This window comes from Microcaecilia unicolor, chromosome 12, assembly GCF_901765095.1.
Source record: "Microcaecilia unicolor chromosome 12, aMicUni1.1, whole genome shotgun sequence".
NCBI lineage: Eukaryota > Metazoa > Chordata > Amphibia > Gymnophiona > Siphonopidae > Microcaecilia > Microcaecilia unicolor.
In genome coordinates this window covers 38,730,149-38,802,237 of record NC_044042.1, presented here as the reverse complement: position 1 = coordinate 38,802,237, position 72,089 = coordinate 38,730,149, and the positions used below count along the sequence as shown (strand labels likewise).

The window sequence follows — 72,089 nt, the reverse complement described above, 5'->3', positions numbered from 1 at the left end:
GCTTATAGGAAGGGAGGGGAAAGATTCTTGGGGTATGTTCTTTGTAAAAGTTTTTATTGTGCTATGTTGGATGGTTCATTGTTTTTGTTCTTGTTTGGTATGAAGCTTATCAACCAACATGTTGTGCCTTGAACAAAGATGATTAAAACATCAAAAATAAGTTTTGGATGTTACTGAATTCTATTATTCTGTCTCAAGGCATTTCCAGTTTTGGCACAGTATAAATCAACACAAGGACAAAATTATAAGAAAACCGATGGACTGCATTAGGGGCTTATATGCGATTTAGTTATGTTTAAACAATGAGAGATCTGCATGAAAGCCCTCCAAAACATGCTAGTAAAGCCACAACAGTTAACACAGAGGTTTTTTGTTTATTTTTTAAAATCTTTTATTTATGAATTTTTCATTTACATGTATGCATTTACACAGACATGAGCAAATCAGCAAAACCCTAAGGTTACATCATTTAGGAAAAAGGAATAAAGAGAAAATGTTAATATTATCTTTGTCCACACTATAATGATCCAAGTACTAGGAAAATGAGTCAGTCAATCAACAATTCAGAGGTTGTGCAGTTACCCTACATTAAGTTTGGCAATTATTGTGAGAACTGCAAGATCTCACTGCACTTTTGTAAACAGGAGCTTGTTGAACAAGCAATAAAACCGATGTTAAACCCTAAGGCAGCTCTGTAAATAGACTCCTCAGTTTATAAGGGAGCCCTTTTACAGAGCAGCGGTAAGCCCAATGCGCGTTTACTGCATGCTAATCTGGAACTACTGCCGACCCAATCTGGGTGCCGGTGGTAGTTCCAGCCCCGGCACGCACCGTTTGCCATGCTAGGGAAAAGTTAGCTATTTTCTAGCGCAGCGCTAATCTGGCGGTAATTTGGCAGCACTGCGTGCTACCCACTTACTGCCTGGTTAGCGCAGGAGCCCTTAACACCACCTCAATGGGTGGTGGTAAGTGCTCCCCCTCCCCCTCGCATGGCTACAAGGTAGGTGAAATCTTACTGCATGGCCATACCATTTTTTGGTGGCAAAAACAGCCTCCACCACAAGCGCAGGGCCTTTTTTAAAAAAATTTTTATTTATCATTTTACTTAACTACATTCACATTTATCACATAAATGTAAGGAAATACAGAAATTAATATAAAGGAAAAAGAAAACATTTTCTCTCATCAATATTATAATAATTGTCCACAATTGGGAGATCCAAGATCAGGAAAACAATCTCAAAGAAAAGAAGAAAAACACAAAATGGTTAATCTTACAATTCATATTTTGAGGGAGGAAGGTTAATCGGTAATTGCAGCCGGTACAGTGTTAAGTAAAGGAAGTTGCTGCAGAGGGTTCTTCATCTGTTCTTTTAACTCCACAAACTCTTGTAATTTCTTGGGTTCAACAAATAAGTAATAAGGAAATAAAACACTTACAAGGGAATCGCTCTAGGAAGGTCCCACCTAGGGCAATGATTCTTGGCTTAAAAGCCAAGAATTCACACCTCCCAGTCTGCAACTCCCTTGATAAGTCAGGAAATATATTTATCTTTGAACCCAAAAAACTATCGACCATGTGTCGGAAATACAATTTCAAAATATTGTTCTTATCTAAATCAAAGACGAAAGTCACTAATAATATAACTCTCTCTATAGGATATTTTAGGAAAATTCTATCATTCAAGTTATTTTTCCTTAATTGGTTCTCCAGAAATTCCAGCGCAAGGCCTTTTTAACCACAGTTTGGTAAAAGGACCCCAAGGTGCCTCTAGTCTCTGCCATTTGCACACATTTCTGTATCCATCAATGGTTTTAGTAACTGAAAATATATGGAAGCAGCTTATAAAATCATCACCATGGAAAGTATCTATATAAAAACTAAACTATTATTCATTCTGTAAATAATTTTTTCCTTAGTATTAAAGTACAATTGTCATTCATCACCTACAGTTACTGCACCCAGTTTGACTTATGTGATATTCTTTCAAAAATGCCCAGGGCGGTTATTTCTTATGTTCTAATACACTGTAATAAATTTTACTTATTTATTCATTCCATTTTATAGATAAAATAAAGACATATGTTATTTTATTTTTATTACTATTACATTTGTACCCTGCGCTTTCCCACTCATGGCAGGCTCAATGCAGCTTACATGGGGCAATGGAGGGTTAAGTGACTTGCCCAGAGTCACAAGGAGCTGCCTGTGCCTGAAGTGGGAATCGAACTCAGTTCCTCAGTTCCCCAGGACCAAAGTCCACCACCCTAACCACTAGGCCACTCCTCCACTGTTGGTGCTATTTGAGATTCTACATGGAATGTTGCTATTCCTAGGAACATTCCATGTAGAAGTTGGAGTTGGCCCTTGCAGATCACCAATGTGGCCGCGCAGGCTTCTGCTTCTGTGAGTCTGACGTCAGACTCACAGAAACAGAAGCCTGCGCAGCCTTCTACATGGAATGTTGCTAGTGGAATAGCAACATTCCATGTAGAATCTCCAATAGTAGCAACACTCCATGTAGAATCTGCAATAGTATCTATTTTATTTTTGTTACATTTGTACCCCGCACTTTCCCCACTCATGGCAGGCTCAATGTGGCTTACATGGGGCAATGGAGGGTTAAGTGACTTGCCCAGAGTCACAAGGAGCTGCCTGTGCCTGAAGTGGGAATCGAACTCAGTTCCTCAGTTCCCCAGGACCAAAGTCCACCACCCTAACCACTAGGCCACTCCTCCACTGTTGGTGCTATTTGAGATTCTACATGGAATGTTGCTATTCCTAGGAACATTCCATGTAGAAGTTGGAGTTGGCCCTTGCAGATCACCAATGTGGCCGCGCAGGCTTCTACATGGAATGTTGCTAGTGGAATAGCAACATTCCATGTAGAATCTCCAATAGTAGCAACATTCCATGTAGAATCTGCAATAGTATCTATTTTATTTTTGTTACATTTGTACCCCGCGCTTTCCCACTCATAGCAGGCTCAATGCGGCTTACATGGGGCAATGGAGGGTTAAGTGACTTGCCCAGAGTCACAAGGAGCTGCCTGTGCCTGAAGGGGTTGCTTTCAAACCCTTTCAATGTCCCGGCTATTCTTTAAATAAAGAGATCAGGTAAAGAGATGAGACGCTCAAACACAGTTGTCATTCCAACATATTTGTTCAGCCACAGACATATTCAGAATTTCTTCTGATGTAGCCTCAGTATACTCTTATCCTTATTGGTATATTTGTCTTTAGCATCGGCCTTCTATCCTCCTAATTAACCTAGAATTCATTTGTTTTTTCAGCAGCTCTGTTTTCTCTTCAATAACATGAACTCGTGCACATGTCTTTCCTTAGACACAGTACTGTATTTCATTCTTGTGTGAGCCTTCTTTTATTACATTAGCTTGGAAGCTTTTCTCATTCACCCATTCATTGTCTTTTAATCTGATCTTACCTTTCATGCCTGTCTTTAATTAGTCTTCATTACCATTATTTCTTTGATTTGCATCTCTGCTTTCCATTAATTTTATAGTTCAGTCAAGAAACACTTTAAATGCCATGAAGATTAACCCATGTTAGGGTAGTTTTACAAAGCATGTAAAGTAGGTTTTTACCATAGAAAATGGCTCTTATAAACTTATGTGGCTGAATATGCACGCCGATAAGATGATACGTTCTTGTACATACTGCACGTAGGTCTTCCTGTGGGTGTAGTTTGGACAGAGCGAGGGCAAAGTTGTGATACATGCATGTCATTTAGAAAATATGCGAGTATCAGGATTTTCTGCCAGTCACAACAGACCCAAAAGTGGAAAGCACAAATTGGTGTCAGTTTCCTGTATTTAAATATGAGCACTCAAGCAAAAAAAAATTAAACACACTTATATTTAGGCTGCAGAAAACAGATGCCAATATGTGCTTCACATTCGGGTTTTTGCCAGCCACATGCACACAGGAGCCGAGCTTACCACAGAACTCCTCTGTGCATGTACCAAGCACAATCCTTCCGCCAAACTCCCTAATGCTCAAGCCTATAAGTGCGCCTATATTTGCATCTCATTAGCGTTGAGCATTAGGGAGTTGTTTTTCTGTGCTGTTCTGGCGGTATTTTTACAGCGCTGTTTAGAACAGCACTGGAGTTTTGAGCATCTGGGTCTCAGGCATACCCATTTATGTCAGGTCTACTACGAGTAGCATAAGTGGGTGTGCCTAAATGCAGCACTTATGCACATAACAGATTAAGTTATGTGCATAAATGTTAGACCCACATAGGCCTTGACCATGTTGTTTTCCTGTGACAATCACGGTGGTTTTGTGCTGTTTCTCTACCTCAGTGGTCATTTTGCAATTAATAAATGATTGCTATCATTTGATTAAATTAGTTTAGGAGAGATCCGCCATCCGCACCCAAACCTGGGTGCCCAATTCTGAGTGACCTATATAGAATCTGGGGCTTAGTGCTTTGTGCATTTAAATTATAGAATGGCACTGACCATCTTCTAGCACATACACGCAAGTACAGATTCATGCACAAATAAGTGCTAGTATTTGATATATGTAGGTGCCCTCTTATATAATGAAGAGCATAGGTACATGTACACATTTATACTTTCTTTGAAGTATGTATAAATTTGTGTGTGACAGGGGCCTAGCCAGACCTAGATGGGAGCGGGGGCCAGAGACCAGGGTGGGGGGGCACATTCCCCACCCCCCGCCAGTTAAAGTGTTTGTCCAGCGCTGGTCCCACATTGCCTAGTGTCCTGTTTTCAGTCGCTGTGCACGCAGGGCCCCAGAGCCAATTTGGGGGGGCCCAGGCCCCCGTAGCTACGCCACTGGTGTGTGACAATCTGCATGCTACTAGGGCTGGTTCTGGGAAACTATTTTATAAAAGCATATTATAACTTTCTGTATGAGGTATTTAAAATATATATATAAGAATAAAATAGGTGTTTTTTTTGGACATTCCACTCAGGTGCTGCATTGTAACACCAACTCCTCTAAAGCAAATTCTTGGTCATATCTCACTCGTGCAACATCAGTAGTATCTGGTGAACTGAAATTTATTTTTCCTACAATTCTTTGTGGTAGCTGAGGATCAACACAATCAAGCCATCCCCTTCATTAGGATTTTAATGCAGTGCTGATCCTTAACAGAGCCTTGGGTGGATAGGGGGCAGTTCTATAAAGGAACATAGGTGCCCACTTTCTTTATAGAATACTGGCATTACAAGTCGGATTTGCGTCTATATTTTAGGTATGAATACTTACGCCAGTCATAGAGGTGGTGTAAATACGTCTGCCTAAATGCAGAAGATACGCATATAACTTACAGTAATCTATAAGTTACAAACATAAATGTGCAACCTGCAGATGCCCTGTCCAGACTACACCCATGTAAATGTCCACCTTCCATATGCGCTATAGGGGATACGTGTGTAGTGACAGAATAGGCGTATGGGTGCATATACACAGGTAATCACTGGTATTTTATAACATACTAGTAAATAAGGCCCGTTTGTTTGAAAGGAAACAGGCGCTAGCAAGGTTTTCCTCTGAGTGTTTATGTTTGAGAGAATGACTGTGTGAGAGAGGCTTCTGTTCCTGCTGTTGTGCATTCCCAGTGTTTTGCTGATTCGCTGCTCCCTGTATCGTGGCTCCGCCCCTCTCCCTTCTACTGGCCAATCTGGTGTGGGTTGTGTGACGTCACTATTATCTACTACATACATGAGGGACACCACCTCCAGCGTAAACAATTGTTCCAGGCAGACTCTGAATGTTGGAGGTGAGAATTATTATATAGGATTTGCATAGATGGTGCCTAAGTATATGCAACTTCTTTACAGAACTGCTTCCAGTGGCAATACAGAATGGCTGAGCAGTGAAACTTGGCTTTCTATAAAAGTTCAAACCTTTTGTTCCAAATTGCATGAATATTTTTAACAAGAAATTCCACGTGGAACTAATACATCCTACTTTCCAAGGTAGGCAGAGGTGTGTATATGTGTGGACTCCATATAAGTGTATACGCAGGGGTTCAAAAAATACTCATAACAGGACCAAGGAAGGCTACAAGAAGTTATGAAATCAAAACACACAAATGAGTCACTGGTTGTCCATAAATGAGAAAGCAAGTGTTCCTTCTAAACGGACTCAGGCAACAACCACTCAGCATCTTTTCTCCTTGAATGGATCTTTCTTGCTCTCTTTTCTATTCTCTATCCAGCATACCCACATCGCCTCTTTCCATAGTGACCGCATCCTCCCTCTCTCCACTCCACCCTTACCCACCATGCACCTCTCTCTCTCTCGCTACACCGCTATCCACTCAGCACCTTCTGTCTCTACACCTTGCCATCTGTCCTACACTTCCTTCTTCTACAGTCCACAGAACTTGCCCTTCACCTTCACCCCTCAGCACTCTTTTTGACTACCATCAAACCATCCACAATAACCTCTGTCTCTCCACTTCCTACACCTACACAGCATTTATTTCCCCCTCTGCCAGGTCCGATTTTTGACAGCTTGAAAGCTAAGTAGCGTAATGCTTTTTCACATATTTTCAAAGAATGAGCTCTTAAATAAAGAAATTTCTATAAAAATTGGATCAATGATGAATGGGCGGCGTTTACATTTGAAAAATTATATTTATTTGTAACATTTGTATCCCACATTTTCCCACCCATTAGCAGGCTCAATGTGGCTTACATAATACCGTAAAGGCGATCGCTAGGTCCAGTAGATGTTAAACAACATTTGAAAAATTATATGCATTCAGCTAGCCAGGCTTCTTTACTTCCACCAAAATTTACAAAAAATGTATATAATTTATGTTCATTGGTGACGCACAAAATAAATTGTTACAAAATATATATTTGCTGGGAATTGTCTTGTGTATTGTTTATTGACCCCTGCCTGTTGAGTTTTGTCCTTTCAATTGAATTTATGCTTTTTTTAACAGCACATGCCCATAAGCAGTGGTTTCCTGGATTCCCCCCTCCCCCAATAAAAAAATGAAAGAGCTGGCCCTGCCCATCTCTAAGCTGCACTTAAAAATTCTTGAACTAATTTGTAAGATTTCACCTGTATCTAACCTCAGAATTTTTTTTTTTTTTTTTTGGGGGGGGGGGGGGGGGGGGGGTAATATAACTTAAATCCCAGAACCGAACAATGCTGGTCTTTTGTTTATTCAGCTTTAAAAAATTAGAACTGGCCCATGAATCAATTAATATTTTTAACTAACATAGTGTGTTCTCAAAAGTATCCGAAACAGGACACAGCAAAAAGATATCATCCACACAGAATAAAACACATAGCCCAAAAGATGTTATCCAGGCACCTAATGGTTTCATATATTGATATTAAATGACAAAGGGGACCCCTAAGGCACCCCACAGCCCCGGGGTCTAATGATCAGAAAAACCTCCATCCTTAGAAACCAAATATGATCTTTTATCAAAAAACTCTAAAAACCATTTTAGTACTCGTCTGCCAATGCCCAACTCGGAAAGCCTATGAAGCATTAGAGAATGGTCAATAGCATTAAAGGCTGCAGAAATATCAAATTGAAGTAAAACAGCCTGACCTTCTTTACACAATATATTTCGTATCTCTGAAGTCAAAGAAAGTAACACAGTCTTAGTACTATGTAGGGGTCGAAACCCATGTTGTGTATACTGCAAACACTCGGAAAAAATAAACCCATAAAGTTGCGAATACACCAAAAACTCTAGAAGCTTAGCAATCCATGGAATCCCACACAGGTCAATAATTATCAGCCACAGATAGATTTACATTAGGGGGTCCTTTTACTAAGGTAAGCTGAAAAATGGCCTGCCCTGATATAGACGCGTGTATTGGACGCGCGCAGGTCCATTTTTCAGCGCACTTGTAAAAAAGACCTTTTTATTTTGCCGAAAATGGACGTGCTGCAAAATAAAAATTGGCGCGCGTCCATTTTGGGCCTGAGACCTTACCGCCACCCACTGACCTAGCGGTAAAGTCTCACATGTTAACCAGGCGGTAATCATCAGCGCACATACACCGCCAATTACTGCCTGGTTTGCACCATGTGCTGGAAATTTTCCGGTGCACGTAGTGGAGATGCATAAAAAAAAGAAATTACCGCCTGGGCCATGAGGTAGCCAGGTAGTAGTTCCAAACTGGCGTGCGCTGGGCTCACGTAGGCGCCTATGCAGCTTAGTAAAATGGCACCTAGGAGACTTGGGAACAGGAGTAAGCACAATAGTAGAGACAGACTCTGGATATATCCCATCTGTCATAAATGATTCTATTAATGCAGTTAACCAAGAGATTACATTTAAAGGAACAGTAAAGTACCTAATAGGTAAGAAGGACATTTTTCAACTGACAGGATTTCTTAGAAAGATTATTTAAACATTTAGACACAACAGTTGTATCAACAGCAGTAAAGGAATTCCAGGATATGTCCACAGGAACATCCAGCATGTTATAAACACCTGGGCTAAAATTTAAATATGCCTTATTTTCTGAACTTCAGATTAGCTAAAGCATATGCAGAAGGTTGTGACTCTTGTTTGTTAGAATTAATCATATTAACATCGGTTATTTGTTTAAAAGTTCTAAATAACTCTTTGGCAGGGGCGTAGCCAGATGGTTAATTTTGGGTGGGCCTGAGCCCAAGGTGGGCGGGCATGGAATTCTCCCCCCCCCCCCCCCACCCCCACAGTCCCCCTCTGGTTTGCTCCTCTTTCCACTCCTCCCTGCCCACAAACCCCAAATATTAAATCCTTGAGCTGACAGAGATCCCCAAACCCTGTCAGCTGAAGATTTCCTCCTCCTCCTTGAGCAGCCAGCACTCTTCTAAATGGCAGCCAGCAGCACTTGCCTCAAACTGATGCTGGTGCCAGCAGACCGTGCATGCTCAGTGCTTTTGCATGTGCAAAAACTGAGCATTTGCAGAAGGGCTGGTCTCAGCGTCAGCTCAAGGCAAGTGCTGCTGGTTGACATTTAGAAGAGCTCTGGCTGCCCAAGGAGAGAAAATCTTCAGCTGGCAAGGTTTGGGGATCCCCACCAGCCACAGCAAGTGTGTAACAATTGTGGTTGGCCTGAGTCCAAAGTGAGTGGGCCCCAGTCCACCCAGGTCCACCTGTGGCTACGCCACTGCTCTTTGGAAGAATTGCTTGTTTGCAACACCAAGGAGTCATAATAATTAGCTTTATCCAAAGAAACAGCTACCTTACATTTCTTAATGTGTTCCCACCAAAGACTATGATGCAACTTTCTACATGACCATTTCTGTGAGGCTAATGTTTCAGTATAGCAAGGAATATTTCAACATTACACCTTAACAGATTTTACTTTAGCCAATTTAGATAATGTATCATGTACCCCAGAATTCCATAGCTCAATAACAGAAACATAATTAGACAAATATAATTCAAGTTCTTGCCAAAACTGAATATGATCAAATTTTGTATGACTGGTTTTAATGACTTTATCTTTCTCAAATTGCTTATTTGGTAAAGAAACGTTAATATAAAAATCAAGTAAAAAAATGGTCTGACCATGGAATAATTGGTGACCAGGTTATAGGATTTAAACATAGTCCTATATTAGAATTATTCATTTATGATTAACCGTGATTATGTTATGGTAAACACCTAATTCCACACTTATCTTTAGGGTGGATGCTTGCAGCTTAACTGCGCTGTACTCGTTGCTCTCAACTGGTGCAGGGCCGACGGTGGCCAGCGTTTCGCAAGGCTGCTTCAGGGCTTCTACCGCACTATCTGTTGAAAGATACCCATATCATAACCTAATACTATAAATCTAAACACTGAAAATCATAAAGAACTACCACACTCACCGAGTTGAGAGGACAGCTTCGTTATACACTTCCTTACTGCTTAACTTTTCAATCAAAGATGGCTTCTCTATAAACAGTTCACTGACGTCAGACGCTGTTAAAAGCATCGACGATCCAGGGGGGTGTTTACAAAAAATGTTTCCATTCTATACGATGGTTTAGTCCTGTCGGATGCAGAGACCTTAACCTAAATATCCACTTTTGCTCGTTTTGTAGAAGGAGCTTTTGATATTCACCTCCTCTCTGGGACTGATAAATGGTTTGAAGTACTACACATCTTAAATCTTCAAAAGAATGTTGTTGAATATTACAGTGTGTTACCAATGGGAGACCAATTCGATTGGTTATAATAGAACTTTTATGTTCACTCAGTCTCACTGCTAGCAACCTTTTAGTTTGCCCAATATAAATTTTGTTGCATGGGCATCGTAAACTATAGATCACTCCACTAGTTTTACAATTCGTACTGTGTCTCAATACGTATTTCTTGTTGTCTACAGGGTTAATAAATTCCTGGGTTTCTTCCATAATGGAGCAATAACTGCAGCTTCCACATTTCTGGTGCCCTTTATGTCCATTATTGAGCAAAGTAGTTAAAGGCAATACAGATGGACAAAGTTGTTCCTTGAGATTAGAACTCCTACTGTACGCTAACCTCAATTTAATATTTCCAAAATTCGGTAGTGTTTTAATCAAAGACCAATGTTTCTTTAAAGTCTTTGTTAATTCAAATGAATTCACGTTGTATTGAGTAACATATGTAATATATGTATCAGAGTCAGACTGATCGTTTACATTTGGAGTCAATAATAATTCTCTAGTATTCCATCTTGCTCTATTGTATGCTTTCCGAAGTATATAATCAGGGTAGCCCCTCAATGCTAATTTACGCATTAATCTCTTGGATTGTTTTTTAAATTCAATGTCAGTGGAACAAATCCGCCGTTGTCTTAAAAATTGCGAGAACGGTAAATTATCTTTTAAAGATCTAGGATGACAACTGGTATAATTAAGGAATGTATTCCTATCCGTGGGTTTATGAAATACAGATGTACTGATGTCTCCATTGTTGTTAGTAATAAGTACATCTAAAAATGAAATCTGTATCGCATTTATCTGTGCTGTAAATTTAATGCGTGGATGACTACTATTCAAAACTGATACAAATTGCATTAAAAGTTCTTCATGACCAGTCCATAGTAAAAAAATATCATCTATAAATCTAACCCAGAGGGCTACATACCGATAAAGCTCAGTGGTATATATAAATTTCTCCTCAAAAGCTCTCATATATAAATTCGCTATAGAGGGTGCCATACTTGCACCCATGGCTACTCCTGACACTTGCTGATATATTTGCTCCTCAAAAAGAAAAAATTTTTTTTTCATTGCTAGCTCAGCAAGAGTTAAAACAAAAGAGGTAGGAAACCTACTTTGTTCTCTTTCATTTAGAAACATCTCAATTACTTCCAAGGCCTCATCCTGTGGTATGACTGTATATAAAGAAGACACATCTAATGTAGCCATCAACATACCGTTAATTCTACCATTGTGTGAATCCAATAGTTGTAAAAAATGTGTCGTGTCTTTTAAATAGGATGCCCCACTTTTTACAAAAGGTTGCAAAAAACAATCGACGAACATCGATAAAGGCTCTAAAATTGAGCCTCTACTCGATATGATCGGTCTGCCTGGTGGATCTACAAGTCTTTTATGAATTTTAGGTAGCGCATAGATAACCGGTATCTTGGGATTCATTGTATTCAAAAAGTGAAATTCTTTCTGTGTCAAGACTCCGGCTGCATATGCTCTCTTAGTAACATTAAAAATGTGTTCCTGGAGCTGTAATGTAGGATCTACTTGCAAAGGTAAATAATCAGTAGATACTGAGAGTTGAGTCAAAATCTCAGCTCTATATTGTGATCGATTCATGACCACTATAGCTCCGCCCTTGTCTGCTCTTCTAATAACAATTTCTTTGTTACTTTTTAGGGACTCTATAGCGTCCCTTTCTTTTCTTGTCAAATTGTTTTTGAAGTTACTTCTTGGACTCCGTTCAATAACTTCAAAATCTTGTAACACTAATGTACGGAACGCAGACAAAACCGGATGCAGTGGTTCAGGAGGAACCCATTTGGATTCTCTTTTAACAATAGAAATATCCGGTCTTTGATCTTCTTCCTCGCCAAAAAATACTCTCAATTGCAGTTTCCTTATGAACTTTTCTAGTTCCATTCTTATTTGAAAGGAATCTACATATTTTGCGGGAACAAAAGAAAGACCCTTGGATAATAACTTAATCTCATCTTCCGATAGTGTATGATTTGATAAATTTACCACTACAGTTTCTTCTATTGAGGACGGGACCGAGTAGTTGGCCTCTGTTGAATGGGCTCTTGTGTGGGATAATCTACCGTCCGCCCACCTCTTCTCGATCTGCCTCCTCGTCCTCTGCCTCGTCTCCCTCTGCCTCTCGATAAAAAAGGCCTCTCTACACTGGATGAGCTATCTTCAGAAATATCTCTCTCATCTTCATCGAAGGGTATCGAGGTACTTTCATCTGCTCTATCTAACCAGGAATAAATATTTTTTTCATGATCTTTCGTATCTCTTTGAAATTTCTTAACTTTGAGCTTCTGTAGATCCGATCTAAACAAATCAATCTTATATTGAAGATCGTCATGCTGCCTTTGAAAAGTTTCAAGAGTATCTACTGATTATTTACCTTTGCAAGTAGATCCTACATTACAGCTCCAGGAACACATTTTTAATGTTACTAAGAGAGCATATGCAGCCGGAGTCTTGACACAGAAAGAATTTCACTTTTTGAATACAATGAATCCCAAGATACCGGTTATCTATGCGCTACCTAAAATTCATAAAAGACTTGTAGATCCACCAGGCAGACCGATCATATCGAGTAGAGGCTCAATTTTAGAGCCTTTATCGATGTTCGTCGATTGTTTTTTGCAACCTTTTGTAAAAAGTGGGGCATCCTATTTAAAAGACACGACACATTTTTTACAACTATTGGATTCACACAATGGTAGAATTAACGGTATGTTGATGGCTACATTAGATGTGTCTTCTTTATATACAGTCATACCACAGGATGAGGCCTTGGAAGTAATTGAGATGTTTCTAAATGAAAGAGAACAAAGTAGGTTTCCTACCTCTTTTGTTTTAACTCTTGCTGAGCTAGCAATGAAAAAAAATTTTTTTCTTTTTGAGGAGCAAATATATCAGCAAGTGTCAGGAGTAGCCATGGGTGCAAGTATGGCACCCTCTATAGCGAATTTATATATGAGAGCTTTTGAGGAGAAATTTATATATACCACTGAGCTTTATCGGTATGTAGCCCTCTGGGTTAGATTTATAGATGATATTTTTTTACTATGGACTGGTCATGAAGAACTTTTAATGCAATTTGTATCAGTTTTGAATAGTAGTCATCCACGCATTAAATTTACAGCACAGATAAATGCGATACAGATTTCATTTTTAGATGTACTTATTACTAACAACAATGGAGACATCAGTACATCTGTATTTCATAAACCCACGGATAGGAATACATTCCTTAATTATACCAGTTGTCATCCTAGATCTTTAAAAGATAATTTACCGTTCTCGCAATTTTTAAGACAACGGCGGATTTGTTCCACTGACATTGAATTTAAAAAACAATCCAAGAGATTAATGCGTAAATTAGCATTGAGGGGCTACCCTGATTATATACTTCGGAAAGCATACAATAGAGCAAGATGGAATACTAGAGAATTATTATTGACTCCAAATGTAAACGATCAGTCTGACTCTGATACATATATTACATATGTTACTCAATACAACGTGAATTCATTTGAATTAACAAAGACTTTAAAGAAACATTGGTCTTTGATTAAAACACTACCGAATTTTGGAAATATTAAATTGAGGTTAGCGTACAGTAGGAGTTCTAATCTCAAGGAACAACTTTGTCCATCTGTATTGCCTTTAACTACTTTGCTCAATAATGGACATAAAGGGCACCAGAAATGTGGAAGCTGCAGTTATTGCTCCATTATGGAAGAAACCCAGGAATTTATTAACCCTGTAGACAACAAGAAATACGTATTGAGACACAGTACGAATTGTAAAACTAGTGGAGTGATCTATAGTTTACGATGCCCATGCAACAAAATTTATATTGGGCAAACTAAAAGGTTGCTAGCAGTGAGACTGAGTGAACATAAAAGTTCTATTATAACCAATCGAATTGGTCTCCCATTGGTAACACACTGTAATATTCAACAACATTCTTTTGAAGATTTAAGATGTGTAGTACTTCAAACCATTTATCAGTCCCAGAGAGGAGGTGAATATCAAAAGCTCCTTCTACAAAACGAGCAAAAGTGGATATTTAGGTTAAGGTCTCTGCATCCGACAGGACTAAACCATCGTATAGAATGGAAACATTTTTTGTAAACACCCCCCTGGATCGTCGATGCTTTTAACAGCGTCTGACGTCAGTGAACTGTTTATAGAGAAGCCATCTTTGATTGAAAAGTTAAGCAGTAAGGAAGTGTATAACGAAGCTGTCCTCTCAACTCGGTGAGTGTGGTAGTTCTTTATGATTTTCAGTGTTTAGATTTATAGTATTAGGTTATGATATGGGTATCTTTCAACAGATAGTGCGGTAGAAGCCCTGAAGCAGCCTTGCGAAACGCTGGCCACCGTCGGCCCTGCACCAGTTGAGAGCAACGAGTACAGCGCAGTTAAGCTGCAAGCATCCACCCTAAAGATAAGTGTGGAATTAGGTGTTTACCATAACATAATCACGGTTAATCATAAATGAATATTTGCACAAGCAGTGGTTTTTTATGCCAGTGATGATGAAAGAGGTCATTTGACCCGTTATATCTTTTTGAATCAATTCAAGATTTAAAGGGACTTTGAGGCTTTTTCCACTGCTATTAAGTGCGGCAAGGGTCTAATCTTTTTTTTGACTGCAGATCTGTAATTTTTGTTTTTGTATTATTAGTTGATCTGCGTTCGAGCACATATATATTATAGTTGATTCTATATTAGAATTAGACAACCATCCTATAAAATCCAACCAATAACCCTTAACATGTGCAGTGCTTAGTTGACTCAAATTAAAATTAATAGACTCCAAAAACTGGGAAAAAAAATACAACCCACAGTCATTTGTATATTCCAGGTACGAATTAATATCACCCAAAACAATAAGTCTATCAAAATGTGCTGCATAAAAAACAGAAGTTCACAAAATGTATTCTGGATTTTAGACCAGCAACCTGGTGGCCTATACAGATTAATATTATACCAGTAAAATAACCATTACCCCAGTCTGATAGGCTGCAAACCATTAATTCCAACCTACAACTTGTTTGTCCTGCTTTCAAAAGATACTCCACCAATCTAATTAGACACTTCAAAGTCTTTCAGCACTTTTTTTTAACCATTCATACACTTTGAACCTTCAACCTGAAAGGCAGCTATCTTCCAGGTAGCATTATTCTGATTCACATTCACACCTACATTTCTTAACGCTGGCTGTGCAAGAACACTGGTTTCTAGTTTCTCCTTGTATTTTTAAATCAAGCAATATAAAAGTGAAGGTTTAAAATAAAACCCCACTCCCGGCGAAAAAAAAAGAGCCCAAAAACATAAGAGAACTGAACCTGCCCGTCACCTAATCAGAAACCAAAAACACCCTGTGCCAACGCCACCACCACGACCACACACCAGGATGAGTGGAATCTGTGACTGCGCCTGCGCGTACCAAGCCCAACTAAGCGCAGCCTCCTCTGCTTCCGTTCCGGCCCCTGTCACTGAGTGAAGGAGACCCCGCACCGCGCCGAACAGGAAGTGGAGGGTGAGGGCGGAGTTTCTTTTTCTTTTTTTTCTCTCCTCTCTTTGAGTCTGGTGTGAAGATGGCTGGTGCCGATGGAGATGATTCTCTGTACCCCATTGCTGTGCTTATCGACGAGCTGCGCAACGAGGACGTGCAGGTAAGCGGGCTCCGGGGGGGGGGGGGTCTCTTTACCTCATTTCACCCCGAGTGCACAGGCCGGCGGAGGCGGCAGTGATTATTCTAGCTCACTTTTCCGGACTATCACTGCCCTTTTCACGACCAAAGGAGGGGGCGTCGTGAGCTCTGGGTCTTCACAGCTGTTCATGTCTGGCTGCCTACACGATAGTCTCTCAGCAGGTGCTTTGCTACTTGTTCTTCTTTCCCAGCTTTGGGGGATTTCTGTTTCCTGTGTCCCAGTCCCGGCACTCTGGATCCTTACGGCTATGTACTCCCTGCAACTCCCCCCCCCCCCCCACCACCATAGGAGCCAACTTTTCCAAATTATTGGGGGTGCTAAGCCCGATGGAAATAACCCCTCCCTGAACACATAAAAGGAATTTTCTCAATATTGGGGGTGCTCAAGCACCCATAACACCCACAGAGCCGGCTCCTATGCCCCCCCCCCCCCAATGATGCTGGGGGAGTCACTTAAAAGGTGGTAACGCTGTCCTAAGCGTTTGCTTCAGAGTTTGTTCCTTGGTTTATATGAGATTGACAAACACTTGGCCATCTCCAAACCAGAAGCTCTGTTGCCAGAGAAATGGGTCTATCAAGTCGGCTGGTGGTTGGTTTTTAAAGAAACGTCTGTGGGTAGTTTGATCACAGTCGTATTAAGGAAAAGAGGTAGTGGGCTTAGACTAGTAGTTCTATATAGTGATGAAAAGATTTAATCTATAGAAACTGGAGAGGTAGCTTAGTGGTTAGAGCAGTGGGCTGAGAAACGAGAAAGCAAAGATTTAAATTCCACTCCAGCTCCTTGTAATCTTGGGGAAGCCACTTATCCTAACCATTACCTCAGGCACAAACTGTGAGCGGCTATTGGAAAGGTGTGAATTTAAATATATTGCCACATAGTAATTTTAGATTTATTCTGGTCATTTAGTAGAATGAAGGGGAGGTAGTGGGGCAGGAAGGAAGTATCATTACTTATGACGTACAGAGTGAATCACTTTGTTGCAATATTTTTGTTTCTCATTTTCAAGGATAGGTTTTAATAAGTAACATTTGAGGGTGTTAATGTAGGGCTGTTCATGTTATAAACTGCAGCATTAATTTATTCTGCAACACTTTGGTCAATGATATAAAATATTGCCAGCATGGTGTACCTTAGCAAAAATTACAATTAGCAAGAGCTTCAGACCTGTAAAGGATCAAATGTCAAATGACTATTATAATGATGGGAGTGTTGTTATCCACCTCGGATTGGGAAAGAGGATTAGCATTCATGTCTAAAACTAACTTGTGCCCATCAAACTCTTTTTAACTCAATGTAAATTTCTGTAGTTTAGTGATATGTTGTTCGTATGGAAGGCTGTTTTTGGTCATTAATGGTGAGATTGGTAAATTAGTGTTTTCCAATACACTTGAGTGTTATTTTGTTCTCAACTGTTTTTCTTTAGCTGCGCCTGAACAGTATCAAAAAGTTGTCAACAATCGCATTAGCCCTGGGAGTAGAAAGAACTCGCACTGAACTTCTGCCATTCCTTACTGGTACAGTAAAGATCAGTTTATTTTTGTATTGAAACATGTAGGAGTTTCATGTTTACCAACTGATAAGTCTGCTGTTTAATCTGAATTCCTGTGTCTGGGCAATGGTTTGAAGGTGAGCCTTCCAGAGATTAGATCATTAAAGGCTTCACATGTTCAAAATAATTAATATTGGACAATGGATGTTAGCTTAGGCCTTTAAGCTGCTACTGCAAGAACTATACTAAGAAGCCAGTTAACAACATGGATTTTTTTTTTTTTGCCCCATCTTTTTAGAACCGGTAACTGTTTAGAACTGAGCAGATATTTGTGGATTTTTTTTACGTCTTAAAAACATTAATTAGATAAAAATTGCCAATTCTTTTAATGTAACTGCTCAATCAAGGTGAATACCCATAGGAAAAAAAAACAAATCTTTTTTTATTTTATTTTTTTTAATGTGGTCGTGCTTGGTCATCCAGAAGAAACAGTCACAACAAGGGTGACAAAGGAAAGGGCAGCAGACGATGTCCAAAATAAAACTTTTATTGAAACACCCAGAGACTCGACACGAGTTGTGTTTCAGCCCACAAAGGCCTTCCTCAGGAGTCTTTAGACTCCTGAGAGTCCAAACATTCCACGGAGAGTGTATTGGAAGAAAGCAGCAAGATATTTAATATTGCCAGTATCATTTTAGACGTAGCTTTATGTTAACATACATCCGACTAAAGACTCCTGAGGAAGGCCTTTGTGGGCTGAAACATGACTCGTGTCGAGTCTCGGGATGTTTCAATAAAGGTGTTATTTTGGACATAGTCTTCTGCCCTTTCCTTTGTCACCCTTGTTGTGATTGTTTCTTCTATGTGTCTACAAGGGTTATTGTTCTTCTGTTTTCCTGCCGTGCTTGGTCATCACCACTGCTTCAGACCTACGACATTTTTGGTGATTTCCGAACTCTCATGCTGAAGCTAAAGAAAACTTAGGGGTCCTTTTACAAAGCTGCAGTAAAAAGTGGCCTTCAGTAATGTGGGTGCATGAAATTGCCATGTGCTGAGGCCACTTGTTACTGCAGCCAGAATTTCCATTCTTTTAAATGGAAATCGTAAATGGCCGTGTAATAATAATAAATATTGGTGTGCAGCAGTTCACTACCTGAGCCCTTACCTGTCACCTATTTAGAAGGTGGTAAGGTGCACTAACCTGGCAGTAATACTGCTAGGCATGCCTACACTGTGCTCCTGCGCTAGAAAATAGAAAAATACTTTGTGGCGCAGGAAATGCCGCGTGGCAAACACAAAACTACCACAGGGTGCCTGGGTGTACCTAGCGGTAATGTTTTGCTGTGTACTACCCATGTGGTAGGCCTACCATAGCTTAGTGAAAAGACCCCTTAAAATTTTGATAATGTATGTTTTTTTCGCCTCCCTCAGATACTATATATGATGAAGATGAGGTGCTATTGGCTCTTGCTGAGCAGCTGGGAAGCTTCACTGTCCTTGTTGGAGGTCCTGAATATGTCCATTGTCTGCTGGTAAGTGATCATGTGCCAAGCACTTGCTCTTCACTGGTTCACTCCCTAGGTAACTGTAACTATAAGTGTGCCCACACTGCCCTCGCATTAACAGGAATTTTTAAAATCCTGCACACAGATCTCTAGAATCCACAGTAGATATGATGTTCAAGAGACTGACTAATTACATGAACAAGCAATTAACTCAGTATATTTTGATGGTCTGGGTCAAAGTATATTGTTTTCATTGCTGTTGGTTTTCCCTTGATCATATAGTTTGTGGCTGTGGCTTTATTTTTTAAAAAGAATTCTAGAAGGGCTTCCTTTGTCTCTATCTCCAATATGATCATTGGGGAGTAACTTAGTGGTTTAGAGAAATTTATTTTATTTATTTATATTTTGCTCACACCTTTTTCAGTAGTAGCTCAAGGTGAGTTACATTCAGGTACACTGGATGAGTTGTAAACCAGGGAAGTCCAGGTTCAGATCTATCTTCTTCCAATGACACTTTGATCAGATCACTTCATCCTCTTTTGCCTCAGATGCAGCTTTTATTTTTTATTACATTTGTACCCCGCGCTTTCCCACTCATGGCAGGCTCAATGCGGCAGGCAATGGAGGGTTAAGTGACTTGCCCAGAGTCACAAGGAGCTGCCTGTGCTGGGAATCGAACTCAGTTCCTCAGTTCCCCTGGACCAAAGTCCACCATCCTAACCACTAGGCCACTCCTCCACTTGGATTGTGACCCCATTTTGGCTGAGAAATTACTCTCATATTGTACCTGAATGTAACTCACCTTGAGCTCAGATTTGGTTTGATGGAAGATGTATGTTTGATTCTCAAGTCCAGCTCCAGCCACTGCTTTAGTCGGACAATTTGAAGAAGTGTTTTGCTTTAAATAGCTTTCTAGTGTTTGTTAATCTTAAGGCAAGTCTTGGTTTTTTTCCCTCTAGCTTCAGTATATTAGTGTAAAATTCATATTTTTTGGCTTTCTACATTTTTTTTAATCCACCTTTGTTTTCTCTTTTGGTGGTGTACTCTATTCCCTCTTCCCCCAGATGGTGTCTGATTTTGGGTTGGGAGATCCTTCCCAGTCCATTGGTTGGAGAGAGGCCACTACAGCAGTGGTGTCAGTTTTCTTCCCCAGGCCTGTCCTTCTCCTGTGGACAGGAGATCTGAATCTTGCTTCTCAACCAGAGGACATCACTGTATGGTTTTCTTGTACATTTTGCTCCTTTGAGTAAATTTCAGGATATTTCATAAGACTTGCTAGATTAGTGAAAAATAACTCCATAATTATTTAACTCCTCACACTGGCTTTCCTGTTTCAACTTGTAGTGTCTTGTTCTGCCTTAGGCAAGAGGTAGCATTTTGATGTCTTTACCAAAATGGGAATCTGCCACAATAAAAATAGGATCTAGATATGGCAACCACATTATTTTTACCTGTAGTGTCTCTCTTTTTTTTTAATTTTTTTTATTTAATAATTTCACCAAACCAAAAGTTCCACTTCAAAGGCTTAAAAAAAGTATTGACAAGTATATTTGATCTTCAGCACAAACGTTTATACAGTGTTATAATCAGAAAAGCAAACTGCTTACAGAGCTAATATTGTCACTAAAATGGCAGTTTTTCCACCTGCTTAATTTTCTACATTCAGGTTCTCATACATTTTGTAATTGTTTTAAAGAAGGCACAGAGTCAACACAGTTTCCAAAACCTCTGTATTAAAGCTTTTTTTTTTTTATATAAGAACATTGCAAATGTGTATCCAGACTTTGTTCTGAATGTTCTTTAATGGCAGGTCACTATTAATACCACCAGACCAGCTACTGTGACTTCTCTTCCACCCTTTTGCCATGTGTGTTGGCAGGACAAGTTCTTTATGTAGATGATGGCAGAGAAAGACCTGTACAGTCCATCTAGTCTGCCCGAGTAGTTACTCATTTCTTAAATGTATGCGGTGATAACATGTGTATACCCGATCTTGATTTGTTCATTCCTTTTTCAGGTCGCAGACCGCAGAGGTCTGCCTGGCACTGTCCTTGTTCTAAAACTTCTGAAGATGTCATCAAAGCCCTTGAAAAGCTCCAGTCCTGCCTATCCAGGCCATGCCATGATCTGGGCACCTAGTTTCCGCTAAGCTTCTTTGGATCTATTCTTTCTAAACAGGATTCCTGTGTATTTATCCCACACATTTTTGAATTCCATTACAGTTTTCATCTCCACCATCTGCCGCAGGAGAGCATTCCAAGTATTCACCACCCTCGGTGAAAAAATACTTCCTGACATTATTCCTGAGTCGGCTCCCCTTCAACCTCAATTCATGTCCTCTAGTTTTACTACCTTCCTGTTTCTGGAAGAGGTTTGTTTGCGGATTAATACCTTTCAAATATTTGAATGTCTGTATCGTATCACCCCGGTTCTCCTTTCCTCCAGGGTATACATTTTGAAGTCATCAAGTCTCTCTTTGTACTTCTTGCTATGCAAACCGCATGCTTTTCTTCTAACCCTCCAGCAATGTCTCTCTCAAATATATTAAACAGAATGAGCCCCAGCACCGACCCCTGAGGCACTCCACTGCTCACTTCCCTTTTGAGTAGAATCCATGTACCACCACCCTCTGTTGCCTGTCTGTCAACAGTTTCCTATCCATTTCACCACTTTGGGTCCTAAGTTCAGCCCTCTCAGCTTATTCACGAGTGGAGGAGTAGCCTAGTGGTTAGTGCAGTGGACTTTGATCCTGGGGAACCGAGTTCGATTCCCACTGCAGCTCCTTGTGACTCTGGGCAAGTCACTTAACCCTCCATTGCCCCTGGTACAAAATAAGTACCTGAATATATGTAAACCACTTTGAATGTAGTTGCACAAACCTCAGAAAGGCGGTATATCAACTCCCATTTCCCTTTCCCTTCCCCCCTTTCTGTGAGGGACCGTATCAAAGGCTTTGCTGAAATCCAAGTAGATTACATCAAGTGCTTGTCCTTTATCTGGTTCTTTGGTCACCCAGTCGAAGAAGTCAGTCGGATTCGTTTGGCAGGATTTTCCTTTAGTAATGCCATGTTGCCTCAGATCCTGCAATCTGTTGGCTTCTCCATTATTTTCCTATCACTGACGTGAGACATAGAGGCATATTTTCAAAGTACTTTGGGAGGCTAAGTTCCATAGGTTTCTATGGAACTTTGGGAGGCTAAGTGCTTTGAAAATAAGCCTCATACTGTCTTGTAGTTTACTTCCACTTCTTCTCTGTCCCTGCTTTTGTGAAGAGGGGTCACATCAGCTTGTCTGCAGTCTAGAGGAGCTTCTCCCATCTCTAAAGATCTATTAAATAAATCCTTAAGCTGTCACGCCAGGACTTCTCCGAGCTCCCTCAGTATCCTGGGATGTATTCCATGTGGCCAAAGCTTTGTCCACTGTCAGATTTTCAAACTGCTTATAAACACCTTCTTCCACTCCATTCCCAGATATCCCTATGGCAACCAACCATGGTCCTTCTCCAGGGTTCTCTTTCGTTAAGAGAGAAGAGAAGTATTTGTTCAGCACATTTGCTCTATTCTCATCACAAAGCCATTCTCAACATCTTTCAGTCTTACAATGCCATTCCTATCTTTTCTCCTTTCCCCATTATATCTGAAAAAGGTCTTGTCACCTCTCTTTACATCTTTAGCCATTTTTTTCTTCTGCCTGTACTTTCGCTAGCCTTATTTCTCCATTGGCTTCTTTGAGTTTAAGCTGATAATCTCTTCCGTGATCCTTCTGTTGTGTTCTTCTGTATTTCTTGAATGAAGCTTCTTTTGCCCTTATTTTTTCAGCTGCCTGTTTGGCGAACCATATAGGCTTTTTGTTTCTCTTGTTTTTGTTTACTTTCCTTGTAACGATCAGTTGCCATATGTATAGCAGCTTCTAGCTTAGACCACTGCGTTTCCACTTCACCCATGCTGTCAGCTTCTTCTTCAGGTATTCTCCCATTTTACCAAAATCAGCACATCTGAAATCCAGATGTTTTGTGCAGTTGCACTCTGCTTTTGCTCTTAAGTCAAACCATATCGTGCGATGATTGCTGTTGCCTACATGGGCATCCACCTGGACATTGGGAACACTGCCTTCATTTATGAGCACTTGATCCAGCGTCGACCCTTCCCTCATGGGTTCCGTCACCATTTTTCTGAACCAGGCACTTTGACAGGCATCCACGATCTCCCTAGTTCTTTCCGATTCTGCTGATGGGACGTTCCAATCCACATCGGTCAAGTTGAAATCTCCCAGCAACAGTGCCTACCCTTTTATACCAAGCTTATGGATATGATCTATTAGATCCTTGTCAGCTTTTCCATTTTTACTGCAGGTCTGTAGATAACACCCATGCGGATACAGGTTCCGTCTTCTCTTTCCAGAGCGATCCATATAGTGTCTTCCTTTCCCCAGATCCCCTGCATTTCATCCACTCAATATTATTTTTCACATACAGCGCCACTCCGCCACCTCTTCAGCCCTTCCTGTCGTTTCTAAAAAGATTATAACCCGGTATGGTTGCATCCCATTCATGAGTCATTGAACCATGCCTCTGTAATAGCAATAATATCCAAGTCATCTTCAAATATCAGGTTTGCAGATCTTGAATCTTTTTATTTAGGCTACAAGCATTTGTGCTCATTGCTTTCCATGTGCTAGGTGAGCTTAGATTGCTCAATATATTAACATTACCTTCCTCACTGCTTTCATGTTTTTGCTGGGGGTGACTCTCTGAATTCCCTTTCTTCCTATTGTCACCCCCCACCCTCTCTAGTTTGTGTCTAGAAACATACTGTCTGAATTTCTCCCCAAGGATTCTTTTTCCTGTCACAGAAAGATTTAGCCCATCATTACAGTACAGCCTATGATTTTGCCATGTACTGCTCCATTCTCCTATGTAGGGTTACCATATGTCCGTTTTTACCCAGACATGGCCGGCAACTGGCCGGGTTTTGCCAGCCTGTCCGGATTTCCGGACAAACGGGCAGGCTGGTGGGCCTAGTGGTGTCCTAACCGCCACTCCCCTTACCTTACTATACTGCCCTGGTGGTCTAGTGACCTCTTCGGTGCAGGAAAGAGCCCTGTTTCCTGCCCCCCCGGTGCCAGCATGCTGTTCCTTGCTGAATCCGGTCCCAGCGCCAATTCAAAATGGCCGCTGAGAGTTGAAGCCTCGTGAGGCTGCTTCAACTCTTGGTGGCCATTTTGAATCGGCACCGGGACCGGAGTCAGCAAGGAACAGCATGCAGGTGGTCCAGGCAGGAAAGGGCCTCTCTCCTGCCCCGAAGAGGTCACTATACCACCAGGGCAGTATGGTAAGGGGAGGCGAGAATAGGACACCGTTAAGAGTGTGTGATGGGGGGGCAGGGTGGTATGTGACGGTGGGGGTGGAGCATATGTCCTCTTTTTGGGGGGAGCAAATATGATAACCTTACTCCTATATAACTGAAACCACCTTCTTTACACCAAGTTTCAAGCGATTTATTCAACTCTTCTGTTTTACATAGTTTTTTTTTTTTTCCTCCCTTGCCACATGTAGGAATAACCAGAAAAAGCTGCAGTCCTAACCAAAGGCTTGGGCCCCTCCCTAAGCTTCTTGAGCACTCTCTGTGCGCCAGACTTGCTGTTTGCTAGTTCATTTTTCCCCAGGTGTATTACAACATCAGTATTAGAATCCTTACTTTCTTTTCAGATCATATTCAGTATTTGGTTGGTACTTCTGGTATTTGGGGATCCTGGAAGGCATTTCACTAGGTTGGGACCCTTGAATTGTGTTCCTAAGTTAATGCCTCTTATTATGGAGTCTCCTAGCGGTAAGAATTTTCTGCTTTGGGCCAATCCATCATTATTTTGGGGTGTCTCTTAAGATTGAGTTACATTGGGTAACATGTGGGTAAGAGGAACCCGAATTATAGCTACGTCTTGCAAGGTTCCGCGTTAGGAGTTACGGATCAAGAAAGGGATCTGGGTGTCGTCGTCGATGATACGCTGAAACCTTCTGCTCAGTGTGCTGCTGCGGCTAGGAAAGCAAATAGAATGTTGGGTGTTATTAGGAAGGGTATGGAGTCCAGGTGTGCGGATGTTATAATGCCGTTGTATCGCTCCATGGTGCGACCGCACCTGGAGTATTGTGTTCAGTACTGGTCTCCGTATCTCAAAAAAGATATAGTAGAATTGGAAAAGGTACAGCGAAGGGCGACGAAAATGATAGTGGGGATGGGACGACTTTCCTATGAAGAGAGGCTGAGAAGGCTAGGGCTTTTCAGCTTGGAGAAGAGACGGCTGAGGGGAGATATGATAGAAGTGTATAAAATAATGAGTGGAATGGATCGGGTGGATGTGAAGCGACTGTTCACGCTATCCAAAAATACTAGGACTAGAGGGCATGAGTTGAAGCTACAGTATGGTAAATTTAAAACGAATCGGAGAAAGTTTTTCTTCACCCAACGTGTAATTAGACTCTGGAATTCATTGCCGGAGAACGTGGTATGGGCGGTTAGCTTGACGGAGTTTAAAAAGGGGTTAGATAGATCCCTAAAGGACAAGTCCATAGACCGCTATTAAATGGACTTGGAAAAATTCCGCATTTTTAGGTATAACTTGTCTGGAATGTTTTTACGTTTGGGGAGCGTGCCAGGTGCCCTTGACCTGGATTGGCCACTGTCGGTGACAGGATGCTGGGCTAGATGGACCTTTGGTCTTTCCCAGTATGGCACTACTTATGTACTTATGTACTTATGCTTGCCTCTGGCTTCTCCTCAGTACTTCTTTTCTGAGCATCATAATTCTCCAATATAGCAAAGGAATTTTACAGTGGTAAAGGTTGGGAGGGTGAATACCTCTGTGTCACCTGTCATCTACCTGAGCCTACTGTGACCCATCTATGCCTTTTCTGTGGCAGTATTATTAGTAGTAAGTTGACTTGGAATTGGTTAGTCCTAGATGCTTCCTTGATTACAGCCAACTCCTTACTCCTTTTTGAGTTTGTTGATTTCATCTTTCATAGCTAAAATTTGGACACAAGATGGGGCAAACTCTAAGGTACCAGATGGTTTGTCTTAGGAATAAGGCACTGCATATATTGCATTGAAGAAAAGACACATTGATATACTTAAATGTGAGGTGTACTATGTTAAGATAATTGTCTCTTGGTTTTACTATATAGAGAGAGTTAGCCTAACAGTGGGTGGGGAGGGAGGGACTATAAAGTCAGAGGATAGAAATATAAAACTTCTAGACACCAGTACAGCTCTAAGTAAGAGAAAAGGAAGATTATTTGAAAAACAAAAAAAAATTATATATCTACATATATCAGAGGTAAAAATCAGTTAAGAAAGGGGGGGACACACAAGGAAGATTGCTTAGATCAAACAATCCAGAACACAAATTTGAAAATTAAGAATTTAAAATTGCTTAGCTTTAGTCCTGCACTGCTTTTCAATAGTTCCAAATCAGGAAGCCCTAAGGACAGACTGACTAAGCACCAGGCACAATGGAGCAGGAAGCAGCATCTCTTCCCCCAAGGACAGGCTGACTAGGCATTAGAATGGAGCCCAATTAAAGTTTCAATCACCTCTGCAGTAAGAAGATTTAACAACTAAAAAGCCACAGTTTTGGAAGTATAGTGTTCTTATTAAGCAGTCAATCCAGCATAATTAAAACACAAGGCAAAAGTACAGTTATAGAGGACAGAAATATAAAACTTCTATAAACCAGCTCAAGTCAAAAGGAAAGGACACAAATTTGAAAATAATGCACTGTATTTGGAGAGTTGTTATTTCTGTATGGTCAAAATAAAACTTGCCCAATGGATCTTTATAACACGATGCTGCTCTTTCTATATTTGGCTTCTGGTCTAATTGACGTCAGTAGCATCTGTCCTCAAGCACTGCCTACATAGTAGATGAGTCAGCATGCGGTACTGCATGAGCCTTTCCGCTCTTGGTTTTTTCTTCTTTCTGTGAAACGAGAACATTTGTGTTCACCCCATCTGCCACATTGGAGTGCCGTTAGAGGCCCAAAATACTGTCTTGTAGTTGGCAGTACTTTGCATTGCCTCTGTTACTGGTTAATTTAGAAGCTAATGATTTAATATGTAGGTTGGTAACAGATGTCGCTACCTAAGTTTTGGCTACATGTGCTACATCCTTGAGTGCTAAAAGTTTACAAACAATGAGCTAATGGCATAATCTGATTTTTGAGAAGCTCTGAAGTCCATTCGACTTGTGTGGAATTCAGGTGGATACACACTTCAGTTAAGTGCACATATGCTTCAAGACGGAGATTTATTTTTGTTAGATGCATCACAAATACATTTAGAGGATGGTTTTTACAAGGAATTAGTTGGTATCTGAGGAGTTTGAGCTTGATTCCACTGGGTAAAAATGGTCCCCTTCTGGCTGGTCTTTTTACCTGTAGCTAAAGAGGGACATCCAGGGTCAGGAATAAGTAGGAGAAGGGGAAATGAGGATGCATTTTTGTTAAATTCACATGTGGATTTTCACTGCCTTCAGATGTAGATTGTCTACTCTAAAGGGAAACGTCATTATGGTTTTGAAAATGTAATTACAGTATCCACATACTCTCCAGCAATGTGGACAACAAACTTTCTCCTTTCTTGATGAACATTGATTGGTATCATTTAATGCCTCATAATTGTTGCTAAGTGGGAAACCTAAGTGAGGTTAACGGTAGGCAGTATAAACAGAAAGCTAGTCCTCCAATCTGCTTTGTCCATAATACATTGTTTATCAGAACTAGATTGACGTGGCTACTGTGTAATGGAATTCAGATTGGTGTTAAATGTTCCTTTTTTAAAGTCCCAGCTGTGTGCTTACCTGAATCTCCTTTCTTTTTTATTTCTTTCTATTCTCACAGCCACCTCTGGAGAGCTTGGCAACTGTCGAGGAGACAGTAGTTCGAGATAAGGCTGTAGAATCCTTGAGGAAGATCTCCCATGAGCACTCGCCTGTTGACTTGGAGGCACATTTTGTGCCATTGGTGAAGCGTCTGGCTAGCGGTGACTGGTTCACTTCTCGTACCTCAGCATGTGGCCTCTTCAGTGTTTGCTACCCTAGGGTTTCCAGTACTGTCAAAGCTGAGATTAGACAGTAAGTAGCTGAATAATTTCCTGGTGTGGTTTGCAATGAGCTATAGTGGTAATTGAAGGACATCACACTTGTAAAACTGATTTTGTGGTGCTTCTAATGAAGGATTAACTTTAGTTGTTGCTCTAAATAGTTTTCTTAGGCTTTGGTGTCCTGGCCATTTTGAAGTGTGCACATTGTACACAGCTTAACTTTTGTGTTTCCCAGTCCTCTGAAGAATAATGGCATGGATTGGAGGAGTAGCCTGATGGTTAGAACCATGGAGCCTGGTTCAATTTCCACTACAGCTCCTTATGATCTTGGGCAAGTCATTTAACCCTCCATTGCCTTGGGTACAAACTCAAGATTGTGAGCCTTCTGGGGACAGAAAATTAGTTACTGTACCCAAATGTGTACAGCTTCAATTGCTTTTGGGGTTGCAGGCAGTATATAAACAATTTTAACTCGCATTGCTATGGAGTTTTTTTGTATAAAGGAACATTGAATACAGTGGTTTATCTAAAGTTAATAATTTTAAATTGTCTTCAATATACATAGGAATTTAAGAAACGCATGAGGGTGGCTGTTTTTATCAGGTCTTTCGCTGTTCTTGTTTCCAGTTTAGTTGGAACTGATCTCTGAAGGGGTGCGACTCCATAACTCTTGTTCATGACTATCCTGATGGCTACTCCTCCACATGTAGCCTGTCAAAATCCCTCCCCAGCTAGTGCTACTTGTGGCAGTCAAGCAGGCACCATATTTCTCCTTCAGTGTTGGACCACCTTTGCTTTTCTTGGCCACAGAACAGGAACTTCTGGTTATCTACAGTCAGTTTTTGCTGCATGATGCAGGAAGTCTTGCACTGGTCAGGCAGAACTTGTTGAGTTCCTGCACTCTGTGGCTTACTTGCAGGGAGCTGCATGGCGCAGAGACAGGGAAGCTCCTCTTTGTGATGGTGTGTGTTTAAAAAAACAAACAAACAAACCTCTCCCCTAAAAATGTGCCAGTAGGTAATTTCTAGTCACCATGGCGACTGAATGCCTGGATCTGTTGAGCACTCTTTTGAAGGATATTCCAAGGAGGTTTAATGACAAAAGATGGCATGGGCCTATCTGCCCGTTATCTGGTCTGAAGCCAGAGGGCGGACTTGCTGCCAAATTGTTTAGTCCAAAACAATAGAAACAAAACAGAAGACAACCCGCTGCAGTATTCAAGTAGACAGTACAAATACAACAGTGATCCAAGGAAGGACGAGACAGCAAAAGTTCACTCAAATGTAACTTTAATGGAAACTAGACCTAACCTGGCCAAGTATCGGATAACCTTAGGGGTCACACTGGTTTCCAAATATATTCTCTGTTAAATGCGTAAGTATCCAATATGTACTGCAGTTCTTGCGTTGAAGAAGAATCAGTTCAAATGCAAAGAGGCAGGAACTGGCCAAGTTTTGAATAATCTTCATCAGGAGTCACACTGGTTTCCAAATATATTATCTGTTAAATGCATAAGTATCTAATATATAGTGCACTTCCTGCGCTGAAGAAGAATTGATTTAAACGCAGAGAGGCAGGAACAGCAAACCTTCCACACTTCACTGCAACATCCATACGCTGCACAACTCTGTATGTTTCTAACTATAACTCAGATAAAAGAACAAGGAAAGCATGGAGCAGCAGCTGATTGTTTTGGAAGTACCAAGATGGCAGGGGTGACATCTTCAGCTTTGGGATGTCATGCCGACTCCCATCGTATTAAACCTCCTTGGGTTATTCCCATTGCCAACTGTATGCCTTTTTGTACCACAAGATCTGCAGGTGATACTTGGTGTGTGTGTGTGTGGGGGGGGGGGGGGGGGGGGGGTAGAAAATGGGAAAGGGTCAAATTTCCCTCTTTTTAAATAGAAAGTCTGTAACAATTGATTATTTTTTGCATAATTATAGACACTTCCGCAGCTTATGCTCTGATGATACTCCCATGGTACGCAGGGCTGCAGCCTCCAAACTGGGAGAGTTTGCCAAGGTGTTGGAGCTGGAGTATGTAAAAAATGACATTATTCCACTGTTTGCCAACTTGGCTTCAGATGAGCAGGTAACTAGAATTCCAGCTGTTCCCTGTTACTAGATTTCTTCATATTATGTGGTCTGGACTTATGGCACTTAATTCTGTAAATGGTGTCCAAATTTGGGCACCAAAAATATACGTACTAACTGCTATTCTATGAAAGGTGTTCCTAGTTGAACACTGTTTATAGAATAACTCATAACGCTGGGATCCTTGCCCAATTTGGGGAGCAAGGATTTAAACCAGTGAAGCCCTGGTGTAAATCCCTGCGCCTAAATTAGGTATGGATCCCCCCAAATTCTAAAATGCCCCTGACCTTCCCATGCACCTCAGATGGCCACGCCCCTTTTTGCATGTGCAGAAAAATTTACTTGCACATCTTTATAGAATAGTGACTGTAAAGATGTGTAATTAAACTCTGGCATTCGTTGCAAGAGAATGTGGTAAAGGCGGTTAGCTTAGCGGAGTTTTAAAAAGGTTTGGACGGCTTCCTAAAGCAAAAGTCCATAGACTGTTATTAAATGGACTTGGGGGAAAATCCACTATTTCTGGGATAAGCAGTATAAAATGTTTTGTACATTTTTGGGATCTTGCTGGGTATTTGTGACCTGGATTGGCCACTGTTGGAAACAGGATGCTGGGCTCGATGGACCCTTGGTCTTTCCCAGTATGGCAATACTTATGTACTTATGACTGTAAAGATGCGCATGTGAATTCCAGTTAGCACCAATAGCTAGCATCCAATTATTGGCACTAATTGGCTTGTTAAATTGTGCGCACAATTTTGAACAGTATACATAGAATTAGGGGACTAGTGGGCTACTAAGCTGCTAGTCTTCATCCTGTTTAACTTGACTCTGTGCACACGTTTTTGCTTTTTGATTCCATCAGGACTCTGTGCGCCTGCTAGCAGTGGAAGCCTGCGTCAGCATTGCCCAGTTACTTGTGGAGGAAGACTTGGAGGCATTGGTGATGCCTACACTCCGGCAAGCAACTGAAGACAAATCCTGGCGTGTTCGCTACATGGTGGCTGATAAGTTTTCTGAGGTATGAGAGCTTGTGTGTCCTGTTGTGATGGAGTAGTAGGCCAGTGCTGTATTGTTTCAGGTGGAACTTAACACAAAAATGTTGCTTGTTCTGCTTTCGTTATAGAGTGACATGTCTGCATGCTTTGCCATTCTGGCTGGTTTGGATGGGATTACCCTCTTGATCATTTAGTGTAGACTACATATAAGGGATTCCTTTCTTCAACATAGGTTTTGATATTGTTCTGCTCTGAACCATTTCTATTAATTGTATTTAAAAATATGTGTTAATATGTTCTTTCCCTCATGAATCAAGAGCTCTGTAGCTGAAAATGTGTACTTTTTCATTTCTTCAAAACCCCACACTTTAAAGTCGGGGCCCTCTGATGAGGTGCCTGTCAAGTTCCTAAAGGTCTGTAGAACTCGGAGTGGCTCTATGATGACTGGAATATTAAACAGGAAGGAGGGGGTGGTTGTTTAGGGAACGACTGCTTTATGGTATTGTAACCTATGTATTGGGTGTTATTCGTTTGAGGTGGAAATTGGAGAAAGTTGCTAGAACCGTTCAGATACGAAGTTGGATTTCTTAGTCGAACTAAATTTAAGAGTTGCAGTTTGAGTAAAGTTCCCTTATTATGTAGAAAGATTATGCTCCATTAGACCACAAAAATATAAGATATGTCAGGCATTGTATACATGTACTGATCTGTCTTATTTTCAGAAGCTGAATTTAATTAACTATAATTCTCTTTAGCTTCAGCAAGCAGTGGGTCCAGAAATCACCAAAAATGACTTGGTTCCAGCCTTTCAGAATCTTCTTAAAGACTGTGAAGCTGAGGTTAGAGCAGCTGGCGCTCACAAAGTGAAAGGTTTGTGGTAGCAGTGATGTCAAAGGGTTTTTTTTTTTTTCTTTTCCTGGTTCCAGTATGCTCTGGAAGTCTGTTAAAAATGTTCTTTGCTTTGAATATTTAGTGATCAGGTCAGGTATATCAGACATAGCTAAAGACTGTCCTGTAAAATTCACAATGGACTGTACTTTTCTTTGTATTATTAAATCTTAATTGTAGTGCTTTAGGCAAAGACACACTTTATTTCAGAACCACAGGGCAATTCATTTTATATTTGTTTTTCCTCGCTTGCACTCAGTTCTGTGTACTGCTTGGTTTTTGGATACGGGTAATACTTGGGCTGTCCTGTCCAGTTGGATCTTTAGAACTTGCCCTTCATTGCTTGACTCTAGCAACAGTCAGAGAAGCCTCTACATTGCTTTTGTATAGATTCAGTTTCAAGTGTTAAGAAAACTTTGTCACTGTCTTTTCTTCAGAGTTTTGTGAGAACTTGCCAGGAGATGGTAGAGAAGCTCTAATTATGAATCACATTCTACCCTATGTGAAGGTAAGACTTTTGCATGTTAATTAGTGGCTCACACGGCAAGGTCATTGTAACTAATTGTGCTAGGTCCGCTTTTCTTTATTCTGAGTGAAACCTTTTAATTTTATCTAATGCGTGTACACAGAATGAGTGGGTTAGTTAGAGTTAAAGTGACATTGGCATGTGCAGAGACGATAGTTGGTGCATTCATGCAAGTGTTGCTCTTTGCGTGTATTAGACTGCTGCTGGTCTCAGTAGACAAAGGTGCAGCGAAGGGCGACTAAAATGATAGCGGGGATGGGACGACTTCCCTATGAAGAAAGACTAAGGAGGCTAGGGCTATTCAGCTTGGAGAAGAGACGGCTGAGGGGAGACATGATAGAGGTATATAAAATAATGAGTGGAGTGGAACAGGTGGATGTGAAGCGTCTTCATGCTTTCCAAAAATACTAGGACTAGGGGGCATGCGATTAAACTACAGTGTAGTAAATTTAAAACAAATCGGAGAAAATTTTTCTTCACCCAATGTGTAATTAAACTCTGGAATTCATTGCTGGAAAATGTGGTGAAGGTGGTTAGCTTAGCAGAGTTTAAAAAGGGGTTGGACAGTTTCCTAAAGGACAAGTCCATAAACCGCTACTAAACGGACTTGGAAAAATCCAAAATCCCAGGAATAACATGTATAGAATGTTTGTACGTTTGGGAAGCTTGCCAGGTGCCCTTGGCCTGGATTGGCCGCTGTCGTGGACAAGATGCTGGGCTCGATGGACCCTTGGTCTTTTCCCAATATGGCATTACTTATGTACTTATGTACAAAGGCATAGCCTGATGTAATTTTGCTTTAGTTGATGATAAGATAGCATATAAGATTAACTCTAGGTGTTTAGTCTGGAGATGGACTATCACTTGCTTCCTCTTGTATGGCATACATGTGTCAGTTGCATAATGTTCTTTGTTTTCAGAACTCTGATGTATAAGGGGGGAGTCCAAGAAAGCACAAAGGCAGACGGTCTGCAAACTCCAAGGTGGAAAATGAACGTAATTTATTAATAGAAAACAAATTGCAATATATGTATACATATATTGCAATTTGTTTTCTATTAATAAATTTACGTTTTGCTGGTTAACGATCTGCTCTGTTCATTTTCCGTATAAGGGGGGAGGGCAGATACTCCCAGTAACTTTCTTCCCTCCCTAGAAGCATGACAAGTTTTCACTGGGCTGAGAGAAATGTCCGAGACTGTGCATCAGTTCTGGCTAAGTGGGAGATGAGCAGCAAGCTCTGAGGTGAACCACATGGTAGGGCTTAATATGAAACAAAGCAGGAGGGAAAAGTGTGTGGGCAATAGAACTGATCTTTGATATGCTTATGGGAGTACAGTAATGTGAACCCCTTATTTCTCCAGCTTTAGTTGACTTCACCAGAAAAAAATAAAAACTGAAGAATGTAAAGAAGTCAAGTAAAATTGGACTCACCACATTGATCGAGTACTGTGTAGGTGAGGAGGTAAAAAAGGAGAGGACAGAACTGAAAGGCATATTTGTTGAAAAATGTTCATACTGCTGTATAAGGCAAGTAATCAAGTCCTCCAACAGGGTTCCTTTGAGTGGGGAGTTATATGTGGAGGAGTAGCCTAGTGGTTAGTGCAGTGGACTTTGATCCTGGGGAACTGAGTTCGATTCCCACTGCAGCTCCAGTGCCCCTGGTACAAAATAAGTACCTGAATATGTGTAAACCACTTTGAATGTAGTTGCAAAAACCTCAGGCAGTATATCAAGTCCCATTTCTCTTTCCCTCCCCCCCCCCCCCCTCCATTTCTTATGGGGGTTTAGGGATACAAATTTTTCTTCATTTGCTTTTGCTATAGAAATACTGGAGAGAGTAGCTGCATAGTGGGCTCACAGCTCTTAATTTTGTCTCCATCCACTGATTGAGGGATATAACCCATTTGTTCCGGAATGATCCGATAGGACTCAAGAAAAGAATTAGCAGTTAAGGCCACATTTTTTTCTGTCTGTGGTGAGGTATGAGTCTGAAAAGATAAAATATTACTTGAAAATGTATTCCTATTAAGAGTTTCTTTTGTTTTTGTCTTGTGATAACCATAAATTTCCATTTTTAAGAAAGTCGGCATATGGTACTCTGGAAGTTCGTCTGTGCTGTCTTTTTGTGATTTATCAGGAAAGCAATTTGATCATTTCAATACATTTTTGTTTTAGGAATTGGTAACTGACACAAACCAGCATGTGAAATCTGCCCTGGCTTCAGTAATTATGGGATTATCTACCATACTGGGAAAAGATAACACCATAGAGCACCTTCTACCTCTCTTCCTTGCTCAGCTTAAAGATGAGGTAGGGTTGACTATTCTAATAAAGCAGTTTTGGATTTAGATTTATTATTATTATTATTCCGCCCTTATTCAGGGTGGCTTACAAAAGCAACATACATAAAATCACATAAAAAGAAATATACAATACAAATTTCTTCTTAATACACAAAAAAACTCCAAAACAAAACAATGTCCAGGTCTCTCAAATAGATCACAACGTTACATTTGAGGCACATAACACTTGCTATGCCTGGCATATTTTATCTATTGTCAAATACTGGTAATTACGTGTATGTTACCATCTGAGAATTTTGTGTACATAAGTAGTGCCATACTGGGAAAGACCAAAGGTCCATCTAGCCCAGCATCCTGTCACCGACAGTGGCCAATCCAGGTCAAGGGCACCTGGCACGCTCCCCAAACGTAAAAACATTCCAGACAAGTTATACCTAAAAATGAGGAATTTTTCCAGTCCATTTAATAGCGGTCTATGGACTTGTCCTTTAGGAATCTATCTAACCCCTTTTTAAACTCCGTCAAGCTAACCGCCCGTACCACGTTCTCCGGCAATGAATTCCAGAGTCTAATTACACGTTGGGTGAAGAAAAATTTTCTCCGATTCGTTTTAAATTTACCACACTGTAGCTTCAACTCATGCCCTCTAGTCCTAGTATTTTTGGATAGCGTGAACAGTCGCTTCACATCCACCCGATCCATTCCACTCATTATTTTATACACTTCTATCATATCTCCCCTCAGCCGTCTCTTCTCCAAGCTGAAAAGCCCTAGCCTTCTCAGCCTCTCTTCATAAGAAAGTCGTCCCATCCCCACTATCATTTTCGTCGCCCTTCGCTGTACCTTTTCCAATTCTACTATATCTTTTTTGAGATACGGAGACCAGTACTGAACACAATACTCCAGGTGCGGTCGCACCATGGAGCGATACAACGGCATTATAACATCCGCACACCTGGACTCCATACCCTTCCTAATACACCCAACATTCTATTCGCTTTCCTAGCCGCAGCAGCACACTGAGCAGAAGGTTTCAGCGTATCATCGACGACGACACCCAGATCCCTTTCTTGATCCGTAACTCCTAACGCGGAACCTTGCAAGACGTAGCTATAATTCGGGTTCCTCTTACCCACATGCATCACTTTGCACTTGTCAACATTGAACTTCATCTGCCATTTGCATCTTCTACTTCAGAACCTCTAACTACAGTGAAGATTTTTATTAGAACGGTTTTCTGTATCTTCTTGTTCACCCTTGATACAAAGTTCAAGCACTGTGGAAGATTACTAGAATAGAAAAGGCATAATTGCAACCATAAACATCTGTATTGACTTGTTGTATATTACCAGTGGATTTGGTGACCAAACAACTCACAAATTACCTAAATAAATTCTCAATACTCCATGACTCCCAGTCAAGATTTCGGTCTAACCACAGTACAGAAACAGTACTAGTTACTCTCATGACCAAATTCAAACAAACGATTGCAACTGGAAAGAACATACTTCTTCTACAATTTGACATGTCAAGCGCTTTTGACATGGTTGATCATGGCATACTACTACACATCCTTGAGTACTTCGGAATCGGAGGTAACATTCTCAATTGGTTCAAGGGATTCTTAACCATACGATCATATCAAGTGACATCTAACTCGACTACTTCAGCCACATGGATATCTGAATGCGGAGTCCCCCTCTCGCCGACTTTATTCAACTTGATGATGATACCCTTGGCCAAACTACTATCAAACCAAAACCTCAGCCCATACATATACGCAGACGACGTAACGATATACATCCCATTTAAACAAGACCTAAAGGAAATTTCTAACGACATCAACCAAAGTCTCCATATCATGCATTTCGATTGAAACTTAATGCAGAAAAACCCCAATGCCTAATACTCACCTCTCAACATAACAAGAACAAGTTAACCGCTATCAACACACCAAATTTGAACCTTCCAATTTCGGATACCCTAAAAATTCTCGGAGTTACTATCGACCGACACCTAACACTCGAGAGCCACGCAAAAAACACAGCCAAGAAAATGTTCCACTCAATGTGGAAACTAAAAAGAGTAAGACCTTTCTTCCCAAGGACTGTCTTCCGTGGCTTGGTACAGTCAATGGTGCTCAGTCATTTGGACTACTGCAACGCACTCTACGCCGGCTGCAAAGAGCAAATATTCAAGAAACTTCAAACAGCCCAGAACACTGCAGCTAGGCTCATATTCGGCAAAACAAAATATGAAAGCGCTAAACCCCTACGAGAAAAACTACACTGGCTCCCACTTAAAGAACATATCACGTTCAAAATATGCACCCTAGTTCACAAAATCATTCACGGAGATGTCAGACCTGATAGACCTACCATCCAGGAATGCCAAAAGATCATCCCGCACATTCCTTGGCCTACACTTCCCTAATTGCAAAGGTCTGAAATACAAACTAATACACGCGTCAAACTTTACTTGAGTACACAGTTTTGGAACGCATTACCGTGCAACTTAAAAACGATTTATGAACTAACGAACTTTCGTAAAATATTGAAGACCCATGTCTTTTTAACAAGGCATATCACAAAGACCAACCAATATGAATATACACAACTCCTTCACATATACCCAAAACTGTCCCACAATATCTGCTTGTTACACTATCATGCTATATCAATATCATGTTGTCCAATATCCTTCTGTAACACTAAATGTCTATTTTCTATTGTATCTCCACCATTCATGATGTATTGTAAGCCACATTGAGCCTGCAAAGAGGTGGGAAAAAGTGGGATACAAATGCAATAAATAAGTAGGGACAGTTAACCATCTCTTTTGTTTCAGTGCCCTGAAGTACGCTTGAATATCATCTCAAACTTGGACTGCGTGAATGAAGTGATTGGAATTCGCCAGTTATCGCAATCTCTCCTTCCGGCCATAGTGGAGTTAGCTGAAGATGCCAAGTGGCGAGTCCGATTGGCTATTATCGAATACATGCCCTTGCTTGCTGGTCAACTGGTAGGTGTTGATGCGCTATCTTGTTGCTTCAGAGGGACCCAGTGTGTAGGGTTTGGAGGCAAACAGATTTTGTTTTGTTCCAGTTGAAACTTAAATGGTGATATGAGACTTACTAAAAGTTTTCTACAAAACTTGCCACAGGAGGGGAGAGCTCAAAGATGGATGACTTAGGCAGGAAGTGGAGAAATATTTTCTCTCATCAATAATTGTGCAGCATAACTGTTTTCTTATTTTATATCCCACTAATTCCCTAGGCAGCTTACCATTTGATATGTATAATATTCGTGCAGTTGAAAACTAAAACTTCATAAAAACATTAGCAAGAGGATTAACATAATCATGCATACATTACATATAGTATAACATAGTCCAGAATACGTACAACAAATTCACACATCCTCAATAAAACTTAAATACGTTGGTAAAACTAAAGATTTTTTTTTTTAAATATTCCTGCTTTTCTGGTTGATTCCATCTCTAAGGTGGTCCAAGATCCTGACAACAGGCAAAATTTGTAAGTGTTTGAATAACTAGTTGTACTACATTGCATCTGCTAGCTGGACATTTACAAAATATTGTTGTGGTGGACTCTGTTTTCTCTTAAAATGCATAGAAATATGGATATTCAGATGGCCACCAGTCAACAGATTTCTAACTAACTCTTCTTACTCTCTTACCTATCCATATCTTCCATCGTTGCTTATATCCTTCACTGCCAATGAAAATGTTCTATTATGTATTGTGTTGACATTGTAAGTAGTATACTATGCCATTGAATATTTTTACTGCTGTAATTGTCTATTGCTCATGTTTGATCTATTATTACTGTACACCACCTTGAATGAATTGCTTCAAAAAGGCAATAAATAAATAAACCTAAAACAAAACTAATAAAGTTTCAAACAGAAACCCAAATAAAAAAAAAATGGTACAAAACCCTGCAAGATGCTGTGGTGGAAACTGTGCTAGCACATATCAATGGATTCCACATCTGCCTACATAGCAAAGACTTCAAAGTAAAGGGTTCATATTTGTGCTTCTGAGTATAATATACGTCAGTGTTTCCCAAGTCCAATCCTGGAGTACCCCTTGCCAGCCAGGTTTTCAGGATATCCACAATAAATATGCCTCCATTATATGCAAATCTTTCATGGATATTCATTGTGGATATCCTGAAAACCTGACTGGCAAGGGGTATTCCAGGCCCAGACTTGGGAAACACTGATATACATAATTGGATTAAAAGAAAACATGAAGTGAGGCTAATTTGAAACAAGCCAAAAATTAAGGATGGGAATCTTTACCAATGTAAAAAAAAATCGAGCCTAACAGAAAACAGTCTCTTTGATAAAGGCAACAGTGGACTTTAAACTTTCACAGTTCATACTTCCACCCTCACTTTACTGGGTCCTAATGGAGCATGTAGACAACCTCATGCCTGGGTTAACTATGATGTGGTGGTGTGTTGTTTTTTTTTTTCCACTACTTGATGAAGGAAGCAGATCTCTCAATATTTTTATCACTCTGACAAGCTTTCAATAATTATCATACAGCTCTTTCATTTGTACACATTCAAGAGGCAGAACAGCAACCACAATACAGGTGCTCTTTAAATTTCCAGAATGCATCTATATAGGTTGCCTGAGACTAGGAACTACAAGTTGTCGGGGTTTTTTTTTTTTTTTTAACTTCATGTTTACTTCACTAAGTAAGTTGGATGCCAGGGTGAGCTTTGTGGCCAGTTTCATCCTACAAAATTCTCTTGTCACCTGCTGTGCCTGCTGTGTAGTCTGAAAAATTAATTGGATGGTGGAAGCTATGGTGCAGAGAATGTATGATGGTAATACCAGAGCAGTGAAAATGAGCTTTTGCAGTTTCAGCAATATCTGCATGTTCTGACTGAGTATATTGCTCACATTTTTCAGGTGTTCCTGAGAAATGCTAAAAATCACTCTTATTTGCTTTATTTTTTTTTGTTACATTTGTACCCCGCGCTTTCCCACTCATGGCAGGCTCAATGCAGCTTACATGGGGCAATGGAGGGTTAAGTGACTTGCCCAGAGTCACAAGGAGCTGCCTGTGCCTGAAGTGGGAATCAAACTCAGTTCCTCAGTTCCCCAGGACCAAAGTCCACCACCCTAACCACTAGGCCACTCCTCCACTTTGAATTTCTAGTTTTTTTTTAAACCGTTACATATCACAAGCGGTGGTTTCCTCAGCAGTTTTTATCCTTTTTCAAAAGGGACCTGATTTGAAACTTTTGCTGTGAGGAGAGGATGTTCTTTAACAGGCTTCTTTTTGTGTTTTCTTGTGCAATTTTCTTTTCTTTTTTTCCTTTATTTGCTGCACTTAGGCCTGAGCCCCAGTCATGTCTTTCCCTTATTTCTTTGGGTGCTTTGTCTTTTTTGAGGCACCATAGATTTTTTTGTTTTGTTTTCCATTTGCTACAGCACTGTTTACAGTACGCTCGGACCATTTCTGGCACTGCCACTCTTTCTTCCACTTTTCTGTGAGATCTGAGCATACTCCTAACTATGTTCTGTGTCTTCAAATCCAAGCCAGAACCCCGATAGCCAGAATGGCTCAAAGGGAGTTCTTTTTTGGAGCCAAGTCTGAAGCCTCAGTGTTGGCGTTGGCATTGGCATCGATGTCTGTCTACAGTTGCATCAGGTGCATTGGCACTTTCCTTGATGCTAACCATTATGTGAGCGCCCCCTTCACCCCCCACCCCCAGGACTGACTGACTGTTGGTACCAACCCATGAGACTCAAGGATTCAACATTGTCCTCATCAGTACCGAAGACAGCAGAAACCTGACATTGGAAGAAGTATCAGCTTTGATCTTCCTTGATGTACAGTGTTTGGTGTTGACGCTGGAAGACCATCCAGTAGATGTCTCTATCAGGATCAGATACCTTGCTCCCTGTGCTAGGGCCGCCGAGAGACTAGGCCGGGCCCGGGGCAAGGCTGTCCCGCCGCTTCAGTCCCCGGTCTCACCTGCCTGCCTCCAGGGCTCTGGGCCCCCTGCATTCGAAGTGGCAGTCACAGATCGCCTCTCTTCGGGCCTTCCCTCCCTGTGTCCTGCCCTCGTCTGATGTAATTTCCTGTTTCCGCGAGGGCAGGATACAGGGAGGGAAGGCCCGAAGAGAGGTGATCTGTGACTGCCGCTTCGAATGCAGGGGGCCCGGAGCCAAGGAGGCAGGCAGGTGAGACCGGAACTGCAGCGCCGGCCTGGGGAATTTTGGCGGCCCTGCCCTGTGCTGCTGGCTGCTTTCTTCTGAGTGCATCCACGTTGAGGGTGCTTGCGCCTATCATGTGTCTCCACTCAGCCCACATGTCACCTCAGCCTGCGGTGAGGCTCTGCTACTTCAGCAGCTTCTCTCTACACTGACATCTCAGCTTTTCCTGATGTCGCCCCTCTGTCTTGAACGTGTGCATTCAGTGGAGACTGGTGGATGCTATGAGCTGGGGGGGGGGATAATCCTTTTGGGAGAGAAGTTGAAGGGGGGGTCGCTGACCTCATCAAGAAATACACAGAAGTCATCGCACTCTATCCTCCTGTACATCTTCTGCACCTCTCTCCATCTAGGAGTATTTTCAGCAAGTTGGGGAGCAGGCCTTCCTGCTAGCGGAGATGCGAGTTTGCTACTTCTTCTCACTAGTCTCTATGGGCTTAACACCAGTGCATGTGCTCATCAACAACATGTGCCTCAGCCCTGGACAGCTATCTGATCACAGCAAATGATGAACTTTTCACTGATTCCATGGGAGCATAGTTCCAGTAACCGTTCTGGATGACCTATCGGTTGGAGAGAGCTTGCAGTTCTTTGAGACACAGTTGCAGGCTGAAGAATTGCCCACTGAGAGCAACTTGCATCAGCTCTCAGCACGAGCAGCTCTTTGCGGAAGAACTCTCCGCCCTTTTGAAGGCCCCTACGGTCGAGTCCGTACCACCAGGGGAATAGGGCTGCGATTCTATTCCAGGTTCTTCCTTGTGCCATTGGAGGCACGAGGGATTCATTCCGTCCTGGATCTAAGGGCCCTTTTTGACTTTCTGATCATAGAAAAGTTTAGTATGATTTCCCTGAGCACCCTACTCCCTGTGGTTCAGGACCATGATTGGCTCTGCACTTGAAGGATCTTTATACATGGGAAGTATCTTCAATTTCGCCTGGGGGCATTCCACTTCTAGTACGGCATGCTGTCTTTTGGCCTCGTGTCAGCTTGCAGGGTATTCACCAAGTATCTAGCGGTACTCACAGTGTTCCTGCACAGACTGGAAGTCTGTGTATGTCCTTTCTGGCCAATTTGGTTGGTGCAGAGCACATCGATTGGGGCTCAGAGTTCTTACAGAGAACCTTTTTTGGTGTTGGACCTGCTGGGCTTTGTTTTAACTACCCCCAGTCCTCTACTTCCATCTCTCATTTGAAGATCATTGGAATCCTGCTGGATACTCATCAGTCTTGGGCATTTCTTCCTATTCCTGGGGCAAACAATCTTGTCGCACTTGCCACTTAGGTTCAAGCCAATCAGCAGGTCGCACCTCGGTAGATGTTGAAGTTTTTTATCACATTGCCTTCATGTAATACCCAAGCCTCGATTTCACATGAGAACCATTGGCCTACGAGGACCCTGGATTATGTCATCAGAGTGTCCCCACAGCTCGTTTACTCTCTGCTTTGGTGGACTGTACGCTTCACTTTGACTTTGGGACTGCCTTTTCTAATTCCACAGCCTCGCAAGGTGCTGACAGTGGCTGCATCCCACCTAGGGTGAGAAGTTCCTTTAGCTGGGCCTCGTGCTCAATTTGCTTGGTCAGCCCAGGAGGCAGCTCTTCCTCTAACCCTTTTGGGACTCTTGATGATCTGGACCGCTCTACAAGATTTCAGTGATAGGCAGTTCAATCACTTTGTACTTGTTCACACGAACAATTAAATTACATTGCAGTGGGGCACCGGATTGCACCCTCTGTGGCAAGGGGCCATCTGGATGTAGCGGGAGGGGGGGCACGGGACTGTGCCTTTAAGCCACTCATCTGGCAGACGAATCCAACAGCCTGGCTGCAAGACTGTGCCAGGTCATGCACCCACACGAGTGGCATCTTAACATTAGACGTCTGTGAGCTCTTCCACTTGTGGGGTGGCCCTTTGATGGATCTCTTGGCCGCTCAAGTCAATCGCTTCATCCTTCAGTTCTGCTCCAGGTCCGCAACAAACTACCATTGGTTGCCTTCCTCCTTCCTTGGGGAACAGTCTTCTGTATTCATATCGTCTCATCTCTCAAGGGATTCTATGTGGTCCTTCCTGGCCCCGGCAGATCTGGCTTCCTCTTCTGGATTTCTCCTTCCGAGATCATGGAGCTTGAAGTATTCTCTGACCTTTATTATGCAGAACATAGGGTCTCTTTCTACATCCCATTCTCCAGTCTCTGGTTCTCACGGCCTGGATATAAGGGGCTTCACATTAGTTTCCTTGTGTCTTCCTGAGGGTGTTTCAATGGTCTTGCTCGCTTTTAGGAAAGCTCCTACTAAGAGGTGTTCCTTTTTCCAGTGGAGGAGTTTTGCCACCTGGTGTGTGAGTGGGCCCTAGATCCCTTTTCTTGCCCTGCACAGGTCCTGATTGTATACTTTCTACAACTACATGTAGGTGATACACTTATCTCTTCACAGATTCTAGTTGTTTGCTTTGTGCCCCCAGTCGCACCTCCATATATGTTATGGGCCTCAACATCAATCTCCCCAATTAAGCGCTCCTTTTCAGCAGCTTGTTTTCCTGTCCTTTGATGTTTTTGACCTGGATGGTCTTGTTTTTGGGGCTGTTCCTTCGGTTTGCAGGGTCGGTGAGCTTCAGGCCCTGGTGGCGGTTCCACCTTACCCTAACTTTCATCCTAATAGAGTGGTTTTCTGTACATACCCTGCCTCCGCTTGTGTTGGGGTTCTATCCACGTCAGTTGGTTGTCTTGTTTACATCTTTTCCACAGTCTGGTGCCCCTGACAAGCATGCGCTGCAGTTCCTTGAAGCGGGCTCGGTGCCACAGACAATTTCCTTAACTTTTTGATTACTTTTTATCCCAACCAGAGTAGGTCATCATCAGGAAATGCACAATTTCTAATTGGCTACCAGCTTATTTTCTTTTCCTTACGCTCAGGCTGGTCTGCCCAGGAAGATCCTCTTACAATTTGCAGTGTCAAAGCCCTGGCTCTGTCGTTGGCCTCCATTTGGGGAATTTGGTATACTACTACACGATCTTTATTCCACACGTTCACATCTCATTCCTGCTTCAAGCAGCATGTCTGAAGCAGCATGCCTGACATAACGGTCGATTTGGATAGATAGTAATGCAGAACTAGTTTGGGTTCTAGAATCCAACTCCACCTGCCTAGGCCCATTTTTATTCTGTCCCAGGCTACATTTTTGACAATTTGCATGTGGTTTCAGGTTCATCTATATTCTGACCTCGCCATTGTGAGATGCAATTCATAATTGGTGGTTGTTTCTAGTTAGCCTGGTATCTTAGGGATTCCCCACATGTGAGAACATTAGCCTGCCTGTTCTCAAAGCGAAGATACTTACCTGTAGCAGGTATTCTCCAAGGACAGGGACAGCAGGCTATATATTCTCATATACCCTCCCACCTCCCCTTGGAGTTATCTTTTTCTCCTATGCTATTTTATTGTACTGTTGGTCCTGTGCAGCAGACGGAAAGGTATTCGCTCATGTGCAGTAGAGCGTGACTCATGCTCCATAGAGCTCTGTAAAAGCTTGATACAAGCTTTGGATTGGGCAACGCAGACCGCCTTACCCACATGTGACAATATACATGCTACAGGTAAGTATCTTTGCTATCCTGGGATACTATTCATGAAGTTTTTGAGATAATCAAGAAATTGAAAGAATGCCTTTAATGTGTACAGTTTAAAATCTATACAGAATTTTAATGTTTGCCTGATTTTGGGCACATAAAGCAGGTTTTGCAGGGTCAGATATCAGTAGATATCAAATGGAAATCAGGTGATTTTATTGAGGACTACATCTCGGTATATAAAAATATACCCTTTTACCATAAAGTAAGTCTGCCGAACTTGCATACCGGGAAAAGAAGTTGAATTAGAGGCTTCATTATTTTGGATGATTTTTCTGCTGTTGAAGTTAGAGGCAAGTATACCAAGATGTTTTTGCATAAGGTGTCTTTTTTTTTTTATTTTTTTTTTTAAATAGTTGGTAAGGTATGTTTCCTAATTAAGTGATTGAGGGACTCTCTGACCCTTCCTTTTCTCCAAGATGGTGGGAGGTGGGATATGATTAAAGTATGAATTTTGAGTATGTTCTGTTCGGATGGCTTCTTATCAAAAGCTTATTTATTAAAAATAAGGTATTTGGGAACAGTGCTTGCATATGATGTCTAGAGGGAAGTAGGAACGGGTGTTGGATAGAGGTTATTGTATTAAGCATTCATGAGCGTTGTGTATAGCAGGGTAAAAGAAGAACCAATGAGATTGAGAATGCAGCTTTAATAATTTAAATGAGGCTTTCTATTGCCTTTCTTTAGCCCAAGAATGTTTCTTTGCCCAGCACCTATTTACAAAATAGCACTTGAAATTCTTAGCAGCTTCTTCAGGAATTACTTGCAGACTGCTTTTTAGCTCACTTTCTGTAGGGCTTCCTTATGTTCAAAAAGAACAGCCTATTAAAACTCCTCTTTGCTTGTGTCCATAGGGTATGGAGTTTTTTGATGAACAGCTGAATTCTCTGTGTATGGCTTGGTTGGTCGATCATGGTAAGTGTGTTTCTTTTAGGAATGTTTTATGACAAGCCAGCTTTAGTAGTTGCTTGTCAGTTGATGAGAATAAAAACAAGGGGCCCATAGGTTGTCTAGCTATAGAAATTTGTGACATCTGTTTCAAGTCATGTATGTCACAACAACATGCACATATGAGATGGTGAAATGTACATTCTCTTATCCATCATCCTACTTCAAAAATATTACTAAAACTATGAGATCCTCTTATATTGCATTTTCCCTCTTCCAAAGGGGTTCATTATCGGAGCATTTTGAAATCATCTTTCATGTTCTCGTCTGCTAGTTTTTGGAGTTGCCTCCAAAAGAACTTTAGATACCTTTTGATTTATTCGTGTTATAGAACACCTGAAAACTTGGCTGTTTCAGAAATATCCGAGTTAAGCTTCTCTGTTTTGTTTTACTAAGTAGTATTTGGATGTGTTGCTTCTAGTTATCTCATTTGTAATCTGCGTTGAGCTGACCAGGTTTTGTGGAATATAAGCATTCATGTTAGTGCATGCTTATAGTGTGACAATGTCATGTTTCTCCTTCCATTTGTATGTCTGGAGGATTGCTTGAGGAAAGACATGGTAAAGTGTGTTTCACTTCTGTGGCAGTGGCTATATGGTAATTAGGGAGAACTATGGATCTGTATGGGAACTGGTGGTGTATTTGGATTACTGGGATCTATCCCTGTAAGTGATGTATGGTCTGTCTGGAGATTTGGCAGATGTGTTTGGAACCCCCATGTCCGTATATAGTGGGTAGGAAGATTTGAGGCTTCCAAAGAAAGCAGTAAACACTAGGGATGTGCACAAGCAAAACTTTTTTTTTTTTTGGTTCATTTTCAGTTTTTTAAAACATTTTCATGAGTTTCTTGGTGCTTTTTTGATCTGTTTCATTTTAGTAACACCTTTTTAAAATTTATTCATTTGAACTTTTTAATGCACACAGTGATCATATGCACGTTAACATGTTGACATATGAATTAATTTTTTTGTGTGGGGCAGGAGAAGGAAGAACTATGACAGATAAGCAGTAATATTGTGTTTCTTTTAATATGAAGCAGATGGCTAACTTCACCCATTAGTTGACTTTTTTTTTTTTAACCATGGCAGCAGCTGGCTGCTGATTGTGTGTGTGTAGAGGGCAGACGCCCTGGCAGAAAGTCGAGGCCCAGTCTGGGCTAAGTTACAGTAACCTAAATGTTGTATATATGTATGCAGATGGGATGCTGCTATGCACCCATCAAGGTCTCCTGAGATGTGTGCTGGCATCCCTCTGCGCTGGGAGCTTAGCCAGTGATGCGCTTCTTGGCTCATACGAAGGAGATGTGCAGAAAAGCAGCTTTAAGCTAGTTGCTTCATTCAACTTTGTGTTTACTAAATGGCTTTCTCTAGATAATGTTTTTAACTGCCACTTTGGTCTTATGTGAATAAGTAGTTTAAGGCAACAACCCTGAAGGGATAATTTGAAATTAATATGCCACAAAGAGGAGTACGGAGTCTGGAAAACATATTTCTCCTGTCATTTGCATGTCTGTGGTAGATTGCATGTGGAAAGACCTAGTAAAAGTGTTTCACTTTACTATGAGCAAATCTAGAATTCAGTCTTGGTATAGGAAAGTCATGTATTGGGTGGTTCTTGTACTTCTAAACTTAAATGAACATGGAAACAAGAATCTTGTGTTCGACAGAGAAGTAGTAAAGTAATGTGAAGAGTCCCCCATGCCATCCTTTCCCCTGAAAAACTGTGACTTATTCAGATGTTGCATTTTAAATGATGGGGTCCAATTTCAATGGTACAAGCCTCAGAAAAGTGGGTGATTCTCAAGCTGTATTATCAGATATTTTCCTAATTTCTAATGTAATGACGGTTCCTTTTTGTCTTGAGTTGATTAGTTGGGGACCACCTACTTTTCTTGTGGCCTCCTTCCAAATTTCAACAGAAGTATTGGTGAAGGATGGGGGGGGTAGTGTCCTTATAATTCAAAGTAACATGAAGCCATACAATGCTGCCAAACTTGCTTTAACAAACACAAGACAATTTTTTGTTTGGAGGGGAGAGGGTCATGGAATTTTTTCCATTGATGTTTACACTTGAGGGGTAGAGGGTTCCAAAAGATGTTACAAGTTAAATCGTACTACAACAGGATTGAAATAAGTGCACATAACTATCTGATAGCCAATGCTCAAAAGGAAAACTTGTTATTTAACAATATAATTCTTTTATCTTCACTCCCCCCCCCCCCCCCCCCCCCGCAATCCCTGTTAGTTCCTTGAAATCAAAAGATGCAAGTTGGGTTTTGTGTGTGGTTCCCTCCCCCCCTCTCCTTTGCATTGCCAGTCCCTGGACAGGAACTGAAGACTTTTTTTTGGGGGGGGGGGGGGGGGGGGATGCCATAGACTGATGCTTATAATTTTGATGTGTTCCTTGCCTCTATTTTCCAGTTGACTTCTGTAACCTATGTGTTTGATCCCTGGTTCCTTAAATATCTGGTTTGCTGCTTCTCCCTTTTTTTTCAGTTTATGCTATTCGTGAAGCTGCAACCAATAACCTCACAAAGCTTGTAGACAAATTTGGAGCTGAATGGGCTCAGACCACAATCGTGCCGAAAGTTCTGGCCATGGCAAATGACCCAAACTACCTGCATAGAATGACAACTTTGTTCTGTGTAAATGTAAGCACAGAAGGTTCTTTTTTAAAGCTCATTTCTAATCATGTAGAGGTAAACAAAATAACTGACTATAGCATAGTATAGTACCTCACAAAGGGTTTGAAGTTTACATTGGCTTTCAGTCATATTTCAGAAGTTTGTGGGATAACATTGGACTCTCATACTACTCTGTACTGAGGGGTGGAAGGAACAGCTTTCTCTCTGAGGCATAGTGTTAGCCGTCACATTTTACAGGCTAGATACTCGTGTATCTCTGGGAGCAGGTGTTTGATTTGCATAGGTCCATATAGCAACAGGTGGGGAAGGCATGGGGTGATTTGTTCATGGAATTCTTTCCTCCCCCACCCGTGTGTGTGTCTGTCTCTCCCATCTGGAGGGGAGAGGGTGATTGAGTGGAGCAATAACCAAACATTCTGTTGGTTTGGGAATTTATAATAATATAAAAGGATCCAAGTGTGATAAATAGATCAAACCATTAGATGTCACTGTCAGTTTTCAAAATATGTATTTTACTGTTCAACCACAGGGTGCCACTGTTCCACAACACACATTGCTGTGCTGGAGTGGAGGAGTAGCATAATGGTTAGAGCAGTGGGCTGAGAACTAGGGGAGCCTGGTTCAGATCCCACCGTGGCTTATTGTGATCTTGGACAAGTTACTTAATCCTCCATTGCCTCAGATAGAGTTACAGTGTAAGCTGTCTGGGAATCGGAAAATACACGCAGTACCTGAATGTAACTCTCCTTGAGTTACAACTTTAATAAAAGAAAAAAACAAAAAAAAACTTCATGAACTTGATCCGAAATCCATTCTCTTTCCTCTTCTCTAGCACCAGTTGGTAGCAACCAGAAGTAACAAACTACATGGTTCAATCATTAGCTATTCAATTTAGTCACTAGGCTCCCCAGTAGAATTTACAATAAAAATAGTGTATATCAGAATCACTGAGAGCCAGATCAGCAAGCATAGGGTTTTTTTTGTATGGAATTATTTCTAGTCTGTTTTTGTTTATGGTTGGTAGAGCAAAGAAAAGGGGAGAAGTGTTTTTGAGCAATCTCGAACTGCTATGTTCCAATGTATTGATGCTTCTGTGTAGAAGCTTGAGTTGTTTCTTCCATAGAAATAACATCAGGTTGTTGTATGGAGGGATTGTTTCTTGAACTCCTGGTCCAAACTGACCTGTGTATGAACTCGATGTCTCTTCACCAGTTCTCCTGTCGTCATCGTCCCCCCCCCCCCCCCCCTCCATTCTGACCTCAAATTTGGTCTCATTCTGTTAGTTTTGGAGCATTACTTATAGAAAACTAGAGATCTTTATGTATAAATTTTCCAACATCAGGGTTTTAAAGAATAAAAACAGAATTTAAACTTGTGACGATAGCATTGGTGTTTCCCAAATTTTCTCAGAAACACTTGTGCTTTCCTAACAATGGGTAAGGGGGGGTGGTAGGGGTTATCAAGACAAGAATTGTTTATCTGCACTTCTTGTTGATAGCAAATACAAAGTCATATCTCTAATTCTCCATTCTTCCTCCACCCCCCCCCCCCTTTTTTTTCCCCAGTCTCTGTCTGAAACATGTGGCCAAGAAATCACAACTAAACACATGTTGCCAATTGTGCTAAAAATGGCAAGTGATCCAGTAGCAAATGTTCGTTTCAATGTAGCCAAATCTCTACAGAAGATTGGACCAGTTCTGGACAATAGGTATGCATAAATACTGATCATCTGCAGTTCTGAAATGTTTCTGTGGCCTGTCCTTTTATTTTGGTTGGTGGATTTGGAGCTTCTGGAACTAGAGCACTGGAGAGGGTAGAGACTCTCTGGACCCACAACAGGTGCACTTGGACTGCAAATGCAAGCAGTCTTAACTGGATTTTAAGTTCTTAATGTATTTTATGAAGGCTCATTAATGTGGGTATGGCATGTTTAGGTAGAAGCATGCAGGTTCAATTTGCCAGGTTCCCATGTTTGAACTATGTGCTGGGAGAGACATGTAACCAAACAGCCTTAGAATTATAATTGTGGAAGTTCTAGCACTGATAACTGTAGCAAAATATTAAATATGTTGGAACACGGTTCCTCTTAAATACTTTGTAAATCTTTTCTAATCCCAGTATAAAGGACAAGGTGGTTGCAATTATTAGGAAAGATTGTTCTCCTAGATAAAGGACTGGGTTTACTTGGCACTGTTAAATGGCAGGATTATTAAAACTGTTTAAAATTGGAATGCATTTCACCTGCCTTTTAAAGAATGAATTGCCCATTCCGGTGGTCAAAAAGTGGACTACTAGGTTTTCTCAATTGTAAAAGACATTACTGGTTTGCTGTAATTTCGACTCTGCTGTAGTATGAGCCAAGTGCGACACCTTAGAAGAGCCTTCGGTTGTACAACCCCTTCCCATCAGGAGGTAGTTTCAGCTTCCTCTTCCCTTCCCTAGGCCACCCCTCTCCTTCTGTAATCCCCCCCCCCCCCCCCAACATGTGTTCAGCATATGACTCCCTCCCTGCCCTCTTCGACAGTGCTGGCATGATAGCAAGTCTATAGAAGACTAATCATTCCAGCATGGGATCTTGAGCATCTGTGCATGTTCAAGGCCTACCGGGTCCCACCCTCTCAGAATTTGTTTCAGAGGGGATGGGAACTGTCAAGCCTTGAACCTGCACAGATGCTCAAGTCCCACACCAGTCATGATTAATCTTTATAGACACTGCAACTGTTGCAAAGGTGCCACACTAGATGGATGCCTAGTCTGTCTAGTGGTCAGGCTGGCCCTACCCAAGTTGAGCGTTTCCCCTTTGTAGTATTTATTTATTTGACATTTATATCCCGCATTAGCCCGAGTAGAACTCAGTTTGTATGGCTTATATAATTAGAAAACCATGAACATGTTCAAAAATATTAACAGAAAGTAAAATACATCCTATAACGTTAGGCAAGTAAAGCTAGTAGGTGCAATTGTCCCATTACCTACATAATAAATTTATCCATTTACTTGAGCTGGACCTCAAAGAAACCAGATACTAGTGTGGCATTTGTGAAGCTGCGTGAGGATCCCGTCCTGTTAGTCCCATAGTAGGTGTCTAGATGATTTGACTTCTGAATTGGTTTCTCTTGCTGTCACAGTATGTTGCAGATGGAAGTGAAACCTATACTGCAGAAGCTCGGACAGGATGATGATATGGATGTGAAGTATTTTGCACAGGAAGCAATGACTGGTATGTGTGCCAACATTCATGGTGACAGACTATTTATTTGTACATAAAATGAGAAAATAACTTTTTTTTTTGTATGTAGGCCAAGATGATTAGGTTGAAGTGGTTCTTGTGACTTAAAAAAAACCCACCCCCAGTGGGTTAACATTGTCACTTTTAATGCTGTCTATCGTGTGTGATAATGGCTGTTACGAGACAGTAAACTACTGTGTGGACTTCACTGATGGATTCTAGCACAAAAGCCTAACTATACTTCCTTCAAATGTAAATGAAGGTTTTTTCATTAATGCATCTGCTAAGTAATTAGCATGTGGAATTATTTTGCTGCAGTAGTAGGTAATGAGCTTTCTTGCATCTCATTCCTTCATTAGCCTGATTTTTTGCATTAAAGCTCTCCCAAGGTAATTTATGCACGTTAAGAGTGCTGTTAATGTATATAAACTAGGCTGTGCATTACCCAGACTTTCAATACACTGTAGTGTTTGTGAAAGAGTTGGCACACTTTGTTACACCGTTAGAGAAAAAAAAAGTCCCAAATTTCAGACAGTTATAATCACCTATTACGCTTAGCTTCATGAAAGGAGTCTTGCCAGTACTGTGAATATTAAGAGTGCACAATTATGCCAGTTTCAAGACCTCCTCCCTCTATATTGTTCCCTAATTTTATTTTATATGTTATGTGATGAGAGAGAGTGATTTTGCACATTAACTTACTGTTGGATAATGCATTAATAGTAAAGTACCAGCCCTCTATAATTACCTTTAGATCCTTGATATGGCAGAGTCATGATGCTTGATAGAACATGGTTTGCTTCTGTCCACGTTGTGTGTGTCTCAGTTTCAGAATACACTGTCAGCATAGGCAGCTAAAGCTAACATACTTTGGGGCTCATTTTCAAAGCACTTAGACTTACAAAGTTCCATAGGTTCCTATGTAACTTTGTGAGTCTAAGTGCTTTGAAAATGAGCCTCATAGTAACATAGTAGGTGACGGCAGAAAAAGACCTGTACAGTCCATCCAGTCTGCCCAACAAGAAACTCATATGCGCTGCTTTATATGTATATCTGACCTTGATTTGTATCTACCATTTTCAGGGCACAGACCGTAGAAGTCTGCCCAGTACTAGCCCCGCCTCCCAACCAGTGGTCAGGTATACATATGAGCTGCTGTTCTAGTCTCTGAAATGGGCCTTTTTACTTCAGTTGTAGATTGACCTTTAATTTTAGCTTTCTAGCTTTGGAGCTTTAATTTTGTCAGCTTATAGTAAATTTGGGGTTGTTTTTACCCTCTGACATGCATGAGTTGGAATAACCTGAAACTAGCTTGAGGGTTCCTTAGATTGGGAATTTGAGCAACACTAACCCAAAATTAGTTACATTTTATCAGCTGTAGGCTATGATGCTGCATGTTGTAAACAAGTGTTGACACTAAGAGCATGTATCTGGATTGCCTCTACCATATAACAAATATGGTTTCCTCAGCGACCCTCCAGACCGGTCAAGACGCGTGGGTTATGCACTCCTACCAGCAGAGGGAGACTGAGAAAACACTGAGCTTTGGATACTGTATATATAACCTGTGCAGTACACCCACTAGCCAGTATTTTCTCAGTCTCAGCAGAGGTAGAAGGACAGCCTGTGCAGTCTTCACTGGTCTGGTGAGGTAGTTTTCCTCATAGAAAGTAAGAATTGGGGTGTTTGTTCCAATTTGGTTCATTCTGTGTCTCCCTGTACGTGGATAAAAAAAAAGTAAAGTGTGCTTCGGGGCCCTGGGTCCGGTGGGGCCCAGTGTTTCCCCTGGGGTGTTACACCTGTGTTGCGGGTCCCTCCCCCTAAGCTGCTCATGCATGAGTTGGAATAACCTGAAACTAGCTGAGGGTTCCTTAGATTGGGAATTTGAGCAACACTAACCCAAAATTAGTTACATTTTATCAGCTGTAGGCTATGATGCTGCATGTTGTAAACAAGTGTTGACACTAAGAGCATGTATCTGGATTGCCTCTACCATATAACAAATATGGTTTTTTTTTTTTTTCTTTTTTCAGTTCTTGCTTTGGCGTAGGAAAGAGGACAATGGTGGTGCATTTTTATTTTTACAAATCCATAGTAGGTAGTGTTCTCGGCCCTAGATGGGAGCAGAGAAAAACCTTGGTGACCTCATTGAAAACACATGGCAACTACTTTTCAGAAGGAGATGATCATTCCAAAAGTGAGGTCTCTTCTAAAGTCGGCGTCTGGCTAAGATTTGTGCTGTTATAATGCTGTGCTGCTTATACCTTCTCTGTATGTGTCAACACTCATTGTGTTATGCTGTTTTCTGAAGCATCATTGTGTCCAGCTTGGAATGGAACGGGAGCAATTGTGCCAACATGCATTTGAGTTTTTATCTGCTTATATATCTTGTACATGTTTTTTTTTCTACTGTGCATGTAAATATGTTCTGAAATGCAAAGTACTGTCATGGTGTTTTGTTTTTTTTTATTTTGTATTTCAGTAACTGGTTTATGCTCACTGCTGATAGGCTTGAACAAGAAAAGTACCTTGTTTACAAAACATATTTAAATTAAGGGTTCGGACTTAGGCATAATGACTGCCTAGGGTGCCAAGTACAAAGGTAAAAAAGGAGCCTTCTCCCACTTTAGGACCATCCTGTGGTACATTTTCAAGATAACCATTATGGCTTTCTTCTGGTCCTTCCTGTTTACCATTATTGTTGTGCTGGCCCTTTTATTTATTTTTTTATATATGTATTCCTTTTTGTTTTTTTGAAATTTGTAAACTACCTTGATACCACCGAGTATTAAGACGGTATATAAAGAATAAATAAATATAAACATCCCTGCTGTCAACTCCATGGGGCCCTCTTGGCTGCCCAAGCTCCAAGGGAGGATCCCTGCCCTTATTCTCTGGACCAGCCTATGGGACTGAAATCATAAATCTGGCCATATTAAATTCTTGAATGCCTTGATTGAGCATATCAGCATGCAGGTTTCTAGGTAAGTTATTGCATTCAGTGCTTCAACCTTGACAAGGCACAACTGCCTAGGGTTTGCAGAAGGTTCCCTATCAAAAACAGGCAGCCTTGAATGATTCTTGTTCTGTATCACTGGGTGTAATGTCCTGGGGTTTTTATTTTTTTTTTTATTTAAAGGCAAGATTGCTGCATTGGGTCAACCTGTTTTTACCTTGGCTCTGTGTCCCTCGTGGCTAGGATCCCTCTGGAAATCCTGTGAATGGATGTTGTACTGTTTAATTTTGAGATGATACTTGAAGTCAGTAGATTGTTCTTGATCAAAGATCATCAGGCTCCAATCACATGGTGCCAACAGCATTTATAGTTTTGAAATCTTTGGATTTCAGTGTTTATATTATGATTTTCATAATCTTGTACTACTGAGTTCCATTTTATTTGTATAGCTTATTTAATGTATTCATTTACGGACATTTTATTTCATGTGAACTATAAATACTAGTGCCAGACTGGATCTGTACACTTGAAACTGGCTTTAGCAAACTTCCCCTCTGCTCGTGCATGCCTATCTAAGATGCTTGTATATTCTAGCTTGTGGAGGTAGCTGTGTACATTTTCATGCCTTGAAAGACACTTGGAAGAACTCCTCTGCTGCATCTTTCCATGAAAGAAGAGTAACTATAGTCTTGAGAAGCCTTTTCTCTTTTATAAAGTAACTGGAATAAAGTTGGCTTCTTGGCAACTTAAAACCAGGTTCAATTGCCCTTTTTGGAAAGGTCTGCTTGTTTTTCTTGACAATAAAATGTACTTGAATTTTTGTTTCTCTTATTTGTGCTAGAAGGCAGAGCCCTTAATGTTACGTTGTGATCTATTTAATTGCCTGCTCCAAACCAGGCACTTTGAGAACTGGCTCTGATTTCTCTGTAGATTTTACAAGTGGTCATGTAATGGCCAGCTTTATGAAAAGTGGTAAGATATACTAAAAAGAAACCACACTAATTAGTTCTGGCTAAGCTTTAAGAATGGCTTTATAATTTTTGTAACTTTGTAGGTGGATTCCAAAATAAAGGAAATATTGCTCCTTGTTTGTTGTGCTTTTTTTTTTTTTGTAAAACTACTTAATTGGGGGTGAGTGGGGTGGGTAAGTGTCTTCTACTATTACTTTTGTTACTTTTGCATTTAAGCTGTGTTGCAATTAGGTTTGGGGTTTTGTGCTCTGAATCTTTAGTTACCATTTCTTAACTAAAATTAGCCTAGTCATTCAGGGCTGGGGTTCCAATCATTATGCAAGGAATTGCATTCTTTTTTACCTTTAGTGGCCAATGTTCCTGTAATAAGCCATATGGGAACAGATTGATGGGAACATTGGCCACTAAAGGGTTAACCCCACCCCTTATCAGTACTACCATAGAGCCATTATTAAATGCTGTAAATCTTGCTTTTTTTTCTCATTCCAGAATAGCAATTCCTCTGTTAGGCAAGGGCAAATTGTTCAGCAGTTTTTGACTGCTCTCTGAGACCAGAGGAAGACTGACTTAAAGCTGGCAGTACTCCTGATTTCACAAATGGGCAAGCTTAGTAGTGATTGGAAACTATGGGTAGTTTATTACAAATTTAAAAGGAAAGGGGCTTCAAACTGTCTTTTTTTGTAATTTAACTGGCCATTCTGTTTGACATGCATATATTCTTATAATGCCCTGTCTCATCAGTACAATTCTTCCCTGGATGAGATCTTAATTTACAGATCTGATCCATAACACTTTTCCGTAGTCCAGTGCTGCTTTATAGATGCTGGTTCTCACGGGAGCAGAACAACAAATGGGCCTAAGGGGCTAAGTGAAAACTTACTTCCAAAGCCCGGGCTCTCCTGCTGTACCCCAACTTGAAGCTTGCACAAAGGTGATAGACTGGCTCAAGGGTGGGTCTGCAGCAAACACGCAGGCGTGGCCCCTTCCTCTCTGGCATCAGGTAAGATGAAAAACTCAAACTTACACCGAGAAACAAAAGGCACAGGCTTCAGCGATTCTTGTAGTCGTCTCACTACAATGCCATTTTGGTCAGAGGTAGGGATTTCAGTGTCTCACCCTCGGTAAGAACTGCTTTAGTGCACCCCAAGTGTCTGGACTGGTCTGGGGGGGGATGATTATCAAGTAAGAATTAACTTGCACTTCTTGACTTTTTCCTTGAGTTCCCTCCAGATCAATCCAAAACCTACCTGCAGTTCTTAATACCAGTTTGTTTTCTATCTCATAAAGTGTAAAAAGTTTGATTTGGGCTGGGGCTTATATCCTCCTTAGTGGATCTCTGTTGAGCGGTTCATTAGTTCCTAAAGCTGTCCCCCCCCCCCCCCCCCCCCCCCCCTTTAATTGCCTTTGCTCTTCTACTTTATTATGGTAAATACTGGCTGGTCAGGGGCATTGTACAGGGTTTTTAAGTGATGACATCACAGCTTAGTAATTCTCAGTAGCCACCTGCTGGCAGAGCATTACAGACCCAAGTGTCAGGACTGGTCTGGAGGGACTCGGTGAGAGAAAATTAACAGGTAAGAACTAATTTACTCTTATTCTAAACAATGTAAGTGGAAATGCAAGTAGTTATTAAGGGCAAACTGGCATGTTGAGATAGAGACAAGTTTAATATTCAGTTGCTATGTGAATATGATATAATTATTGCATATTAAAATGTTCTTCAGTTTCCTAGCAGGATATCTATATGCTCCCTGAAGTCTCATTCTAGGCATAATAAGTGTCAAACTTTGTTTCTTTTTTTACTATTCTCTTTGTATAAATTAAAAGTAGTACTAACGTTGCTCAGACCACTGCTTCATTTAGCCTGCTTTCTTCTAACAGTGGGGATTTTGTCCCTTCTTGGTTCTAGGCCTGAGCACGATCAATAACCTCAACTCTGCATGTGTAATTGCTAATGGATCTGTCCGCTGTTGCTAACCTTATTTGTTTAAACCCACATCTACTTAACTTGACCACAGCCTTCCAAAAATTCAAGTTTAATTATGTATTGACTGCATTTTTTAAAAATCTGCTACCAGCTACTTTTAAGGTTAGAGAAAACTATTTGAAAGGATAGATAACTATTCTGGCAGAAGCAAATAATACTATCCTTATGATGGCCCAGAAGGAGATATATAGTCACAATACTTCTGCCGTCACTGAAAACAGAAAACCTCAGTGATGCACCTTGCCAGTGGTTTTACACTGTTGCAAGATTTGCTTGCACCTACTTTGTCATCGGTTCTCAAGTGTATTTAAAGAGTTTATATAAACTTCATAATACTTTTTGTACTGCACATACAGCTATCTCTTGTTAAATTGTCAGATTTCTTAATTGTAGATCTCAATTATACTCGTAGAGCATTGTCAGACGGGGGACATAATGTCTGACATGACCCAGGTTTTGCTGCTATGGGCTGTCTCAAGGACTGTCCCCTACAAGGAATCAATACTACACTGCAGGAAAAGATGTACATAACCCCTCACAAGTGAAAAACTTTTAAATCCAAAGCCCTTACCTCAATTTGCCAATAGCGCCAGCTCAATTCGTGCTTAGAGATTACCCCTGCCAAGATGGCGTTTGTCAAATTTGTTTTTATAATTCCTCTTTAACTGCGTCACCCAGTCCCAGAACTCTGAGTGACTGACTTAAATCACAATACCAGAGCCAAACAAAGGATCAAAATACTTCCTAAGCCTATCAATGTCTAGATCCTCTTTATTCAGCGTATTGCTAGATATTTTCTTAAAAAATGGAGGAAAAGCCTCAAGTATACATAAGTAAATCCATTATAAACAGCACATTGGCTTCCAACTTCATGGAGTACTCACTCATCATTGGCATAAAAACCTCCGTATATTCTTTAATCTTGAGAGGAAAGTCTTGTTATATGTTTTAATTTATAATTTTTGAACAAGAACTTATCTTTGCAGTTGCATAGTCTCTTTTGTTATCCCACGTCCAACAATGGCCAAGGGTTCGGGTCCTGCGTCAAGGTCCATGGTTCACGCGATTGTTTCACTGGCATTGATGATTTTCAAACAACTAGTCCTCAAAGAACTGGTACAGATGGAGTAGAAACAACAAAAATGGTTTTACCAATTGTTCTAAAGCAGAAAGGCAAACAATTGAAGTACTGAAAATGAATTGTCACCTAATTATCAGACAAGCAGATAACAGGGGTTCAGTTGTGATTCAAGAGAGAGAAGATTACGAGGGAAGTGTGGAGACAGCTTCAAAACCCTCTTGATTATATTGAACTGACTGATCCCACAAAAGAACTTCAGAAATTGATTTTTTTTCCATCACTGGGAGAGGATTTGTACAAAGTTGTATAACGCAAAAGGAAATTTCATTCTTAAATAAGAACAATCCACGTATTCCCCTCTTTTATATTCTTCCCAAAATACATGAACAGTTGGTTTACCCTCCAGCTTGTCCTATCATTTTGAGTAGGGGATCTTTACTTGAACCACTTTCCATATCATTTAACCTGCTGTGTTGACATCCAAAATGTTTGGTGGATGGTCACTATGGATATAGTGAGTTTATACACAGTGATCCCACAAGAGGAAGCATTAGGAGTTTGGGCCGATTATTTTGGAAATGAGAGAAGAAAATGGGAGGAAGACTAGAAACAAGCGTCTTTAGGAAGGATACTGACAGAAATACCTTCCTTGATTATACAAGTTGTCACCTGAAGAAATTAAAGAACAGTCTCCCCTTTTCCCAATTCCTAAGTTTTAGAAGAATCTGTTAGGAGGAAAGGGACTTCAGAGAGAAATCAAGGGCCTTCAAGAAGAGACTAAGAGAACGGGGTACCCCCAAATCAATTAGTCCATAAAGGCTATAGAAGGGCAAAATGTAATAATTGGGACTATCTCCTACTACAGAGGCAGAGGAAAGATACAGAAGATGAGGGAGGATTAATGTGTGTTTTGAAATATTTCAACTCCAGCCCCACAAATATCCAATGTTATTAGGAAAAATTGGCATATTGTTCAGACACTACCAGCATTTTCAGACACTAAAATGAGAATAGCTTACAGTAGAGGACGGAATCTCAAAGAAATTATGTCTCCTGCAGCTTTGAGATCTGCATCCTGTATGGCCAGCTTCAGAGTCACTCTCACGAGGCACTGATCATGTGGGATGTGCGGCATGATGCTTGTCACACAAGACTTTTTAGATCCACAATCAGGCAGACAGTTCATTCTATGACATAAAACGTCCTGCACATCAGAATTTGTCTACTGTATTAATATGCCCTTGCAACAAGTTATAGGTGGAGGAGTGGCCGAGTTGTTAGGGTGGTGGACTTTGGTCCTGGGGAACTGAGTTCGATTCCCACTTCAGGCACAGGCAGCTCCTTGTGACTCTGGGCAAGTCACTTAACCCTCTGTTGCCCCATGTAAGCCGCATTGAGCCTGCCATGAGTGGGAAAGCGCGGGGTACAAATGTAACAAAAAAATATGTAGATCAGACCTTGAGAAAGCTATCCACCCGGTTAACAGAACACAAAAGTAACATCAATATTTTAAAAAAAAAAAAAATTTACAGCACCATTGGCAGTACTCTGTGTCAGAGAGAACTATTTATTCAAGTCTCTGAGATGTGTTGGTTTACAGCAAATACATTTTAATATTAGGTGGGGGGGGGGGGGGTGACAGACAGCTTGTGCTTATACAGCAAGAACAAAAGTGGATTCATTGTTTACAAACTTTATGTCCGGGGGGAGGGGGGGCTTAATTCCAGGCTGCTATGGGGTCATTTTTTCTGAAGAGTGGGTCTTTAAACTTTTGAGATCATTTATTGGTCAGCTCAGGCCAGTGGCGTCTGATGTCACCGGATACGTTTAAGCGCCATGTTTGAGATGAGAACCAGACAGAGGAGTAGTTTGCAGGAGTGAAGTGAGGTGCTAACATCGGCGGTTTTGAAAAGTTTGAGTTGCTGGAAGGATCCTTCTATTCAAAATGTCTGTTATTGACTTAAATCACAGCCTTCCACTCCAACTCTAAATGTAACCCATTGGATGTAACAGTTTTAATTTAAAAATCGTCTGCTGCTCTCTATAATGTAATAAAGAATCTCGTCATATTATTACAGAATGTTGTTGTGCCAACCAATGGGCCACTAAAAGGGCTTGTAAATTCTGATTGATTAACCAAGATTTTTGCTCAGTTAGTTAGATCTTAATAGGACTTCTACTTCCAACGTAGACCAAATTACATGGGCGCAAAGAATGACATAAACTACATTCCTTGTCCCACAATCGGTGTCGCTTTTAGATCTTAAACACCACCTCGTTTGAGGATCAGTCCAAATGGAACCATCCATGGTCATGCTGCTCTATTGGCATTGTCCGCAAGATTTATTTGTTGCATTTATGAGTAATTATCCCTCTTATGGCCTCAGGCTCATAATAACCCTTTCTCCCACAAAACTCACCTACTGTTTTACCATGCCTATAGGCAATGGTTGGAAAGTCCTTGAAACAAGGATATAACTATATAATGTGCCAATGCATTTTAAGTATCTGTACTACCTGCTGACTAGTTCTTGTATATGGGAGAACACAAGTAAAGGTCCCTTCCTTATCATCCTTATGTTCCTGTAATAACAATGGACATTGAGCAAAATGAGCCCTCGGCTAAGCTTTTCTGACCACAGATTTTGGATACCACCTACCAAAATCTCTTTTCCAACAATCTTGATTGACTCTTGAAGTCATCCAAAGAGGAGCACATCCTCCGCAACTGGAGGAACTGGCTCACTGGGACGTTATATTTAACTTTGTATGGGTGAAAGCTCCCAAAGTGTAAGTGTATTTCGTTTAACTGGTTTTCTATCTTTCGAAAATCTCTGAAAACATTCCTCTTCAACAAGGCCTACAATGGGAACCTATAACCTCACTAAGTCACCACACCAACCATGTATGCCCACCTTTTATAACTACCCTAATCACTCTCTTCCGTCTTCCCTTCCTTGATCGCTACACATTACTAACTGTATTTGATATCCTGATATGACAATGTTATTAAATCTATGTAACCCACATTGAGCCTGCAAATAGGTGGGGGAATGTGGGATACAAATGCAATAAATAATAGAGTGTGGTGGATAACTGACCATCTTTCTTGACAATCCGCAAGTCCAAAAAAATCAATAGATGTCACTAGATGACAATGTAAACTGGATATTATTATCAAAGTGTTCAACCACTTAAAGTCATCCAAAGCTTGTTTAGTATCAGTCCATAAAAAGATGTAATCCAAAAAGTGCTTCCAAAAGCATACTGCTTGAAACTTATCAGAAGTATAGATCCATTGAGGTTCCAAATGGACAATATATAATGTGGCCACTGATGGAGCTAGCATACCCCCCTCCCCCCCCCCCCCCAATCACCACATCCTTGTTCATAATATTGATCTTTGTACCAAAAATAATTTTTCTGAATCACCATAATGAACTCTGATGACATTCTCTGTGGTTTTGGTTATGCTTGCAAAATCTGTTGTATAATATCCAATGCCCCCTCCTGGGGGATCTGCGTATATAAGGATATTATATCCAAGGTCACTAGACGCATATTGTCAACATTCTGCTCCACAGCTTCTAATTCTCTAAGAAAGTGTTATTAATTCCTTGCAGGGGACAGTTCTTGAAACAGTGGCGAAACATGGTCATGTCAGATGTTGTGTCCCCCATCTGACAATGTTCTGCTAGAAGATGAGTATAATTCAGATCTGCAATTAATTTAAGAAATCTGGCAATTTTTTATTTTATCTTATTTATAACAATTTAATTTTACAAAGCACTAAAATAACTTGCCGGAAATACAGACAAAATACTACAAGAATTATTTCAATCAGGTAATTCTATACTCTTCCTTAGACCACAAAATAGGGAGAGTGAAACAAGACAAGGAGATCAATTAAACAACAGTAAACAAAGAAAACGTGGTATTAACCTGATTATCCCCAGTTATTATTTATCTGAATCATTATTCCAGATTGATCATCTGGTTGGCTTCTTCAAACCCCAAATGGTGTGTAGTCAATTTATTTCGTTGGAAACTTACTTATTGTCCAATATTAGTGGAAATAATACACCTGATTTCATTTTTTCTCTTTTAAAACCAGAAATTATTTAACAGTACAAACACTTGAGTCTCTAATCCAATTCCCACTGATTAAGGGAATTGCAGTTTCATAGGCTTCACTCCTTTTGAATAAATATACTAAGAGGAATCATTTCAGAGTAAAAAAACTTTAGGAGTCATACCTGGAACTCGGAAAACAACAATCTTGATATTAATCATCTGTAATAATATTCATTTTGTTCAAAATTTTCTGGTCTATTATCATCTTCAAAATCTTAACCATTTACTATTCCTGTAGAACTTCATTTGCTGTATCAATTTTTCATTCTCAAAGGATTTGATTAGATTATCCATGTGGCTCACTAATAAGATTATATCAGAAGCAAGCTTATTTACTACCACCGTTAGGTCCTGGAGCGCCTTCCAGATGATATTCAATGTAACCACGGGAGCAAAAACCTCCAAGCTGATAGCTCTTGCGGGTTTAGGAGTGCCACCACCGACACGGATTCAGCTGTAAATGACTTCCATTTCATTTCATTTCATTCCTAATTCACTCCTCCACTCCTTTGGACATGGTGGTTAAGTGATTCGGGAGCGATGAAGTTGTTTCCAGGTCCAAGAGTGTCGACGCTCGTTCGCCGGCGCTAATCAAAGGACTCGCCACCCCAGCCATCTGTGGGCAGCTCATCACGCAGCGGTCCCACACTTGCACAGGGGACAAAATGCTGGCCATCGGCAGCTGACCTGTTATTGTCCCCTTCCTCTTAGTTAAGGTAACTGCAATTGCAGAGAGGAAATTGTAAGTAAACAAAGACAGAACGTCAGAGGTCAGCTGGCCCGTAATTTGAATATTGCCATCTCCTTTATGGTCTGAGTGTTTGCTCTTGTCTTTCTGAGGGTATCTTCCTAGAGCTTGTCAAAGAATGGCTCAGGTAATGCCTTTTATTTTGTGTTTTTATTAATACAAAATATTTAATGTCTTGTAGCTCTAAATATTTCCGAATAACTGGCCAGGGCTATTTTACAAGATTTAACCCACCAAACTGACCTTCCCAAAACTCTCCTAGTTTCGGTTGTGCTTTTCCAAGTCTTGTGCTAGTTTCTGTTCAGCAGTGATTGTGTTATGTTGCTCTTCCATCTGGTACTCTGTGTCCTCCAGCTGCCTACCCATGTGTGTGCTGTTGGACTGGACCTCGCATATTTATATCTTTTAAATTTTGTGATGTCTGTTTTGAAGTCCTGGAACCAACTTCTTAGCTCATCTTTTGCCAGTGCAGATGGTATGGCAAGTCAACTGCCAAGACCAGGAAAAAGAGGCTGAGAAACAGAATGAAATTCTATTTTCCCACCTTACTCTCCTAATCTCCCCTGGTGTTCAAAGGGGATTAGCTTGACCTGACTGAAAGTTCTTTCTCCTTACTAGTAGGTTCATGATGTACAGTAACAGGAGTCAGTAGCCCTGAACCTGGAGTATCTTGAAAGTGCTGGGCCACATGGCATGGATCATTCATGTCCCTCCTATACTGTGGTGGAGACAGAGGAGTAGCGTGATCAACAGGACGCTTCCAAATGCAGCCAAGGAGATGAGAGATGAAAGGAAAAATCCTTTAATGATGAATGAAATACAGTTGAAAAGACTTGACACGGCACTGTATTTTGGTGAACGCCTGCCTCAGGAGTCTATGGCCTAAAAGTAATAAAATATACAGGAACATATGGTATAATATAAACAATGAGCAGATAGACAAATAATTGTGTAAAACAAAATTGTATAAAAAGAAGTCCATTGCATTTCTCTACGTTCCCATTGTAGGGGATCCAGTTTCTCCACTTCTGTGGTTGCTTGCTGCTTCTATACCGTGGCACATCTCGTATGTGTCAAGTCCAGTGGACTTTTAAATTACCAGCCCTACAGGCTTCCTTCTACCATGTCCCTGCCAGTGAAGAAACAGGAAGTGACATCATCAAGGGCAGCACATGGTAGAGGGAATCCTGCAGGGCTGACAGGCTGGCTATAGGAATCGCTACCAGTGACGGGCGGGGGGGGGAGGGGTTCAGAGAGAGATGGGCAGATACTGTGCAGTGAATGGAGAAGAGGGAGAGAGGAGCGTGAGCTGTCACCACTGAGGTGCTTTGGGGACCATATGAGCCACTAGACTAGATGGGCCTGAGGAAACAGTGGGTGGACCTGTGCCCTTTACAGGGTCACCCGTAGCTATGCCACTGTTGTGTAGCAGTGTGGGAGCCCTTGTGCAGTCACAAAGAAGTCAAAAAGGCTTCCCTGAGCTAAGGGAGAGCTCCAGCACATAGGCCCTGTCGGTGCTGTCACCATGGAGTGTGACTGCATTCCCTGCCATCTACCAGGAACGGTAGATAGCAGGGGAATGTCTGGTAACTCTGCTTTCTGTGTCTATGGGGGGAAATGTTTAGTATCTTGGAACTGCTCATTGTTTTGAAGGGCTTGGGATGAAATTTTAAGTTCTTTAGTTACAGGTACCTATATCATTAGGCACAAATTGTGGCTACAGTGTCTTCTCTATACATGGTTATAGGTATGAGGGGAATACAAGACAACCATGCAGTCAGTGTGATGGGTTCTGAGGGAGAGACAGTAAGCAGAGATGGATTAAGGATGCATTGGGTCCCTGGTGGTACCCTCTTTACACCTGCTTTGGACCTGCTTATATGCCTAATCCAGTGATTCCCATACCTTTCCTGGGGGAATCTCAGCCAGTCAGGTTTTCAGGATATCCACAATGAATATGCATGAGATTTGCATACCAAGGAGGTGGGGTATGCAAATCAATCTCATGAATATTCATTGTGGATATCCTGAAAGCCTGATTGGCTGGGGTTTCGAATCACTGATCTATCCCTACCCGGGCCTGGGAAACTGCCTGATGACTCTGTCTTAATGAATTGCTGGTCCATCCTGGAAAACTGCCTATTGTCCCTACCTTAATGCATTACTGACATCAAGGAGAGATTACTAGCAAGATTAGAAAACATGCACACCCACATTTGTGAGCATGTGTACAAAAATCTTAGCATATGATGTAGATATCAGGACCTGGTGAAAAGTAGTGGAGTTTTTCCAGTTGTAAGACCATAAAAGACTGAACATTTTGTTGCAAAATAACTCTCTGCTGTTTGTTATAACGAGCATGGGCAATAATCTTGTAGCAGGATTCTGAGAGCCTTTTCTAGTGATAATTGTTTGCACGTGGTGTTTTTCATTTCATGCCCTAACTGCTGAGCGTTGTGGTTCTCTCATCAGAGGAGTACACAGGGGACTAGGGTAAGCTTGGTTGCTGTAATTTGTATGTAATTAATATCTTACAGCCTTTAAAGCTCTGCTGTGATAGATATGCTCTCATCTTGATTAGATGCTTGCCACTAAGTTAAAAAAAACAACAAGATTTTCTAAAGGTGTGATACAATACTATGGCCAAGAGTAGGAGAATGTGATTCTCAGATTCAGGCGTTAGACACAGGTTTGTCTTTGAACCAGCACAGTTCTGATTCTTGGACAAACTAGGCTGGAGGAGTGGCCTAGTGGTTAGGGTGGTGGACTTTGGTCCTGAGTTCAATTCCCACTTCAGGCACAGGCAGCTCCTTGTGACTCTGGGCAAGTCACTTAACCCTCCATTGCCCCATGTAAGCCGCATTGAGCCTGCCAAGCGTGGGGTACAAATGTAACAAAAATAAAAAAAATATTCCTTATGAGTACTACCTTGAAAGCCAGGTATAAATTTGTGTCCCCCTCCCCCCTCCCCATCATATGTTTTCAGCTTCAACTAGTCAAAGATGCCCTGAACCAGGGTAACATTCAAGTTAGTTTTCCCATAGGTTATTTAATTTAACTATCGTCCATCTTTGCCTCATGCCATACAGTGGCCATGACTACTGCAGTTGAGGGCCACTGCACTAGACATTGCTATTCTACAGTTAAGTCTGGATTTCCCAAACTGTGTGCCGTGGCACAAACTCACAGGGGTACCATGGGGCAGATGGCAGGTTCACAGCCAAGAGCCGGGACATGGCTTAATTTCAACAACCTATATAATAAAATGCACCTCCAACATTCTGAAGCCGAGAAAAATCGCTGCTGCTACTTATTCTAAGCTAAGCTAAGTTAAGCTAAGTAATATCTTTTGAAAAATTAACTGAATATAAATGTCTTTTAAGATTTAAACAACAAAAAAAGAAAAAAAAGTGTTTTACGGGTTGATCCATGAGGATGCAAGGGACACCATTTACAGTTTGGGGCGAAGTCCCATATGGTGGAAACTTTTGAAATATCTGAAGATCCCCAGATAACAAATTATAATGCTTATATGTCCATCATCAGTAGATACGTTATGAGGATAAAGGTTGAGAAAGTTATTTGAATAATTATGTGTTTGGGAGATTGATAATATGTAATTTGAAATATTCCCCACACTATAAGTTAAGGTCTACTTAATTAGATTGTTAACTTTAGATGTGGTCATTTGCATCAACTGAAATGTGGTACAAATGTACATGCCTACATTGGGCGCATATTCCCGTTATTTTATAACATGCATTAATTGTAGGAATGTTCCCATTACCCCCATGACTCTCCCATTTCCACACCCCTTTTTTCAGGTCATGCGTAAATGGCCAATTAAATTAAATCTAGCTTGTTAAAAAGCTAATTATTGGAGCTAATTAACTTGCTCAATTAAATTGCACGTGCAAATTTCCACACACAATTTTTGTCAACTTTTATAGAATCAGGGGGTTAATGTAAGAAAATGTAAGAAAAACAGGCAGAAATAGCAGACCAGTAAAAGTTCGGCTCACTGAGCATAAATCTAAAATAACACTACAGCTGATCTACGCTGGAGAATTATTGATACTGTAACAAAGAGCATACATGGAGGTAGGCACCCCGACATAATAGACCATGACGAAAATGGTTTCTTTTGTCTGGTTTCTTTTGACAGGGTGCCATGGAGGTAATACTGATCAGATTCTGAACTACAAAGAGCAAAACTGGATTTTTAAATTGAATGCGGTAGAGCCGTATGGGCTCAATCGAGAAACTGAATGGCAATCTCTGATCTAACTGACTCTGCTATTGGCTGGTTGTGTCACATAACTATACCTTTAAAAAGCTATTGAAAAAAACGCCACAGCCATGTTGGCAGCTGGGGTTTTGAGCACTGGATACTCGTCTTGAGACTTAAAGGTAATAGACCTATAAGATAAGAATATGTTCAAACATTTTTATTGCATCAAAAAAAATAGACATCAACAAACTTGGCTTTGCAGAGCACTGCTATCAAATCTCAATATAACTGTACAACTGTTTACTATCTAACAGGCAGTAAGGAAAAATTATGCCCTGGAAACGTTCTAAACCATGTTAAATGTCTTAGTATCATGCCTGTATGCAACAATTTACATTTTTCACCCTATCCCCCTATCCCTTCCCCCCTCCCCTTACCCATCCCACAGTGCCCCCCCTCCCTTGGGTGTCAACAGTGTTAAAATTTCTACCGGTAGAGAAGTCTCTTTCGCGCCACTGGGTGAAGTGTAGTCAGGAATCTGCGCCATACAGTGTAGAACTGATGTTTGTTGGTGGCGGAGAAGGTCCTGCACAAATTACAATGTTCTAGTTTTAATAAGTCTATCATGTGCGTTCTCCACACACTCAAAAGAGGACCATGCCCCTCTCTCCAACAAAGTAGTATTACTTTTTTCCCCATCATCATAGAGTTATTTAAAAAGTGAGTCAACCCTGATGGGGGCTGGCTCCCCAGCTGGTATTCATCAAAAAGCATCATAGATGAAATGGGAATATTCCGCTTCCAGAGTTTAGATGAGATAAAAATATATTTAGAAAATTTTTTCTATAATAAGGTCTGATGGTTTCTTGGGTTTTTTCTTCTTTATTTTAGGGATATACCTTGAAAAAGCCCTGTCCGCGAAACACGTGTTGGTGTATTGCCCTATTTTCCCAGCTTCAAAGAAACTGATACAAGCTGATATACTATCGTACCTCTCAGCTGATATGAACTATTAAAAAATCAAAACGAAATACATATATATGTATATTTTTTAAAAACCTAAGAAAAATGGATATATATTAAGAAACCACACATAAAACAGTGTGATGGTGATTAATGTATCTTTGGGTCCACTTCTGAAAATCTGAAGAGATAACATTCAGTAATAATGATTGAGCAGTGTATTCTTTATGATTATATTACTAACATGGAGTTAATACAGAAACACTTAGCATCTCCTAAATAAAACTTTCCCATGTGCTAAACCCAGATTCAACACAGCAGTATATAGGGCTTTTTTAAAATGTTTCTTTTTTTTTGCAGGTCCTGTGCTAATTTTTCCATTAGTGTGTGGGACTTGCATAAAAAATAAAAACCCACGAGAGCACTTACCAACTCCTAAGTACTCCCCCATATAGGGGTCCTTTTGTTAAGGTGCGCTAACAGATTTAGCGCATACTAAAAATGAGCTTGCACTAATGATAAGACGCCCATAGAAATATAATGAGTGTCTTATCATTTAGCGCATGCTTATCATTAACGCACCTTAGCAAAAGAAGCCCTAAGTTAGCATTAGTCAGTTAGCGTGTGCTAATGCGAACGTGCTAGCTGTTTAATGCTTCCATGCCTATTCTCTGTTCATAACACTCCCCCTTGAAAACAAAAAGTTTAAATAATGCACAGTGTGTGGGGAAAGGGTTTTTATTTAATACCAAGTAAGCAAATAGAATGTTAGGTATTATAAGGAAAGGAATGGAAAACAAAAATGAGGATGTTATAATGCCTTTATATCGCTCCATGGTGTGACCGCACCTCGACTACTGTGTTGAATTCGGGTCACTGCTTCTCAAAAAAAGATATAATGGAATTAGAAAAGGTACAGAGAAGGGCAACAAATATGATAAAGGGGATGGGATGAATTCCCTATGAAGACATGCTAAAGCATCTAGGGCTCTATCTTGGAGAAAAGACAGCTCAGGGGAGATATAATAGAGATCTATAAAATACTGAGTGGAGTGGAATCACTTGTTTACTCTTTCCAAAAATACTAGGACTTGGGGGTGTGTAATGAAGCTACAAAGTAGTAAATTTAAAACAAATCGGAGAAAATATTTCTTCACTCAACATGTAATTAAACTCTGTAATTTGTTGCCAGAGAATGTGGTAAAAGCTGTTAGCGGGGTTTAAAAAAAAAAAAAGGTTTGGATAACTTCCTAAAAAAAGTCCATAAGCCATTATTAAAATTTACTTAGGAAAATCCACTGCTTATTTCTAGGATAAGCAGCATAAAATGTATTATATTGTTGTGGGATCTTGTGACCTGGATTGGTCACTGTTGAAAACAGGATGCTGGGCTTGATACACCTTTGGTCTGTCCCAGTATTGTAATGCTTATGTTCTTATGTATGGGTTGTGCAGTGAGCATTTTCTCATGTGTTAAGCATGCGGTAGGGCTTATCACCTTTTACTAAAAGGGCCCTAATGGTAGGAGCATACATCTGTGAATATTGGACCATATGACTCTATAGCCACATGCACTTCTGAGACAACCAATAGGTGTTGCTGTTGCACTTTGACTAGGATCCCTTCTCTACAGAGGCTGTGAATGGAAACGTCATGCTTAATGCAACCTGTGCTGGGGGTTCCCCAATCCAGTCCTGGTCAGAAATCTTCCTGGTTTTCTGTTTTTTTGGCAAAATAAATGTGCATGAGATATTTTTGCATGTATTGCCTCTATATTAACTTGCCTTGATAAGGTGTGAATAATGATGAAATACTTATATGCAAGTATATTATTCATTTTAATGATATCTGCAAATCAGACTGGTTTGTGGTCCCTGTATCTGGGGATTCCTGGGGCCAATGTGATTTTTATTTTTGTTTTTATGTGGAATAGTAATTATTGACCCAGTGGAGTTTCCTGGAACATTACTCTTAGGAGTTCTTTTACTAAGCTACAGTAAAATAAAATGGGCATAATGAGGCATATTTTCAAAGCACTTAGACTTACACAAAGTTCCATACGTTACTTATGTAACTTTGTAAGTCTAAGGGGCTGATGATCAGAAGCAAACGCTGGTGCTACAGGCTATTAGCGCCATACTAGCGCCCACATGAAACAACACGTTTGTAGGGCTCTGGCTGCAAGTATCATACAAATGCATGCTAAATAGGGCATTTACTGTTCCTCCCCAATGCTCAGTGGGCAGTGCACCAAAAAATAGCGCTGCTCCTGTGGCAAAACCTACATCAGCTCGGAGCTGGTGTTGAGGCTTGCGGAGCCCTGTCCAGCGTGCATTTACATGCTTGCAGGACCCCCCCACACACACACAGACAAGCTTCCCTGGTGGCCCAGTGGCATTTTCTTTTCCCTCACTTGCCCTCATGGTCTTGTGCCCCCAAACCCTCCCTGTACCTTGCAATGACGGAGGAGGGAGTAGCACTCCCCCCTCCTTCCACCGCTGCCTCCAAAATGGTGGCACCTTGCCCAGTGCACTGAGCAGGGCACTGCCATTTTGAGGCAGCGCTAGAAGGAGGGGGGAGTGCTACTCCCTCCTCTGTCATTGCAAGGTACGGGTTTGGGTGTGCTAGACTAACAGAAAAGGTGGGGCTATGGTTGCCCACTGGGCTACCAGGGAGTTTTTTTTGTGTCAGGGGAGTTAGGGGAGCTAGAGGACCTCCAGCCCTCTGTGCTCCCATATGGAGGGGGGGGGGGGTCGGGGGCTGGTGATCCACCAGATCTCTAGTCCTCTTTTCTGTCAGGGTTCTGGGGGGGGGGGGGGCGCTACCAGGGTGGAGGGCTGGAGGTCCACTGGACCTCCATCCCTTGCACTGCTAATATTTGATAGGGCCAGGCTTTTTTTTTTTTTTACAGCCCAGGCCTGTCAAACAACCAATGATCAGAGCTAACAGTGCACATAAATTTGCATGCTATTAGCCCTGTTCTCCAGGGCTTTTTTTCCCCATGCTGTTCCTGCGTTAATTTTATAGCGCTGTTTAGAACAGCGTGGGGAAATTGATCATCGGGTATGAAGTGCTTTGAAAATGAGCCCCAGTGTGTTCTAATGTGCTAAGCCCATTTTTACTGTGACAGGAAAATAGGGCACTTTCCATTTTTTGATTTGAAGGTTGTGCGCTAATGTTGGCAATAATGTGGGAGAATTTACCACTTCCTATATTGGAGGCACTAAGGGCTCCCATTAACAGCTGGTTATCGCTTCCACACCCCCTCCGAAAAGATAATTTGAAAAAAATAATAAATAGTGTTTGATTAACATGTGCAAACAGGGAAATTACTGAAGGACGCTTTAGTGCATACTGCGGTAAACTGTTTTCTGCACACTAAGCCCACATCAGTGCTTAGCGCACCTTAGTAAAAGGGCCTCTTAGAGAGGTGGGAACAACTGAGTTCAGAAGATACAGGAGTGTACAGGCTGTTGTACTCAGATTTTTAAGGGAGTGTGTGTGTGTGTGTGTGTTTGAGA

General features: G+C 41.0%; 1 protein-coding gene across 1 annotated transcript; it reads left to right on the top strand.

The window, feature by feature from the left end:
• Window positions 1–15,712: 15,712 nt before the first annotated feature.
• Window positions 15,713–55,541, top strand: PPP2R1B (protein phosphatase 2 scaffold subunit Abeta). The gene is made up of 15 exons (XM_030220747.1): window positions 15,713–15,855; window positions 17,318–17,408; window positions 18,815–18,915; window positions 27,781–28,013; window positions 29,930–30,077; window positions 30,942–31,097; window positions 31,830–31,944; window positions 32,400–32,470; window positions 34,667–34,801; window positions 37,642–37,815; window positions 45,531–45,591; window positions 48,120–48,274; window positions 49,834–49,976; window positions 51,397–51,488; window positions 53,531–55,541. The coding sequence occupies exons 1-15, from the start codon at window positions 15,778–15,780 to the stop codon at window positions 53,545–53,547; spliced, it is 1,770 nt and encodes a 589-aa protein (XP_030076607.1). The 5' UTR covers window positions 15,713–15,777; the 3' UTR covers window positions 53,548–55,541.
• The last annotated feature ends 16,548 nt before the right edge of the window (window positions 55,542–72,089 follow it).

What these genes read in the sequence shown, in the direction of transcription:
- PPP2R1B (XM_030220747.1), top strand. Translation starts at nt 15,778, where the DNA reads ATGGCTGGTGCCGATGGAGATGATTCTCTGTACCCCATTGCTGTGCTT. An exon ending in TGGCTGATAAGTTTTCTGAG is followed by an intron (nt 31,098 to 31,829) that starts GTATGAGAGCTT and finishes AATTCTCTTTAG; the next exon opens with CTTCAGCAAGCAGTGGGTCC. An exon ending in CCTTGCTTGCTGGTCAACTG is followed by an intron (nt 37,816 to 45,530) that starts GTAGGTGTTGAT and finishes TTGTGTCCATAG; the next exon opens with GGTATGGAGTTTTTTGATGA.